We start from the raw sequence: 67,235 nt of genomic DNA, 5'->3' as shown, positions 1-67,235 counted from the left end.
TTTCATGTGCTTCCAAGCTGCAGTATTTTACATTGTAGAAGATTGTTTTGATCTGTGAAGCCAGATGTGTGAGTTGCGGAGGCCGAGACAAATTTTTCTTTGCGTTTCAACTCTCGACACGTTCAACCGGCCTCACATTTGAGTTTCTCTCCTGACGAACAACAAGTGAGCGCTGTGTTATATTTAAACTCCTGTTTTAACTGGTCCAGCCCCCCCGTCGCCCACCCAACCCCCCCCCCCCCCTCTGCCAGGACGCGGGGCCAACTTTCCTTCTTACTACAGACCCTCTTTGACTTATTTATGATCATGAAGTCACAGTTTCCTCACACAGCTGGTTACTGAGCATTTACTCTGCAGCGGTGGCGTTTCACCCACACACGGGGGGGGGGGGGGGGGCGTGACCAGTTAAAGATATGAACAAAACACGATAGATATCTGAAAATACTAAGTACCTTCAGCTCGCTCTCACAGAAAAGATTAGTGTGGTATGTATAACAAAAACAATATATACAGAAGTAAATTGTCTGAGATTGTTATGAGGAATCTAGTCATGTTAATATTGGTAGATGAAATATGTTTAAATGCCAGAAATGGGCAATAATAAAAATATACTTAATTTGCATTTATTTGCATGAAATCCAGATAAAGTCAAGGCATCGTAGCGAAGCACCAGAAATTGGGGAACCAGGTATTTTCTAAATTATAATGAGTATAAATGGTTAAAGAATAAACTGTAGAAGTAACAGGAATAACATTAAAATCACTGCAAATCCATCAGTGGATTATTTACTGTATATGTTGTAGACGAGAACTTATTAATATTCCAGCCAGAAAAGAAAGCAGCAGCAGGGCGGAGGTGTTTGTGTGTGTGTGTGCAGAATGTTCAGTTTCTATTTCATCCAGCCGTTAGAAGATAAGACCCCCCCACCCCCACCCCACCCTCCCCCTGTTTCAGTCTGATTCTCATGCTCTCGGATGTTATCGGGCTGTGATTCGCTGCCTGTGGGAGTTTTTCCTCTGGAGTTTCTCTTCTGGAGTTTCTCTTCTGGAGTTTCTGTTCTGGAGGGTTCTGTTCTGTGAGTCTCGGCCTCGCTCAAAAGCAGCTCCTGTGTTTGTCTTGTAAGCAAACACTGGATTATTGTTGCAGCAGATATGCTCCAGATAGTCTCAGTCAAAATAAAGAGAGAAGTTCTCTCTGTAGTCTGAGGGGGAAGGTATGTGCGTCTGAGGCCCGATAAGGAGCTCGTGGGCCTTGTTTTTATTCCTCTGGTCCGTTCGCTAAGAAGCAGGAAAGGCAGTTGCGTGTTTGTTGCCTTATTCCAGTTCAGTACTTGTGTCTGAACCCCAGAGGTCGACTGCTCCCTGACCACAAGCAGAACCCAGTTTGGTAACATCGGTCTGTGAAGGCAGCGTCGATGTTCTCCGCTCTCATCGCGTCTCTTTATCGCAGCGTGATGAACAAACGCTGATGTTTGTTCAGCTTTCCTGCAGCTTCACACGCCGACACGCCGGCCCTCAGATAACCGTCCCTCTGCCTGCTCACCAGACGCTTCAGCTGTCAGGAGGAAGAGGAGGAGGAGGAACCAGAGTTTATCCTCGGATTTTCTGTGAGGAAACAGGTTTTACTTTCTTCCACTTGGATGAATGAGGAACTTCATAATAAGTTGTGTCAGGTTCAAACTATACAGTTGAGTTTGAGTTGTTGACTTCACTGCTTTGTTTTTGGGGGTCTAGAGAACTGAGAGTAGCTCAACTCCTTCAATCCTTCTTTGTAAAAAGGTGGCAGTCAGTTCTTCGGTCTGTTGTGTTTGGCCGGCAGCACCAGTTGGGTCTCGGACTCAACCCCTCCCCAGGAGTCGTTACCTACTGAGGGCCCCCAGTGTTTGACGTGGAATGTCTGAATCCACCCGGTTACACAAGAGGTCCGGGCCTCCACGCTGCTCAGAGTTCAGCTGCTCAAAACCAACGGCTTCCTTTGTGTTGGTTGGATCCTCAGAGCGACTCAGGAAGCTGCTGTCAGGTCTTGGCTTCCTCCTCTGGCTGTTTGAAACGTCTTCAGGACTTCCTCTACGAGGGCCTGGCCCAAGAAGAACAAACACCGAGAGGCTCAGCATGGTGCTACCGTGGTTCAGGGTTCCAGTCCCAGGGAGGATAACCAGCCAATAAATACACACACGGTGTAAAAAAATGTAATTGACGTGTACTTTGACTTTTTAGCTTGGTCCATGTCCCCTCCACTAACATGGAGGAGGGTGGGGTTTTGACTTTGCCACCAGGCGGCTTCACTTTTGGAGAGTTGTCATGTCGTCCATCTTTATACACTACGGTCTATGCTCAAAATATCAAAATCCATATCCAATACTTAGATTTACAACCAAATACCAGCGTATCTCCAAAAGTCCTGATTCCTGCACGAATTAATTTTGTTTTTGCCACTGAGGTGATTTTATTATTCAAACCCTTCCTGTGTCACTTCATCGTAAACTCTCAGCAGCCATGTTTGCGCATCTCTCAGGTCAATGTGAAATCGCCTCGTCTCTCCCAGATGGGTGCGGTGGTGCGGGGGGGGAGTGTGGGTGGATGGAGCCGAGACTCGAGTCGGGGCCATGTGCCGACCACGACTCTCAGCCAATAAAGAACTCTCTCTCTTCCAGGCATCGACTCGCAGCCGCTCTGTAATGAAAACAAGGCTCTGTAGACTTCTAAGGGTTAAACGATGAAGACGAGCAGAGGCTGTCCGTCCCCCCGTCCCCCCCCCCCCCCCCCCCCCCCCCCCCCCCCCCCCCCCCCCCCCGCTTCCCGCAGGAGGACCGGATTTATTAATAGCGACCTTCTGCACATATCTGATTCTCCGTGGATTTACTGTCTCGTGAGGAGGACGAGGCTCCTGCTCTGAACACAAAACCCTGTGTTTGTCTTGGATCTGTTTCCCCTGTTTCTTCAGGGTGGTTTGATCCCTGGTTCAACAAGGAGAGCAGCGTACCATCAACACGCTGGAGTTCTATCCCATGGATTCACCTCAGCGACAGGTTTAACTGTCTTTAAAAAGCAAAGTCGTCTCAACCAGACGCCGTTTAAACCTCGTAACCTTTGACCTCACCCAGAAAAACAGCAACGGGAAAATGTCTAAATGTTTTTGTTCGGGTTTATTAAGAGTTGGAAGGTTTGACCACAGCTCTGAGGTCTGGACTCCTGTAGACCGCATCTCCTCCCGTGGTATAAGAATGAAGTCAAAATAAACGGGCGCCATCTTGCATTGGTGATGTCATGTGATGTCTGTGCGTCCAAGTTCCACAACACGTGCGTCTAAGCCCTTTTTTACATCTTCAAATAACTAATTAAAACCAAACTTATCAGAAACATGAAACAACTCAACTTTGACTTTTTAGTTTGGCTCATATGTCCCATGACATCACATGTGTCTCACTCCCTCTGATTCTGATGACATCAGCCTGTGACTCTGACAGGGAACATCTGTGAACATCTGCACCCGAGCCGCTCTGACGCTGCCGTGTCCCAGAAGCTCATGTGATGAGCGTTTCGTGTCTGGACGTTGTTACTCCTGTAGTTTCGTGTACGTGAAAACAACAATTTGCAACGTGCCTGCACTGGACGGCGCCGCACGTGGTCTCACCTACAGATAACGAGGAGACGATCCCGTGTCTCGCTGCAGCAGCGTCACATGGGATCACAGGGACTCCGACTCGGTCACGGGGAGCATCAGCTCAGGGCTGTTTTTAAGAACAAGTCCCATCCACAGGGAACATGAAGCTGCTGCATCCCCGAGAGAACTATTGAGATATTAATACTTATTGTGAATCTGATCAAACTGTTGAATTGTCAAAGCCTAGAGAGCAGAAACATCCACAGAGGCCCAACAGTCCCCTGTGAAACCACATCCAGATTTTTAGATCTGCACCAAACTGCAAACTCATTAATATCAGTCCTCTCAACATGCCTGATATGGTGTTCATCAAGATTCATGAATTATTCTCTGAGAAATCAACTAAAATCTTGGAAAAAACATCCTGTCTCGCAAAAAACACACAAGAAAAGGTCATCTACTCTTCGTCATGTCCCAAATTCTTATATTTTAATTCCATACCATACATACCACATACTATTTGTAAAATATATAAAAGAATTGAAATACTATTCAGTTTTATGCTTTAATAATAAACCAAAAGGGTAAAAATCATAAGATGAGTTAATAGAGAGGTTTTCAATAAGTACATGTTTTCAAAAGTTAAAAATATCAACATTTATATATATATAATATTAATCCTCAGCCTGTTTCTGTAACGTACGAACCTCCATGACGTCGCTGACCATCGGGACACGTAAATAACGTCTCACACATCCTCACACTATCTCCTGGAAATAACGAGTCACGACCTGTGATATTTTTAGTCCGAGCGCTCTCATCATATCTGTCGTGGACTCACAGCCACTCGCTGTTATCCCTGTGTTTCTCCTGAACACGTCCGGGTGTCCCACACGTGGACAGACATCATCTGTCAGCAGCTCGTCACTGTGTTTATTTAGGAGAAGATTCTGAGTTTTCAGATGCAACACGCTGCTCGTTTATTACCAAAATAAACTCCTCCTGTGGGATTCTACTGCAAAAAAGAGATTTTCTCTCATTTCAGTATTAAAGAAATGATGTAACATGACACCCGGATGTTTATTTAAGGTTTTTATTCTTAACAAACCTTAAATCTTTATAAAGTTGTTCATTATAATCGTAGTTTAAATGAGTTTGTTCAATAAAATAACTGCCTAGACTAGTTTTCTTGTTTTGAATAGTTAGAGTATGATGGTTTTCTCTTATTAAAAAGGTTTAGGATGAGGATATATATATATTTATAAAGCAGCTGATCTGATAACACACGCTTCACTGGCTCTAAGATCCGCTCCAGAGAACAGACAACATGTTCAGTGGCTTGTGCAAACAGTGAAAGTGAAGACTGTTCTTTACAGAAACATCTGCAGAACCATCAGGTTCTCACAGTGAACTTTGGAACATTCAGATATGATTAACTTTCTTATCATTAATTACGACCCCGGATCCTCTGCAGCAGCCAATCAGCCGCAGGACGTGCTGTGCAGAACTGTACATTGTGTTGATCTGTCGTAAACATGTTATCAGCAGCAAGTCACCTCCTGCTGTGAAACAGGGATAAGACACAAACAGACCTTAATTCAGATTTAAAGTTAATACAAAGTGCTGAAAAATGGCTTGACACACACAGAATGACCTGAAAGAGACAAAATGTGACCAGAAAAGATGCAAAATGATCTCGTAGAGAAACTAAATGAACATAAACAAGTGATTAAAGACCAGAAAAGATGCAGAACGAGGCTGAGAATCATGATAAAGACGAAATCGCTGCACAAACACAAGTTGTGATTCAAAATAATGACTTAATCTCGTCTGTGCCTTTTCTCTCATAATCCATCCAACCTATAATAACACTCATGTTATTTTGCATGCACCTTCGGCACCAGCTCTGAAAACAGCAACAGTGGGTCGTGGTAAAAAGTTCATTCAGCTCAGCAAACTAAACAAAGTGAGTCGACCTCCGGACCAATGAAATGACTTCAGACTTCAGTTCTCATCGTTTCAAGCCTGAGGAGCTGCTGCCTATCACATATCAACCCCCCCCCCCCCCCCATTACCCCCATAAAACCTGACTTTTTGAGGTAATTTCCTGTCATTGTGTCCGATTACGTTTTCACAATAAACATCTCCTCAATCCTGCTCAGAGCAGTTTTACATTTCCAGGCGTTGTCGAGTGGTTATTTGGTGTCAGAACCGTTTTGAAAAAAAGGATCCTCAGACAAACAGGAGCAGAAATAAAGATCCTCGGGCTTGTGCAAGCTTCTAAGAAACCTGAAAAGCCTGAGATTAGACATTGAATAGAGAGCAGAGCGTATTTCTTCCCCCTGTGGCACAGGTGAGGCTTCTGCATGGATCTGTGCAGGCGTGGTATTATTTGGCAGACGGGAGGAAATCAGCCTTGCAGTCGCTCAAGCCGAGCTTTCAGTGGGAGAGCCACATAATTACGGGTCTAATGGAAATCTAAAGATATCATCGGAAGGAGCTGGGTGTTGTGTGTGTGCGTTGAGGCTACGGGAACTTTATCAGGCCTGTATTTACTGTTTCTGCCATGAGAACTTCAACAAACTGCGTCAGGAGGTTTCCTTCGCTGCAGAATCACCATAACAGTCGGTGTTTATCTGATCTGCGTGTAAATAGTCCAGTCGTTTCAGAACAGTTAAGATTCTCTGGAGAGAAACGTGTTTTTTGTGTGTGTGTGTGTGTGTGTGTGTGTGTGTGTGTGTGTGTGTGTGTGTGTGTGTGTGTGTGTGTGTGTGTGTGTAGGGGATTTATGGTTTAAAAGGAGATTTTTATCTTTGTGCTTGAACAGGTGACTCGACGTGTTCTGTATTAAGACGTCAGAATAGAAACAAGAGTCGGATTAAGATGAAAGTAAAGATGGAATCAGGTGGAGTTATTCCTTTATCCTTGTTTCTTATTTTAGCAAGTTTTTAAAAAAACAAACACCTCAGAGATCCTGTCACATTCCAGTTTGGGACGTCAACACGTCTGTTGTGTGTAATAACAGCAGCTTGGTTTGTTTCTGTGTAGTTTTTTATATCTGGAATGAGATAATCTGTAGAAACCGATCCTGCAGGTGAAACTACAGAAGGTGAGAGACGAGATGTTGGGTCTGGAAGCTTCTGGTTTTCTGTTTGGACCAATGAGTGGAGAGTAAACGAGGTGGAACACGTTGACTAGAAAACATCGGTTATCGTCTTTATCGACCGTTACATCTTTCATATTTGTGTCAGCAGCTTATCTCGCCCTCACGGTCGCTTCCTCCTCGAGCTGCTGCTGTTACTGGCTCGTTGGCGAGTTTCGTCACTGACACGCTTTGCATCTTGGGATCGTTTGGGCCCCGAGAAAGATTCACACTTTGGATGTTTTCGTTGTTCAGGAATAAAAGGAAGAATATGTCTATATAGTAATTTCTCTGTCGGCCGCTCCGCTCCTCACCTGAGCGCTCGGAGATCTCACATCGATGTGAATGTGTCTGAGTGGAGAATCTCCTGCTGTTTATGTGTGAAACTCCAGAGAAAGTCCGGAGCCGGAGTTCACGTCTGAAAACCGTTTGTTTTTGCGCCTCCTGGTGGTAGAAGCCTATAAAAGACGACACTGTTTAATAACTGGACCTTAACGGAAATTAAGCTAATTAATTAATATTTTTTTCTACAAATTACAATTCTACGGTTACGTAACTAAATGTTCCGTCAGATATTAATGAATCTGTGGTTTGTTATTAATAATATTAATATAAATCTGAATTATTGAGTCATTATAAAAACTTCTGTCTATGATCTACATTAACGAGCTGTTTTCTGATTGGTCTGTTTTCTGGATGTGGTCCTCCTCCTCCTCCTCCTCCTCCAGTTTGTGTTTGTGGGAGGGTCCTGCTGGGGGTTGGGGGGGGACTGGCCTCATGACGCGCCTCTGTTGACAGTAGTAAAGCCTCCACACACACACGCACTCACTCACACTCACTCACACACGCCCACAGACACACACACACACTCCCTGCGAGCTGTCAGTCCTCCGCTCCACGCTGCTCCATCTGCGCGTCCTGTGCGCAGCGCGGTGCCTCCTGCTCGGCGCGTCCCAGCCTCGCGCACCGCTCTCCTCTCCGGAGCTCCAGGGCCGAGCCCGCGGCCCCCGTGTCGGTCCGGTACCAGGACCAGGACCAGGACCAGGACCAGGACCATGGCCTCCCAGGCGATCGAGCTGATGCAGCTGTCGGACGAGCAGGTCAAAGTGCTGGAGGACTGTTTCAAGGGTTGTCGCTATCCGGACGGGACGACGCTCATGCTGGTGGCGGCAGAGTGCGGACTGTCAGAGGACGACACACTAGTGAGTCACTTCTCTCTCTCTCTCCTCTGCGTGTGTGTGTGTGTGATAAAGTGCTGAAAACATCTGGAATGAACTTTCCCAGATGTTTGAAACTCCTGGTTTAGAGGTTTTTATCCTGATCAGATTCTAATTTCTTTAAATAATGAACTTTGCACGTTATAGTCTCTTTAGTTTGTGTTTCTCATCTCTTAGATTCACTGAGGTGTTTATGTAATAGTCCCAGTAGAGATTTATTATTTATGATATTTATAAGCTATTATATCACTTATTCTCATATGGGAGCCACTGAGTCTGCACTTTATTCAGAAACATTTCTAATAGAAAGTGTAGTTATTGGACTTGAAGATGTTTTTAGAGCCAATAAATACTAATACCAGTACAAATAAAAGTCCAGTATTCAAACTTTTACTTAATTACAACTACATTGTGTAAGTAACTGAATACAAATACACTTAACAATGAGGGTTAAAGGTTGAATATTCATTAAAAACATGGGTTGGACTGCAGATGTGTAATTTTGCCAGCTTGCGATTTCAGTATCTGGCTGATAACAAGGGTACTATTAATAAAAGTACTGTATATGGAACACATGATATCTCTATTATGTAAATGTGACTTGTAAAGAAGAGAATACTTCGAGTATGGTAACTAAAAACTACTTAACTACAGTATTTGGGTTTATTTACTCTTTTCAGAGGTTTTTCTTGAATCTGAGACCTGGACTCAGGAAACTTTAACATCTTTGTGTAAATACTTTACGAGTCAGGGTTGTTTTCAGTGTCACAGTCCAGTGACCTCAGAGGGGAAATGACCCAACGCTGCTGTGGAGACAAAAGCAGGGTGGACATGTGTATTTGTCTTTTCTGAAAACAAAGTGAGACTCGACATGTGCCGAGTCAAACCTGAATAGATCCGGTTTGTGGACTGGGATGAATAAATCCTCGTTTGTGTGCAAACAAACACTGATGACAAAGGCGGCGCCCCGCTGGTCGCCAGCCGAGCGGCTCCAGTTGGTTTCTCCCTCACGTCAGAGACTCAGAGACTCAGAGACTCAGAGACTCAGGGTCCAGGTTCCTGCTGCCTTCAGCCCTGAGAGCGACTCAGTTCCTCCCCACGAACACTCGTTCATCTGTTCAGGCCCGAGCTCACAGAGGTCATGTGTTCGTGTGGGAAAAAACCTCTTCAGTTACTTTACCTTCTTTCATAAGGAGGAAAAAGACCAAGTGTATTTGTTTGGCTCCTGTGAGACACTTATTTAAATGTAAAGCCGGAATGATTAGTTGATTTGTTGACAGATTTTTCAAGAAAGAATTGACAGATACTCACTTGTTTCTGTGTTTTGTTGAGTTTAGCTTTTTGGTCGGAAAAAACAAGCCATTATGTTTTCTTTATTTCTAATAGGACAAGTAGTGTTGGTGTAAACTAGTTCTAAACACAATTCCACAAAAATTAAACCAACAATACACAAAAAACATGATACAAATATGATGAAAATACACAATCTCAGTATTTATCTCCATTTAATAGACAAAACAAGTGATTTAAATGGTAATGTAAATGACACACTTATGAATAATGAAGTCGCAGCTCTGCTTTTTGTTACTAAATGATATGAAAACAGATTTTAAAATCCTGCTCAACAGTCAAACTCTGACGTTTAAGTGTAAAAGTTCATCGTTGACTTTGACATCAGGAGTTTAACGAGGTGATGTTGACTGTGAAGCATTCTCCGGAGCTTCGAAGAGAGAAATCACATCATATCAAGAGAAAAGACAAAGTTCAGGATGTATGTAAACGACAAAAAGTATATTAATGATCTCCATATTCCATTAGGCATCGTTATCTACCAGCTTAGTTAGATTTCTCTTTATCAATGAGTTTATAAATCAGCACATGACCACACAGATTACTGCAAAAAACCTGTAAATCACTTGTGAAGTGCAGTAAGACTGAAGGATGTTGTTACAATCCGTGATAAAAAAAAATAGAAAACTCTCATTTAATTAAATGAATCATCACATTATGACTCAGGCATCCAGTGCGTCTCCCACATGTGAGCACTCCCACCCTGCCTCTATCTGAGGAATGTCCTCTGCCTCCACTGCAGCGTCCGAGCAACGTTCACATCAGGAGCCAGATGTGAAGCCTCAGTGCAGCAGATAACAGCAGCTGAAGTTATGCAGGCACCTCCAGTGGCATTCCTGCGGCAGATAGAGTCACTGGCAACTAATTTCAAACGCTCCCGAGAGATGAGTCAACGATAGGATGTTTCATTCTGGAATATAAACTCTGAGTTGTTTTTCCTGTTCGGGATCTGGCAGCAGAGCAACCTGATTATTTGCTTAGAGGCTGGTCATGTAAATTCTGTTATTTGAGGTTCATGTCACAGGCAAATCCTCGCTCCTGGTTTAGCTTTACGAGGTTGAGGAGAGGCAGAGCGCTCACGTGGCCTGGGACACGTGTCCTCTTCATAATTAGCTCTCCCAGTACAAACACTTCACCAATCAATAACTTGTACACGTCAGACCGACGCTCGATTGTTCCACTTTGACTCCCCCATCTGGTTCCTCCAGATTTCACTCAGAGCTGCAGCAGGTTTCACCCTCAGGTGCAAACAGGTGCATCGTGCAGTTTCTCCTCTTTAGAAAGAAAAGTCTCGTGAGGTATTTTATTTTATAGGAGCAGTTCTTGCTGGTTTCACTTGTTTAGTGTTTTAATTGATTAATCAACTGAAGGAAAGTTATTGTTTTCCGCAGCTATTTTAATAATCAAACATTGATTTACGTCACTTTTCAAACGGAAAGTTTCAGCTTCTTAAATTGGGAGATTTAGCTGATTTGTCCTGTTCCTACTTTGATTTCTAGTCTTTTTTAATGTGAAAAACATAAAAAGGTTATAAAAGGTTTGTTAAAAGGATATAAATCAGTTTATTGAAATTATAGTTGATTCAATTTGTCAGGCAGAATAAACAAGATATTAGATATAACATCACCTTGAGATGAAGGAAAGAGACATTTTCAACATTTTGCCAAAGTTTTGTAAGCAGATTATTAATCCATTACCCAAGAAAATAAATGTTCTTAATTAATCATAAGTGAGAATAAGGGAAAATCTTCAATCCTGAATCCTGTGTTTGGTTGTTGTGCGACTGATGACTCAGTTACGAAGTGTGTAGAGTGGAAGCAGGGACTTTGTCAGGATGCAGGTTTCAAAAAGGGCCTTTTTATTTTTTTAAACAACTTCCCCAACTTCCCGAAAGTAAGTAGAAATGCCTCCTAGCTGTTGGGGCCTCAGCAGGCAGATCAGAAGTTGTCATCATCCTCGTGGGTGTGCACAGATTGACAGCGTGACTTCCTGCGAGCGTCAGGATGCGTCACTCAGTGAAATCCTTTATGTAGCTCTGCCCACCGAGGATTAAATCCAGATTTTCTGCCTAAACCTGTATTAGAACCGTTCCTAACTCCTCCTGGTGTCAGTGACGGTTAGTTTTCATCGGGTCGAGCTGTCAGGTGAAGCCCGGTCCAGGCAGGGCGAGGTAAAGTGGGGGGTAAACAGCTCCCTTCCTGCCCAGCTGATGTTTCTTTAACTCTTTCTCTCGCTGCGGCCGTGCCTCAGTTTGAGTGTTTCTGGATCAGTTAACAAAGCTCTCATTGGAGAAGCTTTAGCTGGAGGAACACGCCCCGGCTTCCACTCCCTGTTCCACATTAACAGCTCTGTGCAGCACGTTTCAGCTCCTTTCACACGTTTCACTCGCTTTCAATGCTTTAAAGGTAGAGCGGGGGGGGGGGGGGGGGGGGGGGGGGGGCGTGAAAGACCTCGTTATGTAATCCACTCGTAGTGAATGGGCGGGAAATGACACAAGCGCCTTTGTGTGCATCAGCGGGATTATAAATCCTGACATGATTGTTCAGAAATAGCATGTGTGTGCTGGCTTTACGAGACTTCAAAGAGCTTTTGTGCTTCAGACGAAGGACGCGAAACAAAAGAAAGTGCAAAACATTTGAGTTCCATTCACGAGCTGGAAGAGAGAAACGGTCTTTCACCCGATGAACCTTTAAAAACTGGACCTTCGTTCCAAGAGAAGAACTTAAACATGAGTTATTCTCCTCAAACCGATGTTCTGAAACACAGAGTAACTACAGAAACTACTTCTTACATCGAAGTGCAAACCCAGAAAACTCTAAATGTGAATCTCACATGTCTCCAGTAAAGATGTGGTGAGGACGTGCTCGTCCTGCCAGGCTCACGTCTCACGCCTCCAGTTCGGGCCTCGTGTCCTGAAGCTGCAGAACTGGATCCCTCCCTCTCCCCCCTCAGCGTTATCGAGATGATGTCAGCGTTGTTGTGGAGCCCTTGACAACGCAAAACCGCAACAGAGCGGGGCGGCAGGTCACGGGTGTGTGTCGCGGCGCTCGGCGCAGTCATCATCTGGCCGGCAGCTTTCAGAGCAGCAGTCATTAGCTGAGCGGTGGGAGAACTGGATCCAGAGGAACAGTCGCTGCCAGAATCCTGTGTTGAAATTACACGGAGACTTTTGTTTTCTGTGGTTTCCTCCGATACGACCGCCTCCAGGTCAGCGCTGCGTCTGCATGAGTCACCGACCGCAGTCGGCCTTCGCACACCAAGACATGTGACTTTAATGTCGTTATGAAGATAATGAGTCTCATAAAGGAAAGTGGAACGCTGCTCGCTCTCTTCTCGTTCGAGGATGTCGACGATTTCACGTCTCTGAAATAACAAGAGAGTTTCTCACGTTCGACACAAACCAGCCTGAAACCTCGTCATTATTTAATCCTGGTGAAATTCTTATGCTGCGTTCTGTTACACCGAGTTCGGAATGACATCACACCCCAGTAACCCCAGTTGAGTGAGGAACAATGTTTACGTTAACCAGCAGGTCATTGTTAGTAAAACCAGATATTTTAACGCATTACGCAGTATTTCACGTATGCTAACACCATAGTAAAACGTCCACAGAGTAATTGGACGTGTGTGTACGACAAATTTACCGACAGAAGTGCTAATAAACAGTAAAACTTCGCACGGAGGGGCCATCTTGGATTTCAAAGTCGGGGGTGGTGAGGTTCCTCCGACTTTCTGAGTCTAAATTCCGACTCTGGGTCGGTGATTCCGAGCTCCGAGGTTTAATGGAACGCAACATTACTAAAGCATTTTATTATATTTATATAGATCAGTTAACTCTCAGAAATAAAGTGAAACAGTGTAAATACTCTAAATGTTAAAGTGTACACGATTCAACTAGATGTCGAAGCTTTTCACTTGTGTATTATGAATATTATGAATATGATGAAAGACTAATCCAACCTGTTTTGTGCAGTGAAAACTCTTTGATGTGTACTATGTACTTTAGTTCAGCCCACATCGCGTCTTGCTGGAGCGTAACCACAGCACATGTATGTAAACAGGATGCTCGGTTGCCCGTTCATGACTCATATAAAGAGCTCGGGCCAACCGTTAACTTATTGTGTCAAGTTATTGTGTCAAGTTATTGTGTCAGTGGAGCCATGAGGCCCGAGGAGGAGAACAGCAGAACAACGGAACCGTATTTGGTTCAAATCCTTCTTGACAATAGCAGAACTCCACCTTCTCAGGAATATTCATGTCATGACTGTGTTTAGTCGCCGGGACCAGTGACCTCATCGCAGCGGTTTGTGTTCGGACGCACGTGTCGTCGCTGTTGTTTCTGCACCAAACCTCCTGTCACCTGACGTGTCACCTGACCTGTCGCCTGACGTGTCGCCTGACGTGTCACCTGACCTGTCGCCTGACGTGTCACCTGATTTCTAACCTTCCTCCTCTTCCCTGTTTCCTCCAGATCTGGTTCAAGCAGCGGAACGCGAAGTGGCGGAAGGCGGAGGGTCTTCCCGCCGAACACGGCTCGGTGCTGGACTGAGACGTCCCGACCCCGTTGACCTCGGACAAGAAGACCTCCCCTCCTCTTCCTCGCTCCCCTCTTCCTCGCGTCCATCCCTCTTTTTTGTACCCATGAAGCTCTTTTAACTTACAGAATGTGAAGGTGTTTGTTTGTTGTTGCCAACTATATAACCGCCATGTTTACAGAAATAAACATTATTGTTATTATAAGTTAAACCGACTGAAGTGTGCTTTGAGGAAACTGTACGTCCGAGGTCCGAATACAGGGAGGAAGCCGAGTTATACAATGGCGGGATGAGGTTTTGGAAAGGGTGGTGGTGGTGGTGGTGGTGGTGGTGGTGGTGGGGGGGTTGAGCTTTTGTTTTCAGGCTTTGTTTACACGCATGTCCCTCAGCAGCGCGTCACAGGCTTATAAAGGAAGTGAGGAAGCCCTGCCGTTACAATAGATGCAGCTGGAATCTGCTGTGTTGATCCAGGAAACTTCCAGAGACGAATCTGGAAGGTTTTCAGGAGTGAGGGGGGGGGGGGGGGGGTAGTAAAGTGAATGGCATCATGGGCTCAACAAATGGCCGGTGATGTCATTACATTGTCCCTTTGTCCCGAGCTCGGCAGAACGGTTGTGATAATCTCTTAAATATAAATCAGTCCACAGGCTGTTACAGGGTCGAACCATCAAAACAATACGTTCTTCATATTTTGGAACCCGGTCGAGTTATTGGAAACCGAGGCTGATAAGAGAGTTTCCAGAGTTTATATATCTTTATTTATATTAATATATCAATATATTTGGCTGTACTTATTTTTTCCTTTTAGGGTTCAGATGAGAGATAACATTATAGTTCATAATATTTACAATTATGCATATTTATGATGAAGTTCATGGTTAAACTGTAAAGTGTCAAGCCTCAATTAAATTTGTTTGCTTGTCAAGATGACTCTTATCTACACAGACTCATCCTCTTTACTTAATTATATAAATCTATTTATTTAATTGTTCTGTTTCCTCTGCTTGTTTTCCATCCTTATGATTCTCATTGTTCATTGTAAAGCATTTGGTAAGATTAAGAAAAGTGTAAAACAAGTTTATTATTATTACTGAAACAGATCAGAGCAGATCAAAGTACTGAGGTGACATCACTAAAAAGGTTTTTCTTTGCAGAAATTAGTCAAACGTAGCAGTAGCAGTAAAACAAAGTAATTTAAGATAAAACAGAATTAGACAGGAATTCGATGGAGTTCGAGTTCAGGAGTCAGACAGGCGGCTGCAGGCTGAGCTCCAGAAAAGGTTCCAGCAGGAAACCAGAGTCCTGAGCAGAGTCCAGACACCGGAGCCGAAGCCAGAAGGCGAAGAAGACGCTCGTGCGTTCCAGAGACTGGAGAATATTTCATCTGCTAAACGTCTCTGAGCTCTAACAACAACTTGCTGGAACGAACACAGACACGACTCCGGGTCCAGAGAGGGAAGAGTCTGTTGCTCCGACACGTGAGGATGTGCTCACAGACAGACGCAGCCGAGCGCTGCACCTCCTCTCACTGACCAGCTGGGGGCTGAGGAACGAGCGTCCACACTGATGGACAACGAGCCAGCGTCTCACCTCCCAGAGGTCAACGTCAAGGTCAACGTCCTGAACAGAGAGAGAAAGAGAGAGAGAGAGAGAGAGAGCGAGAGAGAGAGAGAGAGAGAGAGGGAGAGAGAGAGAGAGAGAGAGAGAGAGAGAGAGAGAGAGAGAGCGAGAGAGAGAGAGAGAGAGAGAGAGAGGTTTCCTGAGCCGGAGGTTTCCTGTCAGAACGCCGTGATCGTGGGAACGCCCTCACAACCTGCTCAACAGAAACCAGCACTGATCCAACAGGTAGATCAGCTGCTCGTTATCACCGCTGCCATTTAACAGGCATCAGCTGCACACACACACACACACACACACACACACACATTGACACGCATGTTCACTGACATTTGCGTGATTCTAACATTAATTAACAGTCGGAGCTTCCTCACATGATTTACGATTTTGTGTAGAAATAACAAAACACACAATCCTTACACACACTGTTATTCCATCAAGATACTTCAGCTGGTTGTGGATTAAAGGTTCAGTGTGTAGAATGTAGTGACATCTAGTGGCGAAGTGTCATGTTGCAGCTGAATACGCCCCCCCCCCTTCCAAACATGAGAGAGAACCTGTGGTAGCTTCAGTTGTCATAGAAACTCAAAAGGCTTAGTTTGTCCCGTTTGGGCTACTGTATCTAAATCTTTACTTAAAATAAGTTTTATCAAAAATCAACAATAGATCATGTGACGTATAAAGTATCCCTCAGCTACACGGAGGTTTTTAGCATCGCTGATCTAATTTTCTCGTGTTTACAGCTCCACTGTTTTATTTTAGTTATAAACTATAACATTTCAAATCTTGACGATTAAAATAAATAAAAGTTAAACCCTTCCACCATCATAAAGTTCACATTTTCCTAATAAATAGTAAAACTACTGAATGAATGGAAACAAACATTTACCTTTATGGTTTAGTTTGTGAAAAGAGCAGAAAGATTATTTTATCACAGCTTATAACGTCTTATTACTTTATAAGATCTAAACCTAAAGTTTCTTGATAATTAATACTAGAGGTAATTAAAAGTGTAAAGGGTCAGAGGTCACAGAGGCCTCCTCTTCCTCACTGATGAAGCTTGACGGAGACACTGTGCCTCGGCCGTCCGTCCTGGAGTCCCTCCAGTGAAAGGACGTCCCGGGTGTGTGACGCTTCGCCACAGGAGCCGCTGAGCGTGTGTGCAGAATTTGAATCAGAGTCTTGTTTTGTGTGTTGCTAAGAAAACTCTGCAGCGCTGTGAGGAATCTGTCGTTCAGGAGCTGCCAGACTTTCTGCTGCTTGACTTTCTGCTGGGACACAACGGTCATCTCGTCACCGGTCAACCACCGGAGTGAAACTAGGTTTTTACTTTACTCACTTCCGCTCATAGTCGTCCTTTGACTTTTAGTCTGTGCACCTGGAACTGTTTGTGTTTGTCGTTAAATCTTACAAGTTCTCCAACTCTGGTCCTAAAGTTTCTGCAGCTTTCTGTGGATATTAGAGCTGAAACAAACAGTTGATCGACTATAAATATAATTATCCAGTAATGTTGATAATTGATTTATGCCAAGATGCCAAAAAATTCTCTCATATCTTCTGAAATCTTGTTTTCTTGTTTTCTAAGTTGAATATTTGTTTGCGTTTTTAGCCTTACAGAAAAGACAATTAATCTATTTTCTGATATTCTATAGATCTAATTTTAATGCAGATCAATTTAAGTTTAAAGATTTGTCGTTTCAAGATGGTGCAAGATGCTAAAAATCAAGAAAAACATGAGAAAAAAGGAGGAAAGTTGGAAAAAAAGAGAGAATAAATAACTGAAAAATAATTCCACACTCAGGATGGTGCATCAAAATACATAAATAAATGATGAAGATGATGAATAGCAACGTAATTAATAGTTGATATGATCATTAGTTGCAGCCTGAGGATGCATAAAGATATACAGATAAAACTCCACATACACCATGGTGCTAAAGGCTAAACACACTATATTTGAGTCGACAGGGAAACAAACCAAACGAATCATCATCAGTTTTCTCCCTTTGATTAGTTTTCATGAATTCAGATCCCAGCTTCATGTGAGAAAGACACAAACTCCCCTGTAGGAACTTACTGTGCCAATGAAACCAATGAAAACCTCTTTAACAAACTGTGTTGTACTTTCCAGCTGAAACACTGGAGCCTCCAAACTTTTCACTCTTCTGTTTCTCCTGTTTCGAAAACATTTACACACTCAAATAAACTGAAGCAACGGCAAATTAAAGCTGTGGTTTAACCTTTTGCTGCACAAATGGCGGTTAAATAAATAAAGTGTGCAGAGTGAAGTCCTGGACACTTTATTTATTTACAACAGACTCGAGTCCAAACCCACTGCAGCATCGTTTCTTCTCACAGCTCCGGGAATATTTACCAACGAGCTCCTGTCACTCCGCCCTCACACGGTTTGTTTGCAGACTCGCTCCATGCAAATGAAAAATGAAACCAGGGATCACGTAAAGAGAGTTTGTAACTTTTGTGGAGCAACAGTCTCAACAAATGAGGATATAGTGTCTGAAGGTTAAAATAGTTGTGTAGTGTTTTGCTTTAACTCTTGAAACACTCATCAAACAGTGAGAAAGATCATAACCGAGTTCATTTTCTTCAAATGACAGCTGGCTCTTGATCACTGAACTGTTGCTATAACACTTAGAGCAGGAAGGAATAAAAACAAGCTCAGCTACCAACCGTCATATTGAACCATACATATCATAAACCATTTCCTGTGTGAGCAGAAGGTGTGAGAATAAAGAAAACATCCCGTGAGCAGATGTGCAAACAGACATGGTTACTGCTAATCTGTTATACACATGGGTGTGGGCATAACAAAACAACATCTGGATACAATAATACTCAGATGTAATGACTTTTAGTTTTGATTAATCACTTGTCAGAATCACAAGTTGCTATAGAGCCCATGACATTTTCAAATTGTTTGTTTTGTGAAGCCCATATTCAATTTACAATCACATCAAACACAGAGAAGAAGCAAATATTAACATTTAATGAGAATATGGATTTTTTGGGTTGATATATAACTTGAATCATGATCAAAATGTTGATGATTAATGACAGAAACTCACATTTCTAAAGAGACAAACCTAACAGTTGTTGTAACACAATGGAGACACATCCCCATTTGTCAGGCCTCAAAGAACTTTATATTGAACTCAATCTGAAGTTAAAACTCTCTCTTCATATTCCCACCTCCTCCTCCTCCTCCTCCTCCTCCTCCTCCTCCTCCCAGGTCCCGATCACAGCAGGTTAACCCCAGATCATCCTCCCAGCAGGACATGGGTTCAGTCTCCTCTGATGTCTGTCTGCTCCTCGGCCTCCAGCCGCCCCACAGACCTGCGCTGATCTCCAGCCCACGCCGGCGGCCCCCGCCCGCAGGGCTCCAGCCCTAATTACTGCACCGCGCCTCCACCTCTGCACACATCAGCCGTGACCGCTTCTTATGGAAAAACTGTGTCTCACAGTGGATTCCCAAACCGAGGCCCCACAACCCCTTTGTCAACTGGACAGTGGCCAGATTGTGGTACTTTCCACGAGTCACGACCTTTCGGAGGAGAGAGGGGAGCTTCTGAATGGCTTTGGTTGATGTCATCTTCAACGTGCACGTGCACAGCGGCCTGATGTGGCGCTGGAACCTCTCTCCGTGCACGCACATCTGTCCCAAATCAAAAGCAGGTGTTGAAATTGACAAAGGTTTTATTTAGTGGTTTGATTATGGTCTAAAATACCCAGTGGATTAAAAAATCAGTGCAGAGACAAGCATCCACACACATGGTTGTGATAGAAACATGAAATCCAGCTCCACTGCAAAGGAAAAACCTCCTGGATCGCGACATCACACTCAGTTTTTTTTACTCCTGACATGATTCACCGATTCTGCCAAAACATCGGAGATTTAAAGCAGCGATCGTTAATAAATCACGATGTCGCAATCCAGAAATAACTGGTTTAATGGCTCCAGCGCGCGGTGATGACATCAACACACGAGCGGAGACACACACGCAACCGTTGGGATCGATCTCCGACACGTTTCCCGACCAGATCCCTCAAACTGAGAATTTCAACACATTTTCTAATCCTTCGAGAATTTAAAACTTCCTTTTTTTTAAAAACTTTTAGTCTGTTGCCTTTGCTCGTCTTTGGGGTTTGCACTGAGGTGAAGGGCCTCTCTCTCGGTTTGTGGTTTAAAGAGGAATTCTGGTATTTCGGTGGCTGTGGCAACAATTTAATCTTAATGGGCAAATGCCAAACAATCCACTAAATGTCACTTCAAGTGTTTTTTCACCGATAAAAGGCTGGAAATTGTTTCTCTGGGATTTCGCTCAGTCTGGAAACATTGCACATTTATAAACACACGACTGAAATTCCTCTCGAAAAGATTGTATATCGCATTAGTGGAAAAGATGTAAGAAACTAAAGCTCTAAAGAATTTGACGAACATTGAATCTGCAGATCTTCAGACAGGTTAAAGACTTTATCAAGATCTATGTATGTTAGCAGATTCATTTCAAAGCCTAATTCTTCATCCTAACTTCTACTTTCCATCAATTCCATTGAATTAGTTTCAGAAGTAGCAGAGATGAGAGCAGCAGTGAGTTGGTTGTGATGCTGACGGAGGTTCAGGGGAACAGGACGAAGTTTCTTCTCCACTCCGCCTCTCGTGGAGCGACGTAGTCCTTGGAGAGCGGCTTCGGTGTCGCCAGCATTTCAACTCGAGAACTTGCCGTCGCTCTTCTCGCTGCCCTCGACACCTGAGATCATAAATCAGAGGTTTCACTGCGAGGTTCAAGATGTATTGACACTAACTTCAGCAAAGTTTGAAGGAAGTTTGGGCAGAAAAGTCAGAAAGTAATGAACCAAAACTCGTGTTTTAAAGTCTGGAAAATGCAGGAAAGCAGAGGAAGCACCAAACAGTCATTGGGTTGAAAGTTCCACAGTTAATTCAATGAACTATTTGTCGTGTGGAACTCATTTATGGTCAAACTACTGGAAAATATCTTCCTTTGTTTCAAGATGTTGAACACAAAGGACGATTTAAACAGTTTTTTTTGTGTTTGTTCCTGTTGAGAAACTTCTAGAGTGACAGTTCCCCAAAAAGTAAGAGCCTGAAGTTCCTGAATTTTGATCCTACTGATGATATTTAACTGGCGTCATTACGATCTATTGAAAACACAGCAAACAGAGACACAGGATCGTTGCTTCTGAAGACGTCAGCGAGCTGATCTCACCGTCCAGACCGACTCCTCCGGCCGTCCCAGCTCGCTGCAGACGTTGCTCTTTCTCAGTCTGGGCAGTGACAGCTGGACGAGTCGCTGAGAGACGCGAGCTCCTCTGGACGCCGAGGACACGGGGGACGAGACGCTCTGCGGAGCAAACAGAGGGACGGAGTTCAGACTTAAATTAATTTAAATTAGAACGAATGAATGAATTAAGAATGAAAATTACCTTTAAAACACAATAAAACGAGTCAATTCAAATTGTTTTACAGGAGCATAGAATAAATAATAACATTCAAAAAGAAGCATTAAAAGACAAGAAATATTAAAGCAATGACAATAAATGAAATACTTAAAGATTAAAAGAGGTTACACTGTGTAATATATTAGCACAATGCAACAAGTAGTAGTGTTTGGTTAAGTATCTAAAGACAAAATATTCAAGAGCGTCCGTTCCAAACAATAAAGGTGTTTTATTGCATTAAAGTAAAACTCTGTAAATCTGAAACTACAGCAGCATTGGTACAGTATGGTAATAACACGTATTCTGCCTCACAATGTATCGTCGTCAACAACAACAACAACAACAACACAACGTTTCCTGTGGGTTTATTTCAGAGTAAAAGCTCTCGCCTCTCTGTTGCTCTGGAAGTCCGGGTGGTTCTGTTTGGGGTTGGCGAGCCGCAGCAGTCGAGGTGCGATCGCTGCAGTTCTCACTCTGGGATCGACGTGCCAGATCGGACAGTTGATCTCACACCGAGGAGTGTGAGGAGACCTGAGGGACAGACGACCAGAGAGAGACACAAGTCAAACCATCACAGACATTGATCCACATGCAGGAGACACGCGTCTGAACTCAAGGTCTCATCTGAGGACAGAGAGCAAAACAACAGAGCAACATCAGAAACATGTACAACAGTTTTCACTCTCTGTTTCTAGAGTATTTAGGATTAGAGAACACATCTGTGGTCAATCATCTGCATCTTACCCATCCTACAAAAGGCCTGAATAAGACGTCATTGGACTCAGTCGAGTTGTTTTTCTTTTTTGTTTGCCTCCAATTTTCAGTGTTTTGAAAGGTGCTTATTATTATTATAATAACCACTCGTTGCCTTTCAGTTTCCCACCTGTATCTACACTGTCATTCTTCTTCTTCTTTCTTCTACTTAAAGTCATTTCTAACACATCTGGATTCTACTTGAGTAAAGAATGCGTGGACCTCTGATTTGATGTCAGCAGCTGCTTTTATTCTGAAAGGGCTCCTCTAATCTCTTACAGAAGTATCTGATGTTTGTGGTTTTTTCTTTCTGATTCATTTCTTTATTTCACTTTTTTGTGTTGTTTCTTTGCTCGTGACTATTATTGTTATTTTTGAGCAGGATTTTAAAACATCAGCATCATATTTAAATCACAGCAGCAGCAGATATTGATGTGAGCTCAGGACACAAACCCTGGATGAGTCTCAGTCTGCACATGCTCGACAGCACGATGTTCTGCGGCTGCTGCAGCGTGTTCAGATTTTATAAAAAGACTTCCGCGGCTGTCTGTGGCGTCCCAGGGGTCCTGAACCCTGGACAATGAGCTCTATTGTCTCCGCTCCTCGCTCTCCCACAGTCTGACACTGAAATAACACACGTCCCAATCCTGGCTTCCTCACACCGAGGGGAGACGTTAGTGTTGGACATCAGCCTCTTCTCATATTTTACTTTATGATAGGTTTTTAACTCTGCAGTTGGTTTTTGGACCCCGGCGGCTAAAGGCTGGAGATGTGGAGGTTTGGTGGAGAGTTGGATGTGGAAATTATCTTTAAAACAGATACGAGACATGAAGCTGCAGAACAAACGGTCCATATTTCTTTATGAAGCAGTGGTTTGATTTAAAATCCTAAATTCCAGGGTCTGTGTGTGTGGTCTGAAAACAGAGATGTTCCATTTAGGATCATATAAAACACAGAAATAAAGATGTTACACAAGTTTGGCCTTTTCTTGTGATGAAATAAAAACTAACTTCTTCTATGATTAATATAATTAATGTTCTCACTAGTGACAAATTGATTACTTGACTAATTATTCAAACATTAGTTAAAGCTAAAGGTCCTTAATTCTTTTTAGTTGTTAGCAAAAACAATAAAACATGAATTTTTTAAAAAACACTAGTGAAGGCAGATAGCAAGGTTGTTATTTAAAACAAATAAGATCAGCAAATATCAATTACATCGATTTTGAAAACATAAACCTATAAATAAAGTGTAGAGGTAAAAGCTGTGTGTTATTCTGACAATCACTTCACTGTCAATCAACACAAACTGAACATATTACATCATATTTGTCGTATTAAATAAAACACTACTTTTAACAAAGTGTTCCTAATAAACTGACAACTGTCCAAACACACCAGTCAGTGCTCTCTAGTGGACAAATAATGTAAACTGTGTGTTTCTCGCTGTACAGAGACATCTTGTTACTTACTGGTTGATATATACATTGATATAATAAATGAAAGTAAGACGATAATATGTATTAATGTATTGGTTTTGGTTTTTATAAATGTATATTTGTTGTATACAGACTATGGGACCAACACATTTGACTGCAGGACGCTGCAATGCAGATGTTGAAAGCATCGTTTTGTTCACTGCTGAAGGTTAAAAAATGAAAACATTTGGTTTAAATGTGAAAGTTTGTGTTTAAATGTCATGTAACTGTTAATTTAGGTCAATTGTAGTTTTGCTTTACACTGAAATATCGTCACTGGTAAGATGAAACAAAGACTTATTGACCAAATTAGGCTCAGTTTCAACTTAAATGTCTTTTAATTTGAAAATCACCCAAATCAATAACTCCCTGGGCTCTGCAGCTCTAATATAAATAACTCAAAACACAGAGATCCAACTGGGTTTAACTTCACTGGTTGAGTTTATCTAATGAGGTCTGTAACTTCACTGGTTGAGTTTATCTAATGAGGTCTGTTACTTCACTGGTTGAGTTTATCTAATGAGGTCTGTTACTTCACTGGTTGAGTTTATCTAATGAGGTCTGTTACTTCACTGGTTGAGTTTATCTAATGAGGTCTGTTACTTCACTGGTTGAGTTGATCTAATGAGGTCTGTTCCTTCACTGGTTGAGTTGATCTAATGAGGTCTGTTCCTTCACTGGTTGAGTTTATCTAATGAGGTCTGTAACTTCACTGGTTGAGTTTATCTAATGAGGTCTGTTACTTCACTGGTTGAGTTGATCTAATGAGGTCTGTAACTTCACTGGTTGAGTTGATCTAATGAGGTCTGTTACTTTACTGGTTGAGTTTATCTAATGAGGTCTGTTACTTCACTGGTTGAGTTTATCTAATGAGGTCTGTTACTTCACTGGTTGAGTTGATCTAATGAGGTCTGTTACTTCACTGGTTGAGTTGATCTAATGAGGTCTGTTACTTCACTGGTTGAGTTGATCTAATGAGGTCTGTAACTTCACTGGTTGAGTTGATCTAATGAGGTCTGTTACTTTACTGGTTGAGTTTATCTAATGAGGTCTGTTACTTTACTGGTTGAGTTTATCTAATGAGGTCTGTTACTTCACTGGTTGAGTTGATCTAATGAGGTCTGTAACTTCACTGGTTGAGTTGATCTAATGAGGTCTGTTACTTTACTGGTTGAGTTTATCTAATGAGGTCTGTTACTTCACTGGTTGAGTTTATCTAATGAGGTCTGTTACTTCACTGGTTGAGTTGATCTAATGAGGTCTGTTACTTCACTGGTTGAGTTGATCTAATGAGGTCTGTTCCTTCACTGGTTGAGTTTATCTAATGAGGTCTGTTACTTCACTGGTTGAGTTTATCGAATGAGGTCTGTTACTTCACTGGTTGAGTTGATCTAATGAGGTCTGTTACCTTCACTGGTTGAGTTGATCTAATGAGGTCTGTTACTTCACTGGTTGAGTTGATCTAATGAGGTCTGTTACTTCACTGGTTGAGTTTATCGAATGAGGTCTGTTACTTCACTGGTTGAGTTGATCTAATGAGGTCTGTTACCGCGCCTCCTGGGAACTGTGGCTCCGGCCTCTGGGTGCCGACAGGCGGACAAAGCTCTGGTACTGGGACGTCTTGGAGGAAGGACGCTGGGTCTTCGCCTCCTCGTCCTTCCTGCAGGAAAACGGAAGCTGTTACCACGTCCATTATCGTGGGCTGTGTTGAGAGACTGGGACAAAACAATGTCTCCCAGCAGAAGGAAGGAGGGGGGGGGGGGGGGGAGCTCCACTGACGCACGACTGGAAAATGATCGACAACCACACAAACATGTACATTCATTTTCTTTTTGTTTCAAATAAGGAAAGTGAAAAATCCTCTCGGACCAAATTCAAACTGTAAAGGATTAGTTTACTGATTTATAAAATCTTATCTTATTGTTGAATTAACCCATAAAAAGTCTAAAAACAACATTTTATTGATCCTACCAACACGTTATTTGTGTTATTTTGACTCAAAAACTTGATAAAAACTACAGCATCTGGTTGTTTGAGGAAATTAGAGACACTTATTAGATATTAAACTATATAATATAAAGTAAATCTTCAGCAGGAACCTATGGACACAGACAAATATGTAGATAGATCATTACAAATTGTGAATCTTTGGGATTTTAACTCTTACAACTCTTTAATGTGTAATCAAGTATTTGATTCATATAAAAATAACACAGATCAATAACTGATAATGAAACTACTATTTCTTTGCAGCCCTACAGAATAAAGTCACCCTCACATGTGATCACATGACTGATCTTGAGGAAATTACATCGATAATATCGTGATATTTAAATTGAAATAAATAGTGTAGCAGGAAGTTCATCTGCAAAACAATGTGATTAGATGTGAAACACTCGTGTAATTAACAGACAGAATAAACCTGTAAATACATTTTTCACCGGAGCAGAAGGTCGAGTTTGTTTGTGCTGTTTATATTTCACAGGGTGAATCTCCGGTGATGGAACCAGCAGGTGATCACTGTCGTCGTCAATTAACCTCAATTATCATCAGATTTATTATCATTTCACCGGGAGCTGCACTTCCTGTGTGGGCTCCTGATTGAGTTACACTGCATGTGGCCGAGCTTTTAATCTGACAGCTGAGTCAGGAAACACTTAGGGCGGTATCAAAATAAAAGCCTCCGGGGCTGTAACTACCTCCAGCAGCAGCACATCTCCCCTCCCTCCCTCCCCCCCTCCCCCGGCTGATTGGGGCTGACAGCTCTCAGGGGTGATGGGGGGGGGGTCTGATAGGGATGAAACTGGCATCGCTCCTGAACATCACTTTTCAGTTTCCTGTAATCGACTTCGAGGTTATTAGTCCCTTTGGCTTTGCAAACATTTCCACTGATATGCCAACGCAGCACATCAGTAAAATGCTTGTGTACACAAACAACACCCCCCCCCACCCTGCTCATGCGTTTTTGATAGAGTCATCAATAAGCCCGGCCTCAGTTACCTCCCGGGGCCGTCCCTTGCTGAGAGGCGTCTCTTGTGCTCGGCCAGGTATTGGATTCTTGCACTTGGAAAGGCTCCGAGCGCCGGAGCGCCGACGGGCCCCCCCGGCTCCTGGTCGCCCCAACTCAGCTTCCCACTGATCAATAGAGACAATGATGATGAAGCTGTGATTAAGAAAATAAACTTTCTCCAAGTGGGCAAATGAGACAACGATGCTTTTCAATCAAACGTGACCTCTGTTCATTACTCAGCCAAACATCTGAGTTTAATCACGTGGTTTCAAACTTCAGTGAGAAACACAAAGACTCAAGTTTCACACCAGATCAATGTGATGCAGCAGCAGAGGCCGAGAAACTGCAAAAAAACCCAAACGTGAGCGGAACAGAGGCCATTGTGCTCCTTCCTGCGCTGTTTGTTTTTACACGAGCAGGAAAGAATCCCAGACGTTTGCCCGACTCGAGCTCCTCACCGAGGAGTCGTAGCCCAGATTGTTTTTGAGGTTTTGTGCCGCGCCAGCTCCAAGATCCTGCAGAAGAGAAAACAAGTATTCACAGAGGACACAAATCAGCGTCGAACACAAGTGTATGTTCAGGCACTTCGGGCTCAGAGGGGGGAAACATGCAATCACTCTGCGGGTTTCCTTGTTTCTGTCGAGGGTTTTTGACTTTCTGGCAGAGCTGGAACATCCAAAGAACCTGATCCTGCTCCTCTTCAACGTTCAACCACTAATCAAACGACTGTATCTGAGTCGTTAACTTTCACTGCAGCAGCTTTTCATTTCAGAGGGATGGAAACACACGAGTCTTCCTAAAGATGTTCCCTCGTCTGAAGGAGATGGAGAGAAGCTCAGGGTCGAGATCCAGTGACGGCAGAGGCCACAACGTTTGAATCCATCCAGTGACTCCTCGTGACTCATTGGAGTCACTGCATCTCTTTTATTTATCTGTGCTCTGTCGCTGAGGGATCTTCACATTGTTTCTCCTTCAATATTTCATGATTAACTTGTAAAGCACCTTGTGTTTATTATTATTATTGTGAGTAACATCTCAACTTAAAACACATATATTTTAAAGCCTTTCATTAATCCTAGTGCCCCATTTTATTATCTACAGGTTTTGTTTGATTTATTGTTTTATCACTATTGTTTTAATGTTGTATTTTAGTGTTTTGTTTCTGTATCATTTTCTTCCCTGATCCTATTTAGACCTGAAATGTTTTAATCCTGTTTCCACCAAGAAAAAGTCTTTAAGCTTCACCTGTTGAACTCAGATGAGAAATGTCACAGTTTGTAAATCTCTCAAAACGTACTGTAATCCATTACTTTCATGTTTATTCTACTTTTAACCATTTATTTGCTATTAAACTTTTGAATTATGTTGTATTATTTCATTTGCTGATATTTCGTTTTCTTGGTTTTGATTTGTCCTTCTTTGTAAAAGCTGTTTTGAAAGTTGCTATATAAATAATATTATGATCATTATATTATTCTAAATACTAATGCACGAGCATCACACTCATCAAATGACCACAATTTCCGACCATATTCACTGACGTCTTTCCCTCATGTCTAAATGTCACTTCAGTCACTAATCTCTACATATAGAGAAACATGAATATACATAGATGATAATTCTAATGATACACAAATAAATAAACTATGAGCAGACAAGTCAGATCTAGAAACTTCAGCCAGAGACAGGCTGCATCAGAAAGAGTTAAATGATAAAGAGTGAAGTTACGTCACCTGGTGGACGGACCGAATCTGGACCGGACTCCTGCAAACAGAAACAGCAACAACAACAACAACAACAACACACATGAGACTTAACACAAGAGACAACACACATCTGCAGACTGAGCTGTTGTGTTCACCTTGTTTTTCAGACACCATCTCAACTCGGCTGCGTCAGTCGACCTGTTGCCTGTCGATGGTGTCACACTGATCTCCTGCTGTTGCTATGGCAACCTGGAGTCCTTTGTAACCAGCGCCACACCTGAGGCCTCCTTGAAACTGGAGTCTGGACCGTTTAACCGGCCCATGACTCCTCCTCCTCGAGGATTCATACGCAGCACAGGAAGAGGACAGTGATACGATGAGGTCGCTGGACATGTCGGCTGCTGCAGCAGCTGTGTGTTCTGATCAGATTCCAGATGTGAACGTGAGGAGCGACTGAACGTTAAGGTTTTTAATTTAACCACATCAATATGTCACTGCGTGTGTGGGCTGAGGAGATAGAGACTGTCCTGTGTGTGTGTGTGTGTGATCTGCTCAATAACTAAAAACTACAAAGAAAACTCCACAGACAATTACTTGAAATATTTTATTTAAATGTGAAAAACAGTACAAACAGTCCGGACCACGACAAAGTGTCTGGAGCGTTACACAATTTTTGATCTTCAAGGTTCTGAGCTTCTCCACGTTCAGTTTGAAATATATAAAGATATATATTGGAGATGATATTGAAGCAGCAAGTCTCTGTTTTAATTTTAAAAGTTAATAAGAAATAACTGTGTAGGAGATAAAGACTGTTTAACACATGGTGGCAAACGTTTAGGGTTTCAAATGTACGTAAAACTCAGAGCAACGATCATAAGTGTAAAGACGAAGCAAATTAATTATTCAATTATTCATTTAGTGACAAAAGAATCTGTTTAAACTGTAACAAGAACTGTTATTCTTGGAATATTTATTTTAGTATATATGTTTAAGTATTTAAGAACAGAACTGTGCAGGAAGCATTAAACAGTGAAGTCAAATTAAAGCTGAGACTTTCATGTAGCGTCTGTTATTTGATTTCAAACTGAACGACCACAAGCTCAGAACCTGCAGATCAGAAAATGTGTAACTTTCCAAAATTCTTCTGGTAAAAACTACATCAAACTGGGAGGAACCGTTCCACACACAATACTTTAAACTTTTTAACTTTCAACTGGACATGGTTTGGTTTTCGAAAAACTTTGGATATGCTGTTAAAAACGTTTTACATTCTTCGAACAGTGTTACACATGAAGGCTTTATCCCAAAGTGAATTAAACTTTGATTTCACCCTATGAAATAAGTAATAAGACAAAGATAATGAGTAAAAAGCTGAGTGGTAACTTCTCTCTGAACAGCGACAACACATAAAGCTTACCCCCCCCCCCAAAAAAAGAAAATAAAGCAAAACACCTGTGGTTTAATTTCTCTTTTCAAAAAAGTCAATTCCCTTTTTTTTTAAGATTAAGACAAAGTTCAAACAGGGAAATGACGTCGTATCGTAAAAGTCACAGTGATTTTAAAGCTGTAAACCAACACGGACGCTCCAGTGAAACGATATCACGTCGGTTTGGTAACGTCGTTAATAAAATCACAATAAAACGACTTCCTGCTCCTATAAACAGCTGTTTTATTTAGACATTAAACAAACGCTGGTTTCCTGTTGAAATTATGCTTTGAAATATTAATATTTATTGTGTCTGCAGCTCCAGTGGAGGGTCAGTGTTAGAAAAAAGGGAAATTTAAAGACCCAGACATCATGTCTCCGCCCCCCCTACTGCACTTTTCTTCAGTTTGTGCTTTGCTTTGAAATGTTGGTGTCGGCACAGATTCAATTTTGACCAAATAGTAGATTAATGTAATGTTCAGCTGGTGTCGGAGCGTGATATGTTTATTCTCTTCCTAGTTCAGCTTATTTTAGGTCTTTAAGGTCCTGTTCAGACCTGGTGTGAAGACCTGTCCTGAATGTGTCTCCTCCTCAGGACGACTCATCAGACCTGGTGTGAAGACCTGTCCTGAATGTGTCTCCTGTGACCACGAGTGACAGGAGACCTGGACCTGGCGCTGACCACCTGTGATGAGTCCACTCAGGACAGACGTCGACACCAGGTCTGAAGGGGTCGATGTTGAGGTATTGAATATTCTGTAGATTATGAGATTAGAAAAATAAACCGTTTCTTACAACTGTGCTTTTAATGTGTTTGTTTGCATTCACTCCAAAGAAAATAAAAACTGTGATGTGAACTAACTGTTCGCTCGTCGCTGGTGATAAATCTGCAAACTCTAGAGTGAACTGAAATCAGTGAAGGCAGCGCATGATGCTCGTTACCATCATGAACAGACTGAACCTAAGAGATGAGTTTTAAACGATTACAGTCTTCAGATCTGGTGATTCGGTGACTGTGAAATAAAAAGCGTGTTCTTTAATCCCTATTCTAAACGTACCCAAAACAAGACGTTTTAATTTTTCTCACAAATAAATAAAAGAAAGACTTTCAGCCAAGCTGGTGTCGTGAAAACAATAAAGTGAAGAAGTGCAAAGAAAACACAAGATTAAGTGAACGACCACAGACGAACTGTAACCGACGTGTCTTATCTGCTCTCGCAAACCATCTGGACGATCAGGTCCCGGGCGTCCTGAACGCCCGAGCTCAGCTCCGCCTCGCCCTTCCTCACGTAGGTGCCGATGAGGAACAGCCTGCGGTCGCCGACCTCCGACAGCGACAGAGCGTCGTGGAGGTCGGTGATGCTGCAGGCGCCCGGGAGATCCTGGAAACAAGAGGGGAGAAGGTAGAGGAGATGAGGAGACGCGTGGTGGAGACACATTTAGACAGTTTCTAAATGTGTAACTGTGCCGACGTTGTTAAGGAATAAGAGGATTCTTCATCTGAGTCTTAGATTCTGGTGAAGACGGAGGAAACCACTTTCTACAGCCGTGTTCTGACATGTGAGCAGATTATTGGGTACAGGACATTTTCCATATTTACCTTTTACCTATGAAGAACACAGCAGGAGATTGTAGAAGTAATTTCTAATATAAATAATGCCCCGATTATGTTCTGGAAATTAAAGTTTTTATAAAAATCAAACTGAATATATTTGGGTTTTGAGGATAAAGCAAAATAAAAATACACGGAAGACACCACAGACCCTGGGAAACTGTGATTAAACATCTACTTCCAAACATTTTAAAGTTAATTGATCTTTCATCAGGACGTTAATCGATAATTAATCACAGCTCATATGAATACAAATCATCTGAATACAAAGTGAAGCTGCGTTAACAGATTTGAAACCGAACACAGACGCTCACAGGCTTTTTATTGAAAAGCATCTCGAGTGCTTTCTGTCACACTCACCTGTTTGTTGGCCAGCACCATTAATGGCAGGCTGGGGTCAGAGGTCAGCAGCGCGTGTAAATGTTCCCTAGCAACTGGGAAGTGCTGTGGGTGGGAGGAGTCGACCACGAACACCAGCAGCAGAGCCTTGGACATGTATTTCTGCCAGTACGGCCGCAGCTCCTCTTTACCGCCGACTGACAGACACACAACAGATCATCACAATCACCATCGAGCCCTTTTTTATCTCCTGTGACTTTAACGTGTTTAACGTGTCGTCTCACTCACTCTCTAAGAACTCGATGTGCAGGTCCTCTCTGTTGATGGACACGGCGTTGAAGCCCTGAGTCGGCTGCATGTCCTGCTCCAGGCTGCCGGTGCTCAGGCAGTGCAGCAGACTGGTTTTACCGGCTCCATCCAGACCCAGAACCAGAACCTGGGTCCCCCTCGGCCTGGACTGTGGACGGACACACACACACAGACCGACACACATCAGATAAAGCACACAAAACAAACACAGAGAGCTGCAGAATCACAACAAGGACACACAACATGACTCAAAACGACTAAAAACTAAAAACAGACAAACACAAAGACACACAACCAAAAACAAAATGACCACAAAGACACAATCCCAATAGAAAGAGACACAACATGTCTACAGTGACATGGGTGGGGTGTGTGTGTGTGTGTGTGTGGGGGGGGGGGGGTTACATGTCAGTGCCCAGGGCCCCAATGAGTCACAACCCGCCCCTGTTACATGTCAGATTTTTTTTTATTTCTTATATAATTTTTATATTTTCACAGAAAACTAAACCCTCCAACATCCTCCAGCCTCCACGCGAGCTCCTCAGCAGCTCGAGTCCGGGGAAGACGCCTCTTACCTCGGGTGCTTCTGGGTGTTTGTCCGCAGCAACAGGCGGAGGAGCAGCTGCAGCAGAGACTATCTTCATCTTCTCCTCTTCCTCCTCCTTCCTCCTCCTCCTCCTCTCTCCATCCACCTCCTTCCTGTCTTCTCCCTCCTGTCCTCCTCCTCCTGCTCCTCCGGCCCGGGCTCCAGGCGTCTTCTTCCCGGAGAAGGACGCGTAGTTCCAGATCAGATACGCGACGCCCCCCGCCACCGCCGCGGAGGCACCGAGGACTCCGGCTTCTCTCCACCCGACCATGGTGCTCGACTGGCGGCTTCGCTGCTCACAGGCGGGCGGACATTGTTCTGGGTGAAGTTTTAAATTCGCCTCCTGCTGCGGATCAGCTCCTCAACAAGTGGATTAACGAACAGGAAGCTGCGGGAACTCATTTCCGGCCTGTTTACCCGCTCTGTGTTGATGCACTGCCGCAGGCTGACCACCAGGGGGCGCGACCTTCCCTTCCCCATGTCAACTGAACTCAAAATCAATATTTATTTTTCTATTATCTTTAGATATGGTGGAGTTTTCAACTACACAGTGATATGAGCTTTATTAGAAAATAGAAGAAAGATATTAAATTAAAAATAAATGAAATAAAACATTCCTACTCCCTTTTCTCAATTCAGATTCTAATTGTTTTCACGTGATATTACTAAAACTTTTAAAACATTAAAGGCTTTATTGTAATGATTATATTTTATTCACTTTTACACAACTGAGGTTTTCTTTTAGATCAAACATAATCTTCAGATATTCCATTTATAATACTTTCAAATACAGAAAAGGATTTTTAACTCTTGTTTATTCTTTGTTTTTGAAATAAAACTCATATCAAAGTCATATAATTCCACATTAAAACAAAATAGGAACTCGAGAAACATGCATCAGCAGACCAGTACATTTATTTAGAAATGAAAAGGATGCCAATATAATATTTTTTTATACAATAACTGAACAAACAACATCAACAAATCAACTCAAATCCAACTCTATAGAAAAGTAAACTCTTTATTTTAAATGAACCGAGCCGGGTTGAACCTGTGTGAACAGAACATGAAACCTGTCCTTCCCTCCCATCACGGTCTGATTGGTGCTGCCGGGTCGTCTCCTCTTCACTGGTCCCCCGTCAGCTTCTCAGGAGCAGTGAGGAGCCAGGCGTTGAGCTTGTTCTTCTCCGGCACCACCCTGAGGTTCTGCCTGGTCCGGGCCCTCAGGGACGGGGGCCTCTTTTTGTGGCTAGCCCCAGTCTCCTGATTGTGCTCCGCCCTCGAGGACTCCACCACCTGGGTCTGGCGGTGCCTCCGGGCCTTGGACACCTCTTGGACGCCGCTGTAGCTCTTGTTCTTGATGGAGCACAGGAGCCTGGCCCTGCTGCTGGACTCCTCCTCATCTGGTTTCTCGTCCTCCTCGTCGTCTCCAGAGTTCTTGTCTTTGCCGTTTTGTGAGAACGTCTTCTGCTGCCATGTGAGGAACTCTGACATGGTATCCTTCAGGTGGGAGGCAAAGTCTTGCTGCGTCATGGTGACCTGGCTGCTGACCTCCACCGTGGCCTCCTTCAGCTTCTCATACTGGGCCTGGACGTTGGTCATCTCCTCCAGGAAGTCTGCGGAGACGAGCTCCTGCACGGCCGTGGCCCTCCCCAGAAACCCTGCACACACCGGCTCCTTCTTTGGCTTCCTCTGCTTTATGAAGGAGAGGAAGTGAGGCATGGCGGTGTAGTGTATGGCTTTGATGGACACCAGCTTCTTGTAGACGTAAAGCACATCATGATGCCCAGCTTCCACAGAATCCTTCAGGAACTTCTGAACCTGGTCCCAGTCCTGCAGGGCCAGTCTGATCTTCACAGGTGGAACAGCGGGCTGTGTGTGGTAGAAACCAAACATCAGGTACAGGCCTCCCACTCGGATTTGGTAGCTGTACGGAGACAGGAAGTACTTCATGGCTGTGGCTAGTGTCACTCTGCTGAACCTCTTCTTCTCACTCACACCTGCGCAGCCCAAGAAGACATCAGAGAGGCCCATGTTCCTCCAGATGGCTGAAAACACCTCGTACCTCACCGAGTCGGCGTGCTGGAAGCGAGCGAGCAGCTCCTCCACGTCCTCCGTCAGAGGGTGGAAGAAGAAGTCGGTGTAGATGGGAGGAAGACGAGGCATCGTGTCCTCAACACCTCACAACTAAACAGCTGCAGATCTGAGGAGCTCGAAACAAAACCAGGAGAGGAGCACAGTCCAGACAGGTGAGGCTCGATTTCAGCCAATCACCTGAGAGCTGGGTCTAGGAGTGGGCGGGGATAATCAGGTCAATTATCCAATCAAGAGAACTGCTGCGGACATTGTTTGTCCACATGTCACCGAACGTCTCCACTACGAAGGATGGAGATGAACATAAATAAATATAACATATATATTTATATAAATATAAATGAATAGATAAATGAATAAATTAATTTTGAAATGAAACATACAATTCCTATATTTATACATGTATTAATTTGGATGTTCATTTATTTATTAATTTATCTAATTAGAAATTAATTCATGTATTTCTCAATGTATACATTAATGTATTCATAAATTTCTACATTTATTTATGTATTTCTACATCTATTCATTCCGATTTTTGTATATTTCTACACTATTTTATTTATATATTCTTACATTTATTTATCTGTTTATATATATGATGATTTTTTGGGCAGATGTTCGGGGGGGAAAGAAATCAGAGCACACGATTGAAGGAAAACATTAATGAGCCCTCAGGCAAAGTACTGTTCTGCAAACACTGAGCCAATTAAAGCACAGGTTCATGTTTGGCTTAAGAAAAATCATGCACACAATAACTGAACATCAACTAATAAGAGCAGGTCATAAACTAAATATCCTGTTTTAGTCTTAATAAGTAGATTATATGTATCGTTCATTATTTTCACATTATAGAAATTACTCTAAATGTGAAATACTGAAATGCATTATTACTGCCTTTATATCCCTTGATTTTATTCTGACAGCTGGATCCATAAGCTTGGTTTAAAAAAATATTTATAAGCTAAAATAAAAAATAAAAATACAAACCCGATCATTAAAATCTTCTCTCCTGCCAAACGTCAACAAAAACACAATTTGAGCCACAAACACAAGTAACACAGGAGGTCTTTGTGTTGCTGTTGTCAAGTTTTATTAAGATTTAACAAAACTGGAAACCTGTTTGGCCAAAAGTCTCTTTCCTCATTTCCTAAAACATTTATCGGACAGAATTAAACTCGAGTTAAAATTCTCTCTCGCTTGAATTAAGACCAACACAGGAATTCAAAAATAAATATTCTTTGACATTTCATCCAATGCTCAGAGGTCGATGGTCGACTGAAAGTAAAGGGACAATTTCAGAGATGATGCAGAGTTTGACGTCCGACCACAAAATATTAAAAGACAATTCTCCCAAATCGGAACTTCAAGTTACATCGTCGAAGCAGCAGGTTTCACAAAATGTCCAAAAGGTCCTTAAACTCATCCGTGTTTTCCACAGTATCAAGATTTCTTGTTTTAATTATTGGATGAAAATGAACACGTTCAACATTGTGGCTGATTGCAAACAGCATCCTCACATGTGGAAGATGCATCTGTGAAACATGTTCAAGGGGAGAAAGATGCATGATTTGATATAAAAAATATTCAAGCTCGGTTGGAGGAGCCGGCTTCATGTCAGACTTTTCCAGAGGAGGAGGAAAACTTGCGGAAACTGACGAGGAGAGCTGAGAGAGAAGCTCTCCAGTCTGAGCTGAACGCTGGAGCTCAGATCTGCAGAAGAGAACCAGCTACTCTCTACAGTTACAGATGTGACTGTACAGAAGCCACCTCTGGATTAACAGGAAGGTTCTCATTGAGGCGAGTGCACAGCTGGAGGAACGACATGTCTAAGTTTCTTGATGCATCAGGAATATTGACACTTTCATTATTTCTGCATTGAAACAGATTTACCTTTAGATTCAGGGTCATTTTGGATTCATTTAGAAACGTTGGTGCTCTTGAATTTTTAATTTGCACATCTGAATGGCTCCTGTATCGAGATGTGAAGCAGAGGCTCATGGGTAATGTAGGATTCAGATCCACCTACCAAACCAGAACTTGATTTCAGTCTCCACACACTAAGTAAAAGCCTCTTTCCTGTCAGTGGACATTTAAAAAGAAGTTTCAGTGACTGAGGAAGTTTTCATTTAATCATTCTCGTCTCACCTCAAAGTTCATGAACTTGAGAGAAATCAAAACTCTCACTTGAGGAAACGTCATCTTCTGAAGAGCAACTAAAAGTTCATTTTAGAGAAGCTGTCCTTTAAACGTTCAGCGAAAAGGGGAAGTTTTGGTTTGAGACATTTAAATGAACGGCAACAACAAAAGTCAAATGAAAGTTGAAACATAAAAAAAAAAAAAAGAGAGTTTATGATCTCTTGGTGATTTGTCGGCCACACAAACGTCAATGTGTCCCGTGGCTCTCTCCTCCTCCCGTCTACCAGCCTCCTTTCCCGCCCTTCTTCTTCTTCTGTGGTGCCTTCTTGCGAGTGGCCCCCGAGGCGGCGGGTTTCTGCTGCCGCGGCGGGACCACGTTGCTGCCGGGGGCTGAAGTGGAGCCGGACGCAGACCCTGGTCTGGGGGAGGTAGGGGGGCTAGTGGCCGTCTTACTGGCATCCCTGGAACGGAGAGAGAAAACCAATGGGTGTCACAGATTGTTCTCAAAGTCTTAACATCTAACGGATTCATCAACTGTTTCAACAAAACTCTTCTATATCCATATAGAAATGTTATGATTTATGGATTTTTTTACAAAAACCCAATTCTACAATTCCTGTGTGTGATTAAAACTCATAAAGAGACGTATTGAAAGCTGATATTTTAACATCTCGTGTTAAAGCAGTTAGACATTCATTCTAACAGATGGACTTTTCATTAGTCTGACTTTATTTTGGCCGAGAGACCACATGTGCAGTTTCTCCTGCACAGCAGCTGGAGGTCTCCGCTGAGGATTCATTGGCAGAGAAATAAAAAAGGACAATTTCTGCTGCTTTTCCTCCATTAGAAGAGTTGATCACAAGGTTCAAATTACAGGAATTTCCCCTCCAGACAGCTCTTTCTCACAGGTGACGTGCACATGCTCATACTCACAGCTCGGCTGAAGCTCCTGGCGTCGCTCCCTGCGTGCCTTTTCCGATCTGATCCTTCTTCTTTCCCTTCTTCTTGCCTCTGTAGTAGGTGCGCTCCTTCATGGGAAGCCACCTCTCAAGGTCGGGGGTTGCTTTAGGGTCGCAGTTCTTGGGTAATTTGCCTAAAATGAGAGTATACTTCATTATGCTTCATTGCTCCGACAGAATAAATCCCCATGTGTGGCAGCAGGGGGCGCTGTTGCTGAGTAAACGTTACTCAGTGTTGTAAAGATTATCTCAATACAAGGACTTTATAAAATATGAGGTAACAAGTGACAACGTACCTTTCTTCTTCTTCCTCTTCTTCTTGATCTCAGCTTGGCTGTAAAGGAAATGCAGACATATAGGTTAAAACAACAGCTTCTATAAAAAATAATTGAATAAATGTGAAAATCATAAATCCGATGTGGCGGCCTTACCCTTGTTCTTTAGGAAGAGTTTCTCCCGGGACTTTAGCGGCTTTTTTCCTGACATATGTGGCCCCGTGCGAGTTTTCCAGCTCGTCCACGTCCACGTTGAGAGACATGGCCTCGGCGGAGGGGAGGTGTTTGCTAAGGCTAGAGGGGAACGCTAAGGAAACATTGTTCTGTCACTTCACCTGCACTCCATCATTTCAGATTCTAGATCAACCATCTGTCGTTTGGTCTTCTGAGGCTTTAAAGAACATTTTCTTTCATCATCAATTAATCTGCTAGATATTTACTTGGTGAAACAACTGATTGTTTTTCCTGTAAAATGATAACAATGGTAGAAAATGTAACTAGTTTTTCCAGAGCCCATAACAGCATCTTCACACGTCTTAAACGATTAATCAAGACAAAAAATACTTGCTCATTATCTTCTGTTGATCAACTACTAGAATAATCAGCAAATGTTCGGTAGGTGAAAAGGATACGATTTGGCTTTGTCTGTGTCCACCAGGGAATACGCTGAGATGAGTTGTGCCAACGTGTGGATGTCCTTGGTGTTCTGACTGTTTAAATAAAAATATATATGTTAGCATGAAGTGATATCAAGTTTGATAAATCAGCAGCTGAGAGTTAACCTCTGAGATGCACGTCATGTGTTACTCTGCTACTCCCCACATGCTGGGACTCACTTCCACAGCTGCTCCAGATCACTAATGGCTTCCTTCTTCCGTCCGTACTTCAGTTTGAAGTTGGCAGCTTCTCGTACGAGAGCCAAGTGTGAAGCAGATCCAGGCTGCGGAGGAAAAAACACAGAGAACAGGAACATTACACAGTGGAAACATGTTCAGGAACTAACATGTGTGTCGGATTGTCTTCTCACACACACACACACACACACACACACACACACACACACACACACACACACACACACACACACACACACACACACACACACACACACACACACACACACACACACACACACACACACACACACTATAAGTGGTTATTCGTTTTTAAAAATAACTTTCTCCACTGGATTTATTACCATAGTCTGTCAATACAGTACCTGTTCAGACTGGAAATACTCGATAGCTTGTTTGAAGACGTCAATAGCGCTGTCGATGTCTTCTTCATGGGAGTACATCGTTACTAGAGCTGAAATCTGAGGAGTGACACACAGAGTTAGAGTCAATGTGATGAGAAATGACTTTACACAGTTAAAAGTATGAAATCGACACTATCTGATGACTTAAATGCACAATGATGTTTTCCTTTAAAGACTTACCATCCCTGATTTGTGCTTGAACTCTTCAATGGACCTCAGGACATCGCAGGCTTTTGTCACATGACCTGAGGACCAAAACAAGTAATTTAAACAAAGTGTAACGACACAAATTCAGCTCCTGAGACCCACAAAAAGCCCATAACAACAAAAACCTCCAAATTAATCACAAAACACTGAATGAATATTTTTCTATCAAACGTTTTACTTAAAAATAACAGAATAAACCACTAAGTTAGTCAAATATATGCCTTCATATGAGCTATATTATAAGAAATATAGAATTTCTATAACTTCTTATGCCAAGACGGTAGAATTTGTCCGAACGCATCAAATCATAAACCAAATAAAAACACAACGGTACCTTGTATTAAATATAGTTGTGCCATTGTCAGTTTGATGCCAGACGCACTCTCTGGATGCTGATCAGAGAATTGCTGGAAAACAGTAAAGAGACAGTTTAAGATCTGTGAAAACACAAATCGCTGAATGCACACACGATAGTGACAACGCTATCAGCAGCACACACTTGATTGTAGCAGCTGTGGATGAATGGAACCATAAAGAGCGGGAAAACCCACAGCTGGGAGCTGATCATGTTTTACATTTAATAGTACTCAACATTTATAGAGCCACAGACATTGGGCACAACAGCTAAATTAGCTTAATTTGGTAAATAGAGTTAAAGTCATTGACAGGGTGTTTTAAAGTGTATGTGAAAAACGATGTTTACGTACATTTTAATTGTGGGAATGAAATACAGAAACTCGTTCGTACCTGGAGCAGCTCGATGGCTCGGCTGTGCTGCTTCTCTCTGCACAGCTGAGCGACCTGGATGAGGACCGGTCGAGGGTGACCCGGGTTCTGAGACTGAAGATTGGAGGACAGTTTCCTGCACTGGTCGGCCTGTTAACGACAAACAGCAACATCAGTCATCACCGTAACGTCCTCCTCTGACTCACATCTGGGGGTTTTGTTTCCATCACCGTACCTGATTTGTGTACATGGCCAGCAGAGCTTTGTTGAAGTCGATGGCCTGCAGCTGCTTCTTTGCCAACTTGTACTCAACACCCTCAGTGTTGGTGAGTTTCACCTTCTTCTTAGAGTCGAACACGTTTTGGTCCTGAGGGAACAGACAGAGCGTTAATGAAAACATCTTTTGCTCCAGTTGGAATCAGGCCTGATGAGCCTGGTTAAGAATGAAGTAATGAGGTTCGCTGTTATGTCTCGATGCTGATTAGCTCATTAAACACAGACGTTGGCAGGCTCACAGTCCACCCACCTTGTTTATCGTGATGATGTTGTTGGCAGTCACAGCGAGCAGCCCCACGTCTGACGGTCTGGAAATAAATCAAACAATCACTCACATATTAAAATCTCTTCTACAGCCTTTTGAATGGCTTCTGAAACCATTTCCTTTAGATCTTGCAGAAATCCTCATGTACCGTCAAAACCCAAATTCAAACTTCACTACGACAACATCATTTCAACCCTAGTTTCTTTCTTCTCATCTATATTCCTCACGTTAAACATCCTGGACTTACTTGAGCTTGATGACCTGGTTGTACAGCTGCAGCGCCTCATCTGTCCGACCTTGTAACTGAATGATGTAAGCCATCTGAGAATGAATGACGGCCAACTCCGACTCAATGTCCTCTTCAGTCACATCCTGCAAGGGAACAAACCAGGAATGACAAGTGATTATTCTGGGGAGAACTCAAACACCCGGAGCTTGGGACAGTACATGTGGGACTCACCCTCATGACAAAATTAGTTATTGACAAGATTAATCCCTTTCAGAAATGTCTGTGACTTTCCCAAAGCTTATCAAGGCCAGAACAAAAGTCCAATTTGATAAAAGACAAACATATTTTAATAAAACAAAGTTCATGCCACTTACAGAATCATCTGCCAGCGAGACTCTGCAAAGCTCTATAGAAAAAAACAACAACAATAATTTAATATTAGATCGTAACAGGACAGAAAAGGACTTGATGATAAAAGGTACGATGGCTGTGACCGACCTTCTGCCTGTTGTAATTTATTAAAAGCCTCCATGAGCTGTCCTTGGCCAATCAGAGCGCAGGCAGTGTTGTAACACAGCTCATAGGTCGACTCTGGGAGACCGAGATCTTCCTGCAAGGGGGAAACACATCTTAAATTAATGCACAGTTAAAATATATAAAGTGAGGCAATCGAAAACAGTTTTGTGTTGTAAGAGCATCAGTTTATAGACTAAAAGATGAGCCCAGATGTGATCAACAACACAAAAGGTATTGTCAGTGTGGTGTTTACCAGAGGGGCCTTCTCCCACTGACTCATTGCAGCCAGAACAGCAGCCAGGTTGGTCTTCCTCTCCTCCTCGTACTCATCCTGGGAGTTCCTGATCAGATCTGTGTAGACGGACTTGCAATCGTTGTAGCGCTCCAGTCTGTACAACTAGGAAATGAAAAGGAAAAGACAAATCCAGTCAGCCACAGTTTCAGAGTTGGGAAGTAAAAAACCTGAGAGTATATGTTGTGCTTTCCACACAATATCTAACACTACACATCCAGTCTCCAGTAAGATTATATCTATGCTGCTGGTCAGGAATCCTCACCACTTGACCGTAAAGCTCCTTCAGCTTGTCAGTTTGCTCCGGAGCATTTTCAATGGTCTTCAGGGCACTTTCCACTCTGTTCAGCCGGTACTCGCAGTACGCCTTCTCGAACACCACCTCACTGATGGACAAGAGAAAATAAAAATGATCTCAGTGATGAAATAAATGATGTCAAATCAGATTTTTGCTGTAGCTCTAATTACAGCAGGAATTAATGTTGACCAAACACGACAGGGAGAAGTTAATGTCAAGTGAAATAATTGGTTGTTGTTGTTGTTTACCTGCCGAGCATTTTTGTATGAGTGTTCATGACATTCAGAGCCTCTTTGAAGCTGCCGTTCTGAGTAAGGCAAACGATTTTACACTGAAGGGCCGTCACATCCTCCCTGTTATCCTGCAAAACTACGACAGAAGAGAAAACACACATTAGAACACGCTCAGTGATGCATATTAAGTAAGAACAACAACAACACTGATTCAATGTTCAGAAAAAAGACATCACTTCAGTGATTCAGATTTTTTAAACCTTCGTTTCATTTATGAAAACAGAAAAAGGTGATTTAACTGCAGACCCGATCTGGTCTAGATGGGGTTAAAGATATAAATGAAATATAAGTTTCAGAAATCTGACACAAAGTTTTGCACCTTCCTGGGTTAATGTGGATATACTGGTCTATACTGGTCAATACTGGTCATTTATCATACTCATCTATTTCAATCCATTGACTGCACTTTGCACCAGTGTTACCTCGTGTTTACTTAGAATTCAACAAAGAACTTTATCTATACTTCTATTGCTTACTTTTGCAATACAGTCAGTTGTTATATATTTGTATAATATCGTGAGGAATCTTTATAAGAGGCGTGATGTGATTAGAGGATGAAACCCTTTGTTTCGTTGAGTTTCCACAGTGACAACAAAGATTAAGAATCATTTTCCACGTTTCCTCAGATGCAAAGAAGGAAAGAAAGTGAGTTTAAAATGGAGTTGAGGCTTTGCTCGGGTTTCCTTTCTCATCTACTTGACTAAATACTAGTTTAACTGCATTAAAACAGGATGATAGAGATAAGTTCAAAGGTTCCTCCAGACTCGAGCAGCTCACTGCAAGCGGATCAGCTGCCAGCCATGAGAAGTTAGCATCCCGGCTAGGGACACGTCAGTGGTCAGAGGAGGACGGAGGAGATACGAGGCGGAGTATTAAACCTCCTTCACACATTAAACACACGGAAACAAGTTTATAATGTCGCTCCGACCCGGACGCGTGCAGCTCGCGGGAGAAGTTTGATCAACAAGTCGACGTTTGAGAGGTCTGGCGAGAAAGCTGCTGTTAGCCTAGCCACATGCTAACAGCTGGCCCAGTGCAGCCCGCTGCCCGGAGAAAAGCCCCGTCCGCCGGCGGACTGGCCGCAGCTCCGGCGCTGCTCGACGGTCACACGAACACCAAAGGGCTCCTTACTTTTAGTGAGAGCCTTCAGGGCCCGGGTGTAGTCTCCATTCTGCCCGCAGCGGTTCACTTCGGTCCACAGCGAAGCCACGGACACTCCTCCGCTCGCCATCTTGGCCGAGTGACGTTCTGGGAGGAGCGGAAGTAGACCGGGTTCACTTCCGGTTCAGCGAGATAAATCTTTTTTTTTGTAAATAAATTCAAACACGCAAATAGAAGTTTAAAGATATTTTATGAGGTTTTCTTAAAAAGTTATTAATGGAGTAGATATTTTTTAAATATAAGGTTTTTATTTTCCTTTGTCGCAGATTTACGGTGCGTTCAATAACACAATTAAATACCGTAAAAATGCAGCTCCGATGTTCATCATAATAATCAGGACAATAACGTTACAATAATAAAAAGAATATGGAAAGTGCAAAAAGTCAGAAAGTGGTTTGGAGTCCAGAGTAACTGGCAGAAAATATCCATGTGTGTTGGCGTTTTAATACTATTCCTAATAATTTCAGGTTTACACGTACGTACACATTTCCGACAATATAAATCAAAGCGGGCTGTAAATACTGTACATTATACAAATGTTCTACTGTCATAATATTCGCATATATATGCATCCTGTACATTGTTAGAGCATATTAGCAAACTACCACCATATGATTCACGTACCTCATGTATATAAGTAACCTGCACGTTATTTACTCGAGCATCTTTGCATCATATGATTCTCACACACATATATATATATATATATAAGTAACCTGCACGTTATTTGTTCCAGCATCTTTGCACTATTTCCCCCTCTCACAATTCCACCATCTGCATAGTATTACATGTTTTTAATCCATCCTTGCACATCTTGTTTCCTGTTGCACTTCTGTCTTGTTCCGTTTAACTCTATTTGCACATAGCAGTTGTGTTAATGTCGCTAGTTTCTTGCAGTTTGATGTTAATTGCATGTCTGCCTGTGTATTGTTTACACAGACATGGCAAATAAAGCTCATATCATTGTGGGAACTGTTGTGTTTTTCTATAAAATATAAAGTCTTGACCTTATTATGTTATGATCTGGCCCTTTAAAATTGAGCTGAACTGAATACCTTTTATTATAATGAATTCTTCTTTATGCCATGGATTGTTTTTGTGTGAAGGAGTTTGTACCCTAGTTTAAATTTAGTGCTACACAAATAAAGTTGTTATTATTGTTGTTATTATAGTTCTATAGCTCGTGTATTACTGAGTGTGTGTGCGGAGTGTTGATATTTCCGCGGCGGGAGGCGGCAGGTGAAGGCGGCGCGGCGGACTGGAGGGGGAAGTGTTGTCACTGTGTCTCCAGCTCTCCTCCAGCAGCCATGGCCGGGATTAAAGGTCTGGTTCCGTTTCATTCACCCGGGGAAAAGGCCTCCGAACTCGGGCCTCGGGTTCGCGCAGCTGCGTTAAAACAACACGCAGGCGGACGGGCGCGCGTTCTTCACGTTTTTAGCGAGATAACGGTTTTTTTTGGGGGTTAAGCTAGCTGCCGGGGGCCGGTTTCATCATAGCGTTAGCATGTAGCTGCACTAGCTTTGATTAGCATTTCGTTATCAACACTGACACACATTCACACGAGCTGCTCCTTTTATTCAATGTTTAATGTGTGAGAAACCGTGTTTAACTGGAGAGCATCACAGGAGTGTGGCACCGCAGCAGTGTGTGTGTGTGGTGGTGGTGGGGGTGGGGGGGGGGGGGGGGGGGGGGTCGATGCTAACACCCGGCTGCACCTTTAACCTGATGGAGACGCTGGGCTTCATGCAAGTGGATTAAACTGCTGTGAGCATCAGCAGCAGCAGCAGCGTGGGTTCCTCTGCTAGTGATGCTGTGAAACACGTGAAATCAGCTGATTCCTCACATGGTGCACCTCAGGGCCCCTGCTGCTGCTGCTGCTGCTGGGGGGGGGGGGGGGGGGGGGGCTCCTAGGGGCCACACGTGAATCAGACAGATGGTGTGTGTTGCTTTGTCCCTGATGATGATGATGACTTCCCTCTGTCTGTCCTGCAGCTCTCATCAGTCTGTCCTTCGGAGGGGCCATTGGTCTCATGTTCCTCATGCTTGGATGTGCCCTCCCTGTGTACGAGTGAGTACCAGCCACACACACACACACACACAGACACACACACACACACACACACACACACACACACACACACACACACACACACAACACAACATGTATCATGAATTAAGGTTCAAATGGCAGCATCAGGAGGAAGAGGGAAAACCTGTGGTGACAGAAAGGAGAAGAGTGAAAGTGAAACCTGAGTTTATTTGGTTTTCATGTGAAATGAAACTCAAGAGTTCCTGAGATATTCTGGGATGTTCCTTCAACTCACCTGTTATAAAACCTGTGACACACAGAAGCTGTTTCTTTGTTCCTCTGGTTGTTGCAGCAGAAAAAACCCTAAGTGGAAATAAGCTGCCGCGAGTGGCAGAGAGGTTTTTTCATTGTTGGATGGACAGATGATGGATATTTGTTTTAGCCAGATTATGTCTTTTTGGCCGTGCAGCCAACACCGAATGTTCCAGGTCTCAGATCAGTTATTAAGAATCACTGCCTCTTAACTTTGGGTCCCGATGTTAGTGGAGGAGAAATTAACAGCATATACAATTACCACAAATCAATCATTAAACTACGGCTGAGTCTTTCAGGAGCCTCTTGACAGTTGCCTGCTTTGGTTTGTAATCCAACCTTTGATGCACTGGGATCTGATCGATCAGCGACATTCAAACAAAGGTTTTGTGTCACACACACACACACACACACCTCAAACATAGATGGATGGAGCTGATTTGTCTTTTCAGTGAAGCAAAGTTCTTTCAGTCCCTGACATGAGGTGACGAGCTCGGGTGGATCTGGCTCTAATCTCATTTTCCTCTTAGGCCTCAGACCAGCCGACTAGAGGAGAGGAAGCAATAACTGTTTATTATCAGTAGAGCCTCACTGATATTATCTGCCAATTTCAACATGTTAATAATACAGGCTGCTCCATATGGAGTACTTGCTTTTTCATTATTTATTATCGATAGTGCAGCTCATTCTAATTCAGTTTTTACAAACTTTTGCATCTAAATCAAGTATATATTTAAAATAATCCAATTTCCGTTGCTGCATTTTATATTTTTTGTATAAATATTGACATATTGGCATCAAAAAGCACCACATCTCCTGCATTGTGTCCGTTTATACCTCGTGGGAATAAATGTCTTCCTCTTTTTTTCCCCGTCTGCAGCAAATACTGGCCTTTGTTCCTCCTCTTCTTCTACATCCTCTCTCCGATCCCTTACTGCATCTCGCGGAGGGTGATTGACGACACAGACTCGGCCAGTAACGCCTGCAAAGAGCTGGCCATCTTCCTCACGACGGGCATCGTCATTTCAGCCTTCGGCCTGCCCGTCGTCTTCGCAAGAGCTGAAGTTGTAAGTCGCCGTAGTCAGAGCTTTGTGGCCCCTCCTTCCTTTTTCTTTCTTTTACCAAGATATAAGTTCACCTTATCATGACATTTAAAACATCAAACAAACTTTAACTTGAAACCATTTATCACTGGTGGCTGCTGGTGTCGCATTTCTTCTGTTAACTGGTGCAGTTGGTTTTGACCTGGATGTCGTTAATGACTCACTTCCTCTGGCGTTGCTTCACAGATTGCCTGGGGGGCGTGTGCGCTTGTGCTAACGGGTAACATAGTCATCTTCGGGACCATCCTCGGCTTCTTCCTCGTCTTCGGATCCAACGACGACTTCAGCTGGCAGCAGTGGTAAAGCAGCAGCGGGAGGGAACGGGGCGGGGGGGACCTTAGTCTGAACTGTTTTTATTATCATTATTATTATTATTATTATTATTATTATTATTATTATGGTATTACCGTTTGGTTATCGTTCTTGTTATTTATATGATGACCACCACCCATCAATACACTCACACCAAACCAGTGCAATACGCTGTTTTTCTTTTCTTTTTCTTACTGCCTGCATCATGTTGAACTGACATTACAGTGGGATGGAAAACTGACTCAGATTTTGAATCCTTCCACATTCTGAATTTTGCTCTCTGACTTCTGTGTTCGTGAGTTTTTCTCCTTCTGTGCTTCAGCTTTTTTCGTTTTGAGCAACGTTGAACAAGTTCCCCGCGTTATCTGTGAAAAAAGGAACAAGTTGAACGTCTAGGACACTAAAATATTATCTCACCAAAAGGACAGGGTCATTTTCTGGCTTCTACTCTGTCCCGCTTAGTTGATTCGCTGAAAATGCTGTGAATAAGCTTCTTTTTGTTCCATATAGAGAATCATGAGTTTCCACTGCGTTGAGAGCACGTCCACACTACTACACCTGAACTCTGCTGCAGGCGTTCCTGCTGTCCTCACTACCCCGGAGTTCTAGAGCCGCTTAAATGGAGACGTTTGGAAACTCTGCTGGTGGTTTTCATTTGACCTTGTCTTTTATTTCCACACACAACCTTCAGACCTTTTTTAAATGTAATTTTAAAATGTGATCGTTCTCTCTGTTTCTCGTGACATGAAACACGGAGGCGGTTGTTTGTTTCCTCTCCGCTCAGAGAAGAGGATCATATTCAGACAGGCCACTGCAGAGATCAAATTTAACTGACTCGGTGATTTCCCAGGTGCCGACAGGATGCAGGCTGCTTATTCATTCGTGTTGCTTTGCATCTGATAGCGCTCACTTCCCCAAACGCCTGAGTTAGCCGCGCAGTGTCAGGTCAAGAGAGCAACGAAAGAGCCAGTAGTAGCTTCCAGCTAGCGTAGGATAAGCTGGAGGGCAGCGGCCAAGCAGCGGTAAGACCTGGGCTACTTATAAAGACGGCCTGGTCAGCCGCTAACGGCCCCTAAGCTTTTAAATGTGACTCCCCTGACTGGACTCCTTCAAAATAAGAGAATCCAGACGCTATGTTCGTCATTGATTTAAAACATTAGGTCCAGATTCTGAGTTCATGCTGTCGCTTGTACCTCACACCAGCATTTCCCCCCGGATTAAAAACACAAGTTACGTTTCAATTATTTCTTTTTAATTTTCAAGTTTTTTGTTTTTATTTCCTCGTCCTGTGTGAAGGAGATGTGTATGTCGGTTTGTTAAATCTGTTCTGGGATCAGGTCGGTGTCGTTATGTTTAATTGAATTAGCGTCGGCTAAACACGGATTTAAGCTTCTGCTGCCTCGTCTAAGCGCTGAGCGTCGAACATGTTAGACTTTTGTTTCTGTGGATGTTTGTTTGGAAACGTGTTCTCTGGAAGATAAAGAGTTTTTTATTATTTTGTCCTTTTCAATAAGTCTTTGTCACTTTGGGCTGCAACTAATTCATTTGCAGATCATTTTTTTCGATCAGTTGATTTTATAAATTGGTCCATAAAACATCTACTTTCAAACCACAGAGCACAAGGTGACGTCAAATATTTAATCCACTTTCATTTTAGACGAAGAAAATCAGCAAATTCTCACATTTTAGAAATCGGAGAAATCAATTTTTAACAACAATGTTGCTTGATAAATGTCAAACGATGAATCGATCACCGAAACAGTTGCTCAATTAAGTGATTAATCGTTGCAGCTCTAGATTATATTTTTGTAGTTGGGTTTCCACACACAGCAGATTTCCAATGGAAGTTTTGTATTGTGTTGAAGACGCTCACAGTTTTCACTGATTCTGTCCCACAGTTACTGTAACATCTCAAATGTTAAACCCTCTTTCTATGATTTTAAAAAGCACTCATTCATTTTTACAAAACTTGCTTTAAAGGTGTAGTTGAAAATCAGGGTAAATACAGGATGTTTATTCACTTTGAGGCTGAGGAGGAGACGTCAGTGCAGGTGGGAGCCGGGAGGCGATTCAAGTTAAAAACTCTCAAACTTAAATCCCTTAAATTGTGTTATCTAATCTGTTAAATTAATACAGAAATTAAAATGTTAAAACTGACATTTTGTGGTTTTAGAGTAAACCATTATTTATCAAGAAGTTGTTTGAGTACAATTACCAACGAGCCATAACGTTAAAAGTGGAAACTGTTTTATATGTTGTGGTTAATAAGTGTATTTAACTTTAACTACAAAGTAAGTTTCATGTCACTCAAAGTTTTGACTTTCTGCCTCTGTCATATTGTATCAAGAGGAACAAAAAGAAAATTTGTTAAAACTATGTAAAACTTTAACGTTTCTGTATGTAAATAAAAACCCACGACTCCAACTCTGACCTGACGGCTGCTTCTCAGCACGATGAACCGGCGCCAAGCGTCCACGCCGCGTTGTAACGTTTCCTGTGTGGCACCTGATTCTTCCAGAGATCATAACCTCAGCGAAGGCATTGATTGTATTAAAAATGGCGGGTTTTTTGATTTCTGTCGAAAACAACCAGTATTTAAATGTTGAAAACTACTGACATGATTTGTGCATGTTTTTTTATTATTTATGTGACACCACTTTGAATCTAAAAGAAAAAAGCTCTTAACAGTAGGTTGACCCTCTGGTGGTCGGTGAGCCCGTCTGTGAGCAGGGTGACTCCATGTTGTTTCCTGAGGCGTGAACGTCCGTTTGAATTTAACGCTTCGTTCTCTGACTTTCTGTTTTCGTTTCTGAATTATCTCCCTGATGTGAGTTCCTCTCTGTGTTTCTGTTCTGAGCACAGATTTGTTCTTTCTCACACATTTGGGAGGATGCTGTATTTATTTATTTGAACGGATGCTTTGCCATTTTCTATTTACAACTTTTGTGTTAATGAAGCAGAAGTCAACGGGGTGGTTTTCCTTTCTTTCTTTTCTTTTCTTTTTTAAATAAACGCCATTTCTGAACATCCTCTCCTTTGACTGACTACCTTCGCTCTGCAGCTCCTCACTCGACCTCACAGGAAATGAGCTGAACTGATATCACAGTGTGGTTTGTTCTGTGGGCGAGCAGCACTCGGCGTCCGCAGGAGAATCATTACTCGACATCTCATTGTGTCGAGTGTAAACAATCCTTTATGGAGGCGAAGTCGGTTTCATGTGTCATGATACTGCAATTTTGACTGAGGTTTAAATAGAATTAGAATTCATTTAATTGTCATTTCACAGAGTATAACACAATTAAATATCAACCCTGCTGCTGCATCCACACGGATCAGGCAATAATAAAAAAATAAAATAGGAAATGAACATATATTAACATAAAAAATATATTATAATAGTATGAACAGGTGTAACTCATGTAAACAGTTTGATAAAGTATCATATTGTTTTAAAAGATGGTTTAAGAATGTACTGAAATAATCTAAATCTATGACTAGTATTTTTTATTATTGTTTAAATGAAATGCAGCCTGTGTTTTTATCTCTGTTCAGTAGTTGTCACTTTTACTGAATGGTGTTTACTGGGATTTATCTGTTATTTGACAGAAACCAGAGTAATAAAGTTAATTTGTCTCCCTCCGCTGACGAGGAATGCAATAGCAGGTTCACGAGCAGCTGCATGAAGAGTTCAATCCACAGAATCACAGAATCTGACTGAGTTACCAGAAATAACAAGAGAATCACCTCCACAGGTCAATAAACACCGTCCAGTCCCAACAATAACAAGGATTTATCATTTTTAACTCGTGGAGTATTTTCAAAAGGTTTTAGCTCAGGATCTGGATCGAACACACACACACACATATAGTCCCAGGGCACATGCCAGTGAGGCCATCCTCTATAGAACATGCAGAATAAGACAGTACAGACCTGAGGCAGCTGCAGTGAAGCCACCGGCCTGCGAGACTCAACATGTCTGACTTGCATCAGCTCCTTCCTGCAGCACTCGCCACCTCGGGGGGGAGTTTTAATACAGAAACTTCATGTATAAGAAGCCGACAATTAGTGTGTGAGTCATGAATTTCCTTCTTATTCAAGCAGCAGGGACAGTTGGCATTAAAACATTTCAGGCCTGAACACACAAACACACACACACACACAGAGAGACACACACCACCAGCAGCAGCTCACCTCTGTGTTGTGACAACAACAGCTGGGATTAATGCTTAAACTTGCCCTCCTAGGTCCAAGTCTTCATGCCTAGGGGGAGTTAAATATTTCAGGAAACGTGCACGCTGGGTCTTATCTGAAGCTGGGGGACAGTCCCGCCCGGCCCTGAGGATCATGGGAAGGTGGACGAGGTTTTAGAGAGAGGACAGTGGCTCAGAGACACATGAGCATGAGGAGGTTTTTCAGACCTCAGCGGGACGAGGACTACAGTCAGATCCAGTATCTGACGGCCAAGTGCACGCGCCTGGCTCATGACAAAGGTACGTCAGGAAGTCACACACTGTTTATCTACCATCATACCATCATATCTGCATTTACTGTTATATCTGTGTACTATTTGTGTTCTTACAGTTAGATGGACCAACGTGCACATGAAACACCCACGTTCATAGTTTTTATTCTGGTGTTTTCATGTAGTTTTTTTATTACGTTTTGCACTTTTGAGAGTAGATCATGTACTGCAGTGTTTCAATCTGCTTACCTCTGTGTTACCTGCCACTGTGGTTTTTTACACTGTCAGTTTATTAGGAACACCCAGCTGAAACTATGAAGTCTGATACAACAGTACTCTGCACTAAATGAAAGTGAAATAATCATAATGGAGGTTGTAGTTTGTTGTGTTGTTGGTTTGTATTTGTGTCACGGCGACTTTGTAAATAACAGAAACACCTTCTGTGCAACATCCGCCAACAACAACAGGTAGTTTAATGATTAATTAGGAAAAGCACAAAACTCAGTTGCACTTTCATAATGACTGAAGATAATCTAAAGAAACAAGGTTATAAAAACCCATGTTTTGTAATATACAGTTTATTATGATCTTGTGTCGTATCTAAAAGTGACATCACTGCTATTTACTAGATATTTGAACGTGTTAATGTTTAAAATTTGTTTCATGATCCACTTATAGAGAATACCAGAAGTACTAAGATGATCGTGTAGTTGAATAGTAAACAGTAAACTTCACTTGGTTCAAAGGTCCTGAATCTGAAAATGTGATTTACAGACAGTAAAACTCTGTGTGTCTGTATTTATTGCTTTAATAAAACAAGGGTTGATGGGAAACTCACACAGAAGGATCCCATGGAAGCTGCACCACAGTGACAATAACCTTTTATAACATCACCACGGTAAATAATCTGAGGAACGAGAAGTCAGGGGTCAGTTTGATAAAAGAATAACTTCCCGTCTCTGACTGTTGAACGATATTTTCTAGAGGCGTCAAGAGCTAAGACCAGAAAGTACCTGTGATATTTAGAGGTGAACATATATTCGGATCTGTAAAACCATCAAAACCACTGTGTACTTGTAATTTCTAAAACATGAATTATTAGGGCCCGAGCACCGAACGGTGGGAGGCCCTATTGAAATTGAAATGATTATTATTATTATTATTATTATTTTTCCGATAAAAGAAGGGGCTTTTTGAGGGCTTCAGCATGCTCAAAAATATTCTAAAGTTTGCAGTAAATTAGAAAGTGGTGAAAATGTACGTATTCTGGAGTATTCGGAAATGGGCGTGGCAAAATGGCTCAACAGCGCCACCTGGAACGCAGCCCCTAGTTGATATTGTGTTAATAACACTCATTGGATAATATCGAGCCTCTTAAATCATTACAGGAATCATGACGGGAAGATTCATCACCATCTGTCTGTACAACCCCAATAGAAGTAGTTGATTAGTAGTGTTTTGGAATAATTTGAGCTTAAATAATTTGCCCAAAAATAAGCTAAAACATACAATAAACAAAATCAAAAACTAAAGTGGTGAGCTTCTCAAAAACATAATATGTTGTACCTGTAACTCACGTTTCCAAGTGTAAAGCAGATCTTCTGTAGTTGGTGTCCCTCCTGACTCGGGTCTGGTGTTCTGTGCGGCTGCAGGAATCCTCGACCGGGAGTTCCTGGTGTCCAGAGAGCGGGAGAGGAGGCTGCAGAATGATCTGGAGGCTGTGACGGCTCGACTCTTCCACCAGGAGCAGCTGAACGTGGAGCTGAGGATGGAACAGGACCAGCTCAGCGGCAGAATCCACCAGCAGCAGGTGAGACGAGGAGCTGCTCTGTGGACACAAACCTCACAGATCGACCTGCTCTGTGGACACAAACCTCACAGATCGACCTGCTCTGTGGACACAAACCTCACAGATCGACCTGCTCTGTGGACACAAACCTCACAGATCGACCTGCTCTGTGGACACAAACCTCACAGATCGACCTGCTCTGTGGACACAAACCTCACAGATCGACTGTGGCGACTTTACGAGTCAGAGTAACTCTCTTAATGTTTAGAAAGTCCAGAGACATTAACACGAGTCTGGATTGATCCCTGAATCAGGTTTGACAAATGCATGAAGCCAAAAACATCACAGACTCAATGGAAAAACAAGAATTCAATTATATATTGTCATTCACTCATAGTGCAGCATTTATACTAATAAGAGTCCAAACAATGTGGATTTTTGGGGCCAATGCAGATAGTAGAAAAAAATTATAAATAATAAATCAGTCAGTAAATGTACGTTTTATAAAGATGTAAAAAATGTAACTTCTATCTTCTAACTATCTTGTTTTAACCTTAATAATAATCCTATATTCCACCACTCCTGTGAAGCTAGGAGTTTGGTAAACACGTTTCCAGCCTCAACAAATACCTGATGTGTCTGTGAAAGGCTCATATCAGCAGATTTTCATTAATCAACCAACCGATTAATTGTTCAGGCTCTTATAATAATGAAACTAAAAGTTCCCCAATTTAAAACCAGAGTAAAACAGGCTAGTTTGTATAAACTGGGTTCAGATGTCAGTCAGAGTATTTTACTTTAATCGATATCAAAACGTTTCCCAACAACAACATTAAACTCTAATTCCACCTCTAACGTCGCCGCAGCAATTAGACTCTTGTTGGGAAACACTCACCTGAAGCCCAGAGCAACACAGAGCCATTATTTTTACTTGTGTCATTTAACCTTGTGGTGTTTAACCTCATTACAGTCCCATAATTTAAATGTACACGGCCAATGGGCCACCGATGCCACAATTACAGTAATTACACTGGAACCGGGGCGAGCTGTAAATGCCAGTGTTAACATTCGGTAAATGCCGAGGTTTTGGCAGCGGTCACCAGGACCTTTTTCTGGGTTTTCTGGCGGCTCCACACAAGTTGTTTAGGTGTGAGCAGTTTAACTAAAGAGCAACTTGTTCTGGTTTCTCAGGCTGTTTCATTTGAATGCTTTTTAGACGAATATTTCACAGGAGGAGACAAAACATGAGAAAAACCTGAGGAGAAAATAAAAAATCTGCGTATTTTCGTGCGGCTGCAAAATGTTGCATGTTTAGTTTTGTCCTTCCAGATTGGGAAACCCTTGATTATGGGACTTTACGAGTATTTTCAGCTCTTCTACAAACTGCTGTGGTGTTTTTAGAGACTCACTCACTTTCCCCCCAGAGATTGGATTTAGTTTCAGGTTCGGGCTTGTCACAAACACTTTGACCTACATGTAGATTTGCCTGAGCAAGATAATAATGCTATTATCCTGTTGATATTGTGCCATTTATGTTTGCGTGCAAGCTGCAATGAGGACATTGCTCCATTGGAATAGCAGAGTTTTGCAGGGAAAAGAGAACTAGAAGGAATGCAAAGCTATAAAGTGGCTCATGGAAACAAGTGCAAGCATGAAGTGAACGTTTATAGAAATGTGTATAGACGAGGATCTGTGTGGTATCACCGTGTCTCTGTCGTGCAGGACCTGGTGCACTTGCTGCAGCAGCGTGTGGTCCTCCTGGGGGAGGAGAGCTGCCGCGACGTGGAGCTGCTGCGGCAGGTCGGCTCGGACCTGCTGTGTCTGCAGAGCTCCGAGGTGAAGCTGGGGGGCCTGGTGGAGGAGCTCAACAAGGAGGCACAGCACAAGGCTGTGGTGGCGGAGGGTCTCCGGGCGGAGCTGCACGGAGAGGCCCGGCGCAGGGCCGCACTGACGGAGGGCCTCCAGGCGGAGCTGCACAGGTAAGACCACAGCATCTGACAAGGTGCTGGAGATGGAAAATTAAATAATCCACATGTTGCAGCTAATACACATAAGAGTTAAGAGTTTTATCAAATCATCTGATCTTATCCTTTCATGGAAAATCTGATCGTACTATAATTCGACCCACACACGTTTCTCTGTGTTGGAAATAACGACCTTTCCTACTGCTGCTGTTCGATGTGAACACATTCCTCCGTGTTTCCCTCGGATATTAAACTTGAACAAAATGTAAAAATGAACAGTGACATTAAAGATAAGGCTGCAGACTGAGAATAGAAGCATCCAAGTTAATAATAACAATAAGAAAACCTTGCTTGCTTGATGAGAATCGGCAGTAACCTTCAGCCAAGTGAAGCTGAGAGAACGTTCAGCTCAACAACTGAATAAAAACACAGAGTCTGATCTGGGGTCAGAAGAAACGCTGTCGGCTGCTGACTTTGAATCTCGCCGTGGGGGGGAAATAAAGTTGGCTCAGTGTCAGACTCTGTTATCACATGATGGTGATTCAGCGTCGCAGCAGCCGAGCAGCGAGAAGAAGAAAGAAAAAGTCGAGAAACATCCAATACTTTAATGCAACCTTCAAAATAAATCTCTCTTTCTTCTCCTGTGGGGGCTGGAGATAAAACTTCAGATTAATGGACACATCTGTGGAAGAAGCACCTGTTTCTGGTTAAGATCGATCCAAGCAGCAAACAGATGCAATGACAGCTTCAAATTCTTCTAATTATTTATCCATTTTACCAATAACTGTGTGTATTAATAGTGAAAAAGTGGAGTTTCCTCTGCAGACAGTGCTTTATAAACCTGAATGACTTTTGTGTTAAGCAGCTTCTAAACCTCGTCCTGACTCCGTCCACACGTGAGATCTGTGTGTTTCTGTCCTGAACAGTAAGATGCTGGAGCTGGAGGAGCAGCGAGACGTCAACACGACTCTGAGAGAGGAGGTGGAGGTTCTGAGCGGGGCTCATCAGAAGGAGGTGAGGGAAGCCAGAGCGCTTCTTCAGTTTGTTTTCTAACTTAAAGATTGATATTGATTGATTGATTCACATTGATTCCAATGTTTTAAAGTGATCGTGACGTCCTTCAGTGGAAGAACAAACAGCAGCGTGGATGGTTTCACTGGTGGGAGAGTAGTAGTTTTTTTATTTAACCTTGCAGTGGAGGAAGAAGTACTGAGTAAAACTTTAAAAGTACAAGTACATAGAAACAATCTACCTTTATTCTCTGAAGTTACTTGCTTTTAAATATATTTATAGTCACTAAATATATTCAAAAAACAACGTGAAGATGTAACGCAATGCTTTGTAAAAATGAAGAAAGTAGAAAGAACAGATATTTGCTGAAATATGTAATAGAGAAAGAGAGAAAGAAAGAAAGAGAGAGAGAGAGAGAGAGAGAGAGGGGGGGGGGTGGATGGATGGATGGACTTTACAAATTATTAGAATATATAATAAATGGAATAATAATATAATAAAAAGAATGTATTTAAATTGCAGTATCACAGCTTTATCACTTTTCATAAATCACACAAAACAACCGTATACAACAAACAGGAATAAATAGATTAAATTAAATTAAATTAAGTGACACAAAGACAGCTGTGATGTGATGTTCGTCCAGCAGGTGTCAGGATCCGACTCTCCTCCTCCTCCTCCCAGTGAACACTTCTGCAGCTTTAATGGTTTTAAAAGGAGTTTTCCTCCTCGTCAGCTCCTCCTGAGATGATGCAGCTGCTCCTCTCAGCTCCAGTAATGGATCAACACTGTCCACGCCGTCTCAGGCTCATTCTGGTCAACGTGGCCGGGGGCCAGTGAAACACAGTGAATAACAGCCACCGCTGGACTTTGAATAATTACCTTCATGAAACATAAAACCTCAAGGTTCAAATTTACACACCGGAGCCAAATTTTAAAAAGCTACAAGCGCCCCAGAGAGCTCACTAATTCAGATTCTGCTGGCGCCGGGTTCGTGTGAGTGTGTGTTGGCTCCGGGCATCAGTGAGACATTCCTCCGTACCTGTCAGGACTTTCTTCTCTTTCTAATTCACACTTGGCTTCAGAGGCCTCACTCCCTCACTGGCCTCTGCTTCAACCGCTCCATCAGACAGCAGAACAATCCAGCTCCACAATTATCTCTTCAGCGAGCGTCCAAGAGAACAAAAACTAGCCGACTGACAGAGAGAGAAACTTAATGAGAACATTTGTTTGCGGTGGAATCGAGAGCGTGAGTGATTGTGAAAAGTCCTGGGAGTCGGAGATCAAGTCCGACTCCTCTGCGTTTGCTCATCTTTCCAGATGAGAGCAGGAGGGGTCGGAGGTTTTGATTTCCGACGTGTGCAGAACATTTCTACCTCCTGCTTTTTTCCTGTTGTCACGTCCTGGTTGCGGATGAGATAAAGTGACGCTGACCTGTTCATGTACAGGTTGGGGAGCTGCAGCAGGAGAACGAGGGAAGTCTGAGGAAACTGCAGGAGACAGCAGAGCAGTTCGAGTGGCTGTGTGAGCAGCAGCGATACTGGATGTGTTGTGTCAAGAGGTTTGTACTTTCTCCCACGATCACAACAAGAACCTGATCACTCATCTTTTCTTTATGATGAGCACAACATGAATAACTTTACTTATGGATTTCTATTTGGAAGCAGGGGTGGAGGAAAGACTCAAATAGACAAATGTACTCATGAAAAAGTAAAAGCACCACAAAAGTTCTCCTCTAATTATTCATCAGTCTTAAAATGATAAAACAAACAATGTGATCATGCAATGGTTTGTAAAAATCTCGTGAATTAGAAAGTACAAATATTTGCTGATACATGTGGTGGAGTGAATGTACCAGAATATTAATCTACTTAAGTAAAGTATCGATACAGGAAGAAAGTACTAAAGTAGAGTGATGAAGTAAATGTACTTTGTTGCATCCGACCACTGAGATAAGATAAAACTTTATTCATCCCTCACCGGGGAAATTCACATTTACAGCAGCAGATAGTCCGAATGAAGAAGACACAATAACAAGCAAATAAGAAATAGAATTTAAATTACAGTAAATGAACTTCTCACTGGACTGAACTGTGAGACAGCGGGTTGGTAAACGTTGATATCAGGCACCATTTAGGTGAAAGTGATGAAATTGCTTGTGAAGTGAAAAATGAAGTGGTACAAATATGTGAAAATGAAACATTAAGTGATGAATGGTCAAATGATTTGATTAATTTAAAGCGGATTTGATTAAAACTGTTGTGATAAGATGAAAACAAAAGCATGTTTCATCATTTTTCACATTTTAGAGTTTATCTTTCATCCTTCACAACACAAAGTTTATCTTTTAAGGAAAGTAGCCTTGAGCCTGAAAGTGACTTAACATGAGATAAGTGTGATGAAAATGCTTCTAAATGAAAAATGGAGGTGTTGAAAATGCATGTGAATTGAAAAATGGAATAACATGTTGTCATTTGATTTGATAAACTTATTATAATTTTATTTTCCACATTCATCATCCACAAAACCCTTCTGTCTTTCTTTGAATTAATCAAATCACTTGATAATTCATTTTTCACTTCACGTGCATTTTCATCACCTCCACTTTTATCAGTTTATTCATGTTGTTTTCACCCTTCATATTAATCTAGAACAAAATGTGAACTGAACAGAGTCTGAAATGAACCTTTAGAAAGGTAATGTGCTATTTTTACTATTTTTAATTCTGTGCACGTTGGATACTGGTTTCTTTTATGGGTCACGAGTTTTATGTTCACGTAAGCAGAAGAAGTTTTGCTAGAACGACCTATTTTAAATCTCCCCAGTAAATATCAGAATTCCCCTCTGCACAGTCGCTGCAGTAAATATTTCTTTGAAAGCCGATCTAATAAAAGACCTTTCTCAGATTCAATGTGATCAGATTTTATTTCCCCGCTTCCTTTGTAGTTCAATCAGACGTATTTCATCCCTCACTGTTTACAGTCTGAACGCTGCTGTTGTACATTCTGCATTAGGAACATCTGAGGTCAACATTCTGCACGAGCACAAGTTATAGAGGAAGGAAATCCATCGCACCTTAAATCAGGTTTTATCGTCTTTTAATCGCTCGGTGAGTCTGAGCTTTGAAGTTGCATTATGGGGTGTGTGTGTGTGTGTGTGTGTGTGTGTGTGTGTGTGTGTGTGTGTGTGTGCAGGTTCAAAAAGTCTCTGATGGAGGAGAGAGACGCTCTCCTGCAGCAGGTCAACACGCTGCAGAAGAAGATTGAGAAACTGACCTCGAGGTCACGCGGTGTCGGCCCCACAAGGAGCCTGCGCTGCCCCCTACAGGACACCGAGAGCTGCGAGGGGTAAGAAACGACAGCAGGTCACACGCAGTCGAACATTCGCCTCCTTTTCACGGAGCAAAGAAATGAATAAAACACTGGCTTCCTTTGGCAAAACAAATCGGACCTGACGGACGGGAAAGTTGTCAAAAAGCTGCTCTTCCCAGGCTCCACCCCCTCGTTCCAGGCATTTTTCTGTTGTTGTGAACGAGTCTGACACGGAGAATCTCCTGCTCCCTTCTTCATATGTGAAAGACAAACTCAGGGAAATGTCCAGACACATGAGCGCTAACGTCTCTTTTCTCTTGAAGCAGTGTCACATCGTGGGATGCGGACGAGGTGACTGACCTGGAGTCTCAGGGGGAGAAGTCACACGCGTTGTATGAGGAGCTCTTCAACCAGGTATCATTTTAACGTCTCTACTCAACTCAAGTGTCTGAAGGGTCATTTCATTACTTCTGTTTCCTCTCTGCAGCATAAAGCTTATTTAAAACCTCTCTGCACCAGTTCAGTCTTGGGGAATCTTTGTGCAGGAAACACGTGCAAACCTCAGGGGTGAAATATTAGCGATTCATCAGAGAGTTCATCTTCGCAGCCGTCAGAACATCTTTGATGATTGTGTCTAAGTGGGTGTTTTCTTTCAGCTGCAGGCTCTTTAAAGGAAAGAGGATCTGAGGTGGACGTACGCTTACTTAAAAACTCTTTGGCAAACAAATATGGAGTCATAACAAATTCAGATTCCTTCAGATCTCTCACATGTGAAGTAGGACTGTGGTTATTTCCATTATTTAATAATCTGCCTGTTATTTTCTTGTTTAGTCTATGAAATGGGGAGAATTTCCCAACAGCTCAAGGAGCTGAAACCAATATATTCAATGTGCGACAAAGAGAAAGCAACAAACCTTCAAAATCCTTGGAGAAATTAATTGATTATCAATCAATTCATCAACATTTTGTTAATGTTAAGGTTTTTTACGGACCTTTTTAGAAACCGATGTGGTACAAATGATCACAACACTTCAAACATTTCTGAATTAGAAACAAAAGCTGATCTATGACTGAAATAAACAACCATGTAAAAACATTTCACAACATGAACACTTAATAAAACTCTCATGCGCAAAAATGTACTCCTTTTCCATTGCCAGCAGAGGAGTTTGCTTTTCTGTTTTTGTCATATTCGTCGTCACGAACACGCCAGAAACCAACAAGCTCTCTCACCTCCTCGTCTTAGCTGCCATTTTGTACCATATGAAGGAAAAATCCCAGTTGCGTATTGTTCCCAAGATGTAAAAAAACAATAAGGACACAAGCGTTCGTGGCTGTTTAGGCACCAAAGCCTGGAAGTTCAATGTGCGTCGTAACGTTGCAAAGAAAAAAGTGCAGCGTGAGAAGAAATGAGTGCGTTCCCCCAGGTGTCACCTGTGTTTACTGCAGAGTCATTCGACTCAGGTGTGAACGCTGATTGTGACCAATCCCATCGCAGTAAAATCCAGATGTTGGTGGGAGTTAGTGGGTTTTCTGACCAGGGGATTTATCACCTACACTGCAGCCGGGCACCATGGGGGGGTAGAAATGCTTCATAAGACTTTTTGCAGGAGGTGTAGGAACTTTACACAAATTGCTGCTGATCAAAAACACAGGTTGGACCTTTAGTTGGATGCGGTCTTCAGATTTTACAAGGGATCGGCTCAGTGTTTTAAAAATCCACAGTAAACTGCAGCTCTCGGGGGGGAAAACTATAAGAAATCTAATATTCCCGGTGGCACAGCCGCCAGTCCACCGTGGCTGCTTCTGGTGCCGGAGTTGTCAAAACTCTGCAGCTCCGGGAGCACTGATGTCCCATTAGTGTTTTTTATTTTGTCTATCTGCTGCGTTTTGTAACAAGGACGTGCAAGTGTCCTGCAGCTGTGCACGCAAAGTGGAGGAGCGTGAACGATGGAAGAACACGCAGCGTCATCTAAAGGCCACCAGGGGGCTCAGGATAAAACCATTGTGCTCATTATTTTGTGGATTTTAAGCATAAAGCTTTATACAGATGTTCATGGTCCCCAGAGGATGTTCACTAATGACTCCAGTGATTCTCTGACCTGTGGCTCGTTCCAAAGTGCTGAACAAATAAAAGCAAATAGTCACAACAATTATCATAAAACAATAGAAACAAAGAAGATGAAATAAAATACAAATGAATTATAGATATAAAAAACACACATATACACAAAACACTTCAGGAAACAGCTGTGGTAAAAAGATGTGTCTGAAGATTTGGTTTAACCCAGTCCACCTCTTTGGTCGGACTAAATGTCGGAGGGTTGGTCTGGGTCGTGGTCGGAGGAAACTTTCACACACTCTGTTATTTTGGTTGAGACTAAAGGGAAAAGTCCCAAGATCTGAACCAAACAAAGAATGTGTGAAAGTGTCTGAAAACTGTGGCAAAATCACAGAAAAAACAGTTTCTGGAAACCGACCAAGTGAATAAAAGATGACGTCCTTCGACCAAAAGGTTCAGTGGAGAGACTGAAAGTAAAACCAGAAGAAAACATCTGTTCTTGCTGCAGGAACCAACTTTTAGGTTCACAGGGACATAGGAAATAAACATATGAACTTTTACACTTTAGTGAAAATTGGTTTAATTCAACCATTGGGCCTTGCATAATCAGAAAATCAAGTTATTCATCCGTTAAAGCATTAAATAACCAAACATGATGAATGGATAAACATGATTTATTTTGTGGGTACACGAAGAGCTCAGTTTTTTAACCTGATCTTTGCCTATTTGCGTGATGCAGATCCAGGAGGGTCAACATGTCTTGTTCAGCCTGGGAGCTTTAATCCACTGAGCAGACAAACTATAGGAAAGAACCTCTCATCTTAAATGAACATTCACTTTAAAGACAAATACAAGGGAACCCCAAACATGTGCCCTGTGGAACCCCAGCAGAGATCTATATTAAACCAACCTCTGTTTTTAGAGGAGATGGTGTAACCCGGTTCAGTCTGTTAAACCTTTGGACCAGAGACAAGCGGAACTCTCAGGGGTGAAACTCAAAGTTCAAAACCCAGAGATAATGATCTGAGGACGACTGCCAGCCCCCTGTGGACTTCTAGAGCTGCCAGAACATTTATACAAATGATACTTCATGGGCACTGGGGTCTAATCAGGATTTTATTTTTTTTTTCTGTCCATCTGCTTTAAAGAGTTAGAGGGCTACGAGGAACTTTGGATTGCAGAGCCACTTTGCAATCAAACAGGAACCCCACAACGTTCCACAGAAACCTCCTTTAGGAAGCGTTCGGAGATCCTGACAGGATCTCAAAGGCTCCATCCTCCTGGAGGAAAGGTGTAAGAGCTCCCACGTCGTCCGAGTGACACGCTCAGTGTTTCTGTTAAAGAGGAAGCCTGACAGACGGAACACAGGGCTAATAGTTGTGTGTGTGAGCGCCTGCCAGTCCCCAGTGGAGCTGTTGTGCTTCCAGGGACTTCAGGGATCGCTGATGCTTTCTGCACCGGAGTCACATCAGGCCTCTTCTCTCTCTCTCTCTCTCTGTCTGTCTGTCTGTCGGCTGCACATGGCTTCGTCCCAAACCGTCCGCCGACTCCTCCAGAGCAGCAGAGAGATGACTAATACCGACTGGAGGGAGGTGGCTGCCAATAGCCCCTGTGCTTCGTTCCCCTCACCTCTCGCAGGCTCTGCACTGCATTTCTCGGGATAATTATTCTGATTGAGTGCAGATGATGCAGAGTTTTCTCTCTTTTTTTTCCCCCTTTGAGCCGAGAGAGGGAGGAAATTCAGCTGGAGGAGCAGGGCCTGCCGGAGACATGAAGGAAACAGCCGTGATAAAACACATTAGTGGCTCCGACATGATTTATACGAACGGCAAACTCACAGCGTGTAGATAGAAGATTGTTTCTGAGACGACAGAAATAAAAACCACACGGAACCGAATGATACTGGAAACATTTGGTGCTTCGCAAATCAAATCACGTTTGTGCAGCTTCACTCAAAAAATGGGTTGAATCTGGTTGGAAAGTTTGAGGATTTTTAACTTGAACTTGTTTCAGCTACACTTTGGTCTGGTGCTACGTGCTCACACATATTAGGGAGGAAGCAAAGGACCTGGTGCATAAATAGCAATGATTTATTTATCTAAATACCAAACTCTTAGCCCATCGGCGGATATCTGGGCCAAGACTCTATCTTCAGTTTACCGTACACTGTTTACAGAACGTTTCTCCACAGAAAACACAAACAGTGCTACTTTTCGCAGGTGTTTTACATCTAGACGACATTTTGGCTCATCTCTATTAACAAATATCTGCATCTGGAAACATTGAAGAAGCTGGAAGAGCTAACGAAATGTAAAACGTCATGATCGACGGCTGAGACTGACCCGTGATTGGTCGAGCAAGCGTATCACCAAGATTTTAAATATTGTGGCTCAACACCACGATCGTTACGGCTTTAAATGACGGCAAAAGTTCAAGATGGCGGCACCTGGGAGTAGAGACGTGTCACCCATCTTTATACACACTCTACTCTATAACCTAATCTTATCATCTTGGTATTAAAATGCATGAACATCTCACTGGGACATTTCTTACCCTGAAGGTGTTTTCTCTCACTTCATATTCATCGTCTTTGGTCAACTTCACTCACTGTTTCTTTGTCTGTCCTCAGGAAGGAAGTCCCATCAACGGACACCAGAAACCTCCGTGAGGACGCGAGCCCGGACTCTTCTGGGTTTCCTCTAACCCAACTTCTCAGGAGATAACCACTGGATGTTTGCGTGTGTGGTTTTTGCGATGTGGAATACTTCCCATCATTGTGTAAGAATAAAAGAAAAAAACATTCACTTTGTCTTCCACGATTGTTCACCTGTCTTGAAAAGCATCGGCGTCATTGATTTACGTCTGAATGAAGCGGCGTCCTTCCCTCGGCTGGGACACGTGCACGTCACGTGGGTTGTGTGGGCACATTTTCCAGTAATTGTGCTTTATTCAGACCTTGTAAACACCAGCGCTAACAAGAGTGAAAGCACCTGAGAATGTTGCTTTGTGTTGTTGTTTTGTTGTTTTGTTGTTTTGCCAGCGAGGCCTCGCGGGGGGGGGGGGCGGGGGGGACCGGCAGCTGCTGCACAAAGGGAACAGCACACGTGTTGTTTTGACCAACATGAAGCTCGACTGTTTGTTACATCTCGGCTCTGAGCGTCACAACCTTTCACTTTTACCCCACCGGCGTTTCCTCGTCTGAGTCAACGTGAGGTGATTAACGCTAACGATGACGAGTCGCAGGCTTCGTCACGTGTGAAACATGTGATGAACACGTGTTGATGAGCGGTTTATAGACGATGCTAATGGGCCAGGAAGCATTTTGTCACATTATACACTCGTCTTTGTGCATGTTCGCGTGTTGTAAATAAAGATGGACGACATCACAGCTCCTCACAAGTGAAGCCAAAGTGTCTTGATCGCCCCCCTGGTGGTTGGCTGCAGTTATTGCTCCATGTTAGTAGATACTAGAGGGATTTGATAAAGTCAAGTTAAGTTAACTTATGTAATCCAAAATAATAAACAGACACATTTGCCTCATCACCTTTATATTATTCATTTTCCCATGTTCCCTCGTCATCGTCACTGCAGTGCTCATGTAATGATGAACAGATTTAAATTTTGAGTTTTGACAAAGTGAAAACATGTTTTTAGAAACTTTTATAAATGAATTAGGTCAGAAAACTGAAATCTCATATTAGCAAACATTCAGGACTCATAATCCAGGTCTTGGTTGAAGCCAGTTTGGCAGCACATTCAGTTTTTATGTTTTTTATTATTAAAAAAGTACAAATATTAAATGATTTCATAGTTTGCAAAATATGTTTCGTATCAGTTTGTGGATTCTCTCTCCAGAAAGATATCAAATCCCCTTCGATTCCTTCACTTTTGGCAACAACAACATCATAAATGTGTAATAAACGAGTCTAACGTCTTTATCAAGGTCAAGAAAAGATTGTAGTTTTTGTTAAATGTCATGAAGTCAAATCAGAGGCTGAGTCGTGTCCATTTTTTTAGTTAACCTAGAGAACCTAATAACATGAGGTATGCAGGATTCAGGCCTCAGCCAGGGATGCATTAGATTATATGTTATTTCAAAATGACAATAAACCCATTGAGATAAATGAGATTACATGAAATTCACTGGTTACGGTCACGAAAAATTAAACTTCTAATAACAGTTTCCAGTCCGAGGACGAGTTCAGCATCTGATGAATGTCGTCACCTCGTCTCCCTGTGTCGTTATGAGGGTGAACAACCGAGTTTATCTTGGACATTAAGGTTGGAATACATTTACAATTTCATTCACCCTCCATGTCCGAGAAGAACCGTCGGGGAACACGAGGATTTACAAGACTGACAGATCATAGAGGTGCAAATAGTAAATGCTCTGTATTTATAAAGTGCTTTTCTAGTCTTGATGACCACTCCACCCAATTACATACATATTCACACAGTGCATGTAGGCTGGGGGAGACGGGAATCGAGCCGCCGACCTTCTGGTTAGTGGACGACCGGCTCTCTCCCTCCTAAGCACCACAGCCGCCCTGGTGTTTTCATCAACATTTATCTGTCTGTCGGCAGAATTACTCAAAAACCTCTCAACCTTTTTCCATGAAAGTTTGTGGAGGGGTAGGACATGAACTAAGGAACGATTTTTTTTTCACTTTCTGCAGTGAGGTATGCATCTGGAAGTGAGTTGAGTTTCATACTTATGTCCTGTAATAAAACATTTAAAACCCCAAAATCTTGCCAAAACAGGGGTTTGTGGTCTAATTTGTGTGAGTTAAAGGGTCTTGATCTAGAGAAATGTGTTTCATCAGCCTGGTGAGCTAAAAAGTCAGGGATGGATCAAATGAAGCAATAATACAGCTTCGGCTCTCAGGTGTAGTTTTAATAAATGTTGCATCTATAAGACTCAGACACTATCTGAGTTATCTGAGCTCCAGGCCTCTGAATGAGTATTAACGCCACTGGGACAGAAGATGTGTGCCTGTATCTGAGGGCTGTGGGATACTTAAAGGTCTCAAACTGGACTTGATGGGTTGGAGGTGACTGAAAAGCAAGCGGCTACTGTTCTCTGCTCGACCCGGTGCTACGTCTCATCGTAAAGATTCGGGCGCCAGATCTGCAGCAGCAGCGCCCGCGACCACGGGGGACACCGGTGGCACCAGCAGCCGTCTGCCCTCTGACTGCCGAGCGCCAACAGACTTGTGACCGGCAGAGGTGGAGCCAGAGATTAACTACGTGTGGCAGCTGGAAACAGGTCGCGCTTGCACACAATAAATGCCGCCGCACGCTGCCACGCAGAACCAGACTCAGACATTATGGGTGTTATTAATAGAACAATTATAGGCAGAGCAAGAATAGCATGTTTATGTCCGAGCGTGGTCACAGCCAGGCAAAGCACATTACAGATATTTAACACCAGGATATACCCATTAAAAACAGGGAGTCTTGTTAAAATGGAGACCGGGGAGACTCGTATTTCCATGTGTGACTTTTCTGTGTACTCGCTCTTACAAACACGGATTATCTGGTAAAAGCATAAACTGTACATATAGCGTGAATGGATTATAAATAGCACCGCATGGGTTCGGGAACTCGGACTCAACAGAGAGAGCGTTTATTAAACATTTACGAGAGCTGGGCGCCACTTGGAGAAATATTCCTCTGTCTCAGCTCGCAAAACAAACTCTGACATGTTCGGCGCGTCGTTGTTTGTGGTTCGGAG

The 67,235-nt window shown here is 42.6% G+C and overlaps 7 protein-coding genes and 1 long non-coding RNA gene across 14 annotated transcripts; 3 read left to right on the top strand and 5 right to left on the bottom strand.

The window, feature by feature from the left end:
* The first annotated feature begins 7,556 nt into the window (after positions 1-7,556).
* On the top strand, positions 7,557-14,059 carry hopx (HOP homeobox). Of its 2 annotated transcripts, XM_034599093.1 has the most exons (3): positions 7,557-7,724; positions 7,770-7,948; positions 13,785-14,059. In XM_034599093.1, the coding sequence occupies exons 2-3, from the start codon at positions 7,802-7,804 to the stop codon at positions 13,860-13,862; spliced, it is 225 nt and encodes a 74-aa protein (XP_034454984.1). In that variant the 5' UTR covers positions 7,557-7,724; positions 7,770-7,801; the 3' UTR covers positions 13,863-14,059. The 2 variants fall into 2 exon arrangements, with proteins under 2 accessions (XP_034454984.1, XP_034454983.1); XM_034599092.1 differs by having other exon boundaries at positions 7,558-7,948.
* Positions 14,060-19,578: 5,519 nt separating this feature from the next.
* Positions 19,579-28,157, bottom strand: LOC117769117. Its single transcript, XM_034597750.1, has 8 exons — positions 28,042-28,157; positions 27,914-27,944; positions 26,639-26,695; positions 26,171-26,305; positions 24,720-24,830; positions 21,330-21,471; positions 20,709-20,843; positions 19,579-20,231 (listed from the first exon to the last, which is right to left on the bottom strand). The coding sequence occupies exons 1-8, from the start codon at positions 28,058-28,060 to the stop codon at positions 20,100-20,102; spliced, it is 762 nt and encodes a 253-aa protein (XP_034453641.1). The 5' UTR covers positions 28,061-28,157; the 3' UTR covers positions 19,579-20,099.
* A 1,449-nt stretch (positions 28,158-29,606) lies between these two features.
* arl9 (ADP-ribosylation factor-like 9) lies at positions 29,607-32,547 on the bottom strand. Of its 2 annotated transcripts, none has more exons than XM_034597749.1 (5): positions 32,148-32,547; positions 31,552-31,720; positions 31,285-31,460; positions 29,923-30,694; positions 29,607-29,868 (listed from the first exon to the last, which is right to left on the bottom strand). In XM_034597749.1, the coding sequence occupies exons 1-4, from the start codon at positions 32,427-32,429 to the stop codon at positions 30,518-30,520; spliced, it is 804 nt and encodes a 267-aa protein (XP_034453640.1). In that variant the 5' UTR covers positions 32,430-32,547; the 3' UTR covers positions 29,607-29,868; positions 29,923-30,517. The 2 variants fall into 2 exon arrangements, with proteins under 2 accessions (XP_034453640.1, XP_034453638.1); XM_034597747.1 differs by having other exon boundaries at positions 29,607-29,881; positions 29,936-30,694.
* A 736-nt stretch (positions 32,548-33,283) lies between these two features.
* LOC117769838 (snRNA-activating protein complex subunit 1-like) lies at positions 33,284-34,345 on the bottom strand. Its single transcript, XM_034598983.1, has one exon. It carries the CDS (start codon positions 34,322-34,324, stop codon positions 33,284-33,286), a length of 1,041 nt encoding a protein of 346 aa, XP_034454874.1. The 5' UTR covers positions 34,325-34,345.
* Positions 34,346-35,323: 978 nt separating this feature from the next.
* Positions 35,324-43,239, bottom strand: srp72 (signal recognition particle 72). Of its 2 annotated transcripts, XR_004615155.1 has the most exons (20): positions 43,117-43,239; positions 41,941-42,061; positions 41,660-41,780; positions 41,356-41,499; positions 41,085-41,196; positions 40,961-40,992; positions 40,605-40,729; positions 40,343-40,400; positions 40,052-40,183; positions 39,838-39,966; positions 39,425-39,497; positions 39,064-39,128; positions 38,845-38,940; positions 38,462-38,565; positions 38,258-38,335; positions 37,782-37,919; positions 37,647-37,684; positions 37,325-37,484; positions 36,312-36,852; positions 35,324-36,189 (listed from the first exon to the last, which is right to left on the bottom strand). XR_004615155.1 is itself a non-coding variant. In XM_034597746.1 (19 exons), the coding sequence occupies exons 1-19, from the start codon at positions 43,214-43,216 to the stop codon at positions 36,672-36,674; spliced, it is 2,007 nt and encodes a 668-aa protein (XP_034453637.1). In that variant the 5' UTR covers positions 43,217-43,239; the 3' UTR covers positions 35,324-36,671. The 2 variants fall into 2 exon arrangements, 1 of the variants encoding a protein (XP_034453637.1); XM_034597746.1 differs by having other exon boundaries at positions 35,324-36,852.
* A 1,139-nt stretch (positions 43,240-44,378) lies between these two features.
* On the top strand, positions 44,379-47,525 carry leprotl1 (leptin receptor overlapping transcript like 1). 2 transcript variants are annotated; one of them, XM_034598445.1, is made up of 5 exons: positions 44,379-44,469; positions 45,139-45,214; positions 46,368-46,554; positions 46,777-46,889; positions 47,413-47,525. In XM_034598445.1, coding segments are annotated over exons 1-5 (393 nt in total). In that variant the 5' UTR covers positions 44,379-44,453; the 3' UTR covers positions 47,414-47,525. The 2 variants fall into 2 exon arrangements, with proteins under 2 accessions (XP_034454336.1, XP_034454335.1); XM_034598444.1 differs by lacking the exon at positions 47,413-47,525 and having other exon boundaries at positions 46,777-46,945.
* Positions 47,020-49,982, bottom strand: LOC117769513. Its single transcript, XR_004615248.1, has 2 exons — positions 47,563-49,982; positions 47,020-47,516 (listed from the first exon to the last, which is right to left on the bottom strand). It is a non-coding gene; the product is annotated as an uncharacterized LOC117769513 (long non-coding RNA).
* Positions 49,983-51,130: 1,148 nt separating this feature from the next.
* On the top strand, positions 51,131-64,870 carry LOC117769246. 3 transcript variants are annotated; one of them, XM_034598039.1, is made up of 8 exons: positions 51,131-51,392; positions 53,017-53,174; positions 54,876-55,132; positions 56,044-56,131; positions 57,592-57,689; positions 59,323-59,475; positions 59,763-59,853; positions 64,131-64,870. In XM_034598039.1, the coding sequence occupies exons 1-8, from the start codon at positions 51,296-51,298 to the stop codon at positions 64,167-64,169; spliced, it is 981 nt and encodes a 326-aa protein (XP_034453930.1). In that variant the 5' UTR covers positions 51,131-51,295; the 3' UTR covers positions 64,170-64,870. The 3 variants fall into 3 exon arrangements, with proteins under 3 accessions (XP_034453930.1, XP_034453929.1, XP_034453928.1); XM_034598038.1 differs by having other exon boundaries at positions 51,132-51,392; positions 57,577-57,689; positions 59,766-59,853; XM_034598037.1 differs by having other exon boundaries at positions 51,132-51,392; positions 57,577-57,689.
* Positions 64,871-67,235: the final 2,365 nt, after the last annotated feature.

Source organism: Hippoglossus hippoglossus, chromosome 10 (genome assembly GCF_009819705.1).
Source record: "Hippoglossus hippoglossus isolate fHipHip1 chromosome 10, fHipHip1.pri, whole genome shotgun sequence".
In the NCBI taxonomy this organism is placed as follows: domain Eukaryota; kingdom Metazoa; phylum Chordata; class Actinopteri; order Pleuronectiformes; family Pleuronectidae; genus Hippoglossus; species Hippoglossus hippoglossus.
Note: the sequence above shows the minus strand (reverse complement) of the source record. Positions and strands in the feature narration are given on the sequence as shown.

Excerpts from the sequence above, each read along its gene's own strand:
- leprotl1 (XM_034598444.1), top strand. Across the intron at positions 45,215-46,367 it reads TGTGCCCTCCCTGTGTACGA|CAAATACTGGCCTTTGTTCC; the intron begins GTGAGTACCAGC and ends CCCCGTCTGCAG. Across the intron at positions 46,555-46,776 it reads TCTTCGCAAGAGCTGAAGTT|ATTGCCTGGGGGGCGTGTGC; the intron begins GTAAGTCGCCGT and ends GTTGCTTCACAG.
- arl9 (XM_034597749.1), bottom strand. The coding sequence starts at position 32,429 with ATGGTCGGGTGGAGAGAAGCCGGAGTCCTCGGTGCCTCCGCGGCGGTG. Across the intron at positions 31,461-31,551 it reads GCACATCGAGTTCTTAGAGA|TCGGCGGTAAAGAGGAGCTG; the intron begins GTGAGTGAGACG and ends TGTGTCTGTCAG. Across the intron at positions 30,695-31,284 it reads TGGTGCTGGCCAACAAACAG|GATCTCCCGGGCGCCTGCAG; the intron begins GTGAGTGTGACA and ends TCTTGTTTCCAG.
- LOC117769246 (XM_034598037.1), top strand. The coding sequence starts at position 51,296 with ATGAGCATGAGGAGGTTTTTCAGACCTCAGCGGGACGAGGACTACAGT. Across the intron at positions 51,393-53,016 it reads GCGCCTGGCTCATGACAAAG|GAATCCTCGACCGGGAGTTC; the intron begins GTACGTCAGGAA and ends GTGCGGCTGCAG. Across the intron at positions 57,690-59,322 it reads TGGATGTGTTGTGTCAAGAG|GTTCAAAAAGTCTCTGATGG; the intron begins GTTTGTACTTTC and ends GTGTGTGTGCAG.
- LOC117769117 (XM_034597750.1), bottom strand. Across the intron at positions 26,696-27,913 it reads AGATTCGGTCCGTCCACCAG|GATCTTGGAGCTGGCGCGGC; the intron begins GTGACGTAACTT and ends TCTCTTCTGCAG. Across the intron at positions 21,472-24,719 it reads CACAGTTCCCAGGAGGCGCG|GTCTCCTCACACTCCTCGGT; the intron begins GTAACAGACCTC and ends TCTGTCCCTCAG.
- LOC117769838 (XM_034598983.1), bottom strand. The coding sequence starts at position 34,324 with ATGCCTCGTCTTCCTCCCATCTACACCGACTTCTTCTTCCACCCTCTG.
- hopx (XM_034599093.1), top strand. The coding sequence starts at position 7,802 with ATGGCCTCCCAGGCGATCGAGCTGATGCAGCTGTCGGACGAGCAGGTC. Across the intron at positions 7,949-13,784 it reads TGTCAGAGGACGACACACTA|ATCTGGTTCAAGCAGCGGAA; the intron begins GTGAGTCACTTC and ends TGTTTCCTCCAG.
- srp72 (XM_034597746.1), bottom strand. The coding sequence starts at position 43,216 with ATGGCGAGCGGAGGAGTGTCCGTGGCTTCGCTGTGGACCGAAGTGAAC. Across the intron at positions 38,336-38,461 it reads GATCTGGAGCAGCTGTGGAA|TCAGAACACCAAGGACATCC; the intron begins GTGAGTCCCAGC and ends TTATTTAAACAG. Across the intron at positions 36,853-37,324 it reads CCAGGAGCTTCAGCCGAGCT|GGATGCCAGTAAGACGGCCA; the intron begins GTGAGTATGAGC and ends TCTCCGTTCCAG.